Genomic DNA, 72,089 nt, shown 5'->3' with positions numbered 1-72,089 from the left:
GCACATGGTCAGAAAACTTACAGTGTGTGGCTGGGAGGTGGATGGAGGTGTCGCCTTGGTAAAAGCTTCGTCGGTGTATTGGCTTCCAAAGCTTTGAAGAAATCTGTGCGCCTAAGCTTCTTGAACGCTGAAAGTAGCAGTAACAGAGTAGAGGGTTTGTTCTTCTGGAGTAAAGAGAGAAGAAGAAGAGAAGTTTGAAAATTTTCGAATGAAAGGGTGGCCCATGCGTAGGGTGGCCACCCCTTTTTATATGCGTAAAGGATCACGTGTAGAGGGCCGTTGGATGGCCATGATGAGGGATTCGAGGCCCTCCACTCGAAATACGAAACGACGGCTGGGCATAGGCTAGGCCATTAAATGCGGTTCTCGTAAGACGTACCGTCACCACCCACGATGTTCCACGTATCAGGCACCTGCGTAAAAAGTGGAATACGAAGAGTTCATGGGGGAGTCTAAAAGCCCCTACTGTGGGCTTATATACGACGTAATATACCGCGAGCAGGAGCTTGGGGGGTAGATGTACGCCCTGATTTTCCCACGGGCTGATTGGCAAGCCGAGCTGCGGCCTAATCATGATTACCTCATGATCATCCCCGGGGGCCGGAGCTTCTGTCGTAATGTCGTGCCTTCTTAGCTCGAGGAAGCCCCAAGAGCTCGCCTTCACTGCCCAAGGCCGGGGCAGGGATTCCGAAGGCCGAAGACCGAGCTAAGTATGAAGCTTGTGGTACGAGCTTCATATGGAGGCTGTGACCCTTTGTGAAGTCAACACACGCAAGGTAAACGTGCATATATCAGGCATCACGTGTCTGATATCCCCCTGACTTCTCGGACACGCAACAGGAACGTGTGTGTGCAGACACCCACGACTAGGTTGAGCCGTGCGGCCCATTACCTCCTTACCTATTGATTTGACCACACTTATGTGTCAGGTTTAGGAATTAATCATGAATGTCACAGAATTGATACGACAAGTAAGAAGGTCACGGGATGACCTTCTTACCAACTTCCAGGTGCCTTCTCCTATAAATATGGAGACCCTGGGAGTTGATAGGGGTTGGAAAAATAATCTCTTGTAAGAAATACTTTGTAATCAAATACTCGGTATAGATCAATAATATTGACTAGTGGAGTAGAAGGATTTTAACCTTCGAACCACTTAAAAAACGTGTCTTGAGTCACCTCTTTCATCCTCTAAGATCATATATATGTTTCGGTTCTACATTTGGCACTAATCCCTTTCTCTTCTTCTTTTAATTACCTGTTGGCGAAGAACCGCGTCAACACATATATATATATATATGAATCTGTATTCTTGATTTACTTAACAAAACAATAACAATAATAATTAAAATTAATTAATCATAATAATTTCCATATTAATGGAAAATCAATTAAATATGTATTTTTATAATTTATTTAATATTTAATATTTTCTAGAAAATTGGACAGCACAATAGCTATAAAGTGGACAATTCCAAAATCAAAACCTGTATCAAAAATACATATAATCTCAGACATCCAGTATAATTACAGAAAAAGATTCCATATATCAAGAATATATAATTATATACTATAAATACACATAATAACAATTATTCTAATCAATCACAATTAAATCACAATATATAGGTCAAAGAAATTATACCAAAGTGATCGGGTTCCACAACAAGTCAAACGATGATTTTCTGAGACTTAAAACGTACTTCAAAACCTCGAACACTAAGTTTCGACCGTCGGTCTACGGTGGATCGCGGTGGCTTATGGTGGGCCCACCACCCAACTGTGGTAGATGTAGGAACCAGTTATTGGGTTTTGAAGCCCACAACACGAGGAACACGATGTGGTGACGGATCGATGTGGTGACGGATCGGCAAACGGATGCCCGAGGTGGCCGAATCGCAACTTTGAAGTCGCGGGGTGGCCGAACTTAAATCGACCAGTTGAGGTGTTTAATCGACGAGTGAGCTCTAGATTCCCGCGCGGTCGATAGTTCAGAGGCCTCTGAATCCAACGGTCTGGCGCGTGGCTATAAACGGTGATCGCCGGTGGACGTTCGGTGGTTGGGCAGACGCACGCACACGAGAGAGAGAGAGAGAGAGAGAGAGAGAGAGAGAGAGATTTTCTGAGGAGAGAGAGAGAGGGGCTCGAGTAAAAAAAGAAAGGCTGAAGCCTTTTCTTTTCTTTTTTTTTTAAATTTATTTTTAAAATTACACTTGGACCCAAAATACTAAAATTCTTTTCAAATAAGCCCTTTAGCAAAACTTTCTTAATTTTATAAAAATCCCCAATTAAAATTATATGACATTTGGGTCCAATACTTGACTACTCAAGTTTCTCTCTCTTTAATCTTATTAAAAACATAAAATCATATTTTAAACACTATTTTTTCATTACTATTTCTTAAATTTGTAAACTTGTACATTTTATGTATTAAAACTCTGATTTAAAATAAATAAATGTATTATGAAAATGTTGGATATTACAGGAGCACCCTCCTTAGCCTTCTTAGCATCCTCCCGAGCAGCTTCCTCTGCATCTAGCTGAGCTTGCCATTTGGCCAGAAGCTCATCCTCAAAAGAGCCTAAGAAGCTTGTATTGAGATCGGCGTTGCTGGCCCAGATCCTGTACATGGCCATGTCGACTGCCCGATCCTTCCTCTGCTTGAACTCTTCGAGAAGACGAGCCTTTTCATCCTCCATTACCTCGAAGGTGGCCTTTTTCTCCTCCTCAAGCTTGGCATTCAGCTTTTCAAGCTCCTCAGCCCTGGAGCTCTTCTCTTAGAGCTCGGCATTCAGCTTCTCAAGCTCCTCGACCCTGGAGTTTTTCTCTTTAAGCTCATCCTCCAGCTTTGACTTCGCAGTCTCGAACTCGTCAGAAAGCTTGAGCTGGAAATCCTTCGACTCCTGAGCATAGGACATGCTCGCGTGAACCTCGTTTTTCAGCTTGTAATTTAGCTGAGCAACTGCAGCAAGAGCCTAACACACAAACAAATCAAGTTAGTGTTGGATAAGCTTATACAAGATCTTTATTTATTTTCATGTATATCTAATATTAAACAAATTACAACATGGAATCCTATCATAGCCAATGTGACCTAGTCTCAAGTGCCATAAATACGTCATATTATTGTTATCGGTCTTTTGACGTTTATTGGTCCTAGGTTTAGCTACTTTGAATAAATCATTGTTAAGAGTGAGGGGTTCGTCAGGTCGCAGAATATAAAGCCCGTTTTCCAAATATGCAATACACAATTGTGATCCATTGAAAGAAATAGATATATTAAAACTTGTGAAAGTCATAACAAATCGTTCTAATTGCAACATGGAAATTGAAATTAAATTTCTACTAAAATCCGGAATAAAAAATACATCTTTTAAAATTAAGTATTTATTTCTGAACTTCAGACGAGCTATTCCTCTAACTTGGACCTTAACGAACTCTTCGTTCCCAACTCTAAGCTTTAAGCCGCCTTCGTCCACTTCCTCCCACAATTCAAGAAGTTGTAAAGAGTTACAAACATAGTTGGTAGATCCAGAATCAATAATCCAAACGGATTTATCATTCTCTAAAACACATGTTTCTAAGATAAATGAACTATAATCATTACCTTTGTTTTTCGCTGCTAGAAAATTGGAGCAATCTCGTTTCCAATGCCCCTTCTCTTTGCAGTGAAAGCACTTATCTTCACCTTTCTTGTTTTTCATGTTCTTCCCCTTAGGCGTCTGTGCACGTGTTTGTACACTCATCTTTGTAGCCTTTGCAGGCTTAGGGTTGTTGTTTTGTCCACCTTTCCTCTTGTTTCTAGCTTTCGAAGACGAAGTTGGGTTAGTTTTAACCTTAGCTAGATCAACAGCAACATCAGTAGTCTTATTTTCTCCTCCTTTACTAGGTCCACCCATGATAGGCTCAAAAGTCTGAAGCTCATTCATGAGCTGCGTCAGACCATAGTTGAGTTGATCATGAACGTGCAGACACGGTGCCATCCGAGAATTCACGGTGCCATCACGTACGTGTGGAAACGGTGTTATCCAAGAATTTACGGCGCTATCAAGAACGTGCGGAGACGATGCTCGTTCTGGGGATTCCTCAATCATGATGAACTCGGAGTTGTCACCAATCAACTTTATGTTGATATTCTGCTTCCAATTAAGGAAGTTTTTTCTAGTGAGTTTCTCCATCGAAAGTTGAGAAAGGATGGGAGTAGACAGAGACACTACTTAAAACTACAAATTACCAATAAAATAGAAATCAATCACATTTGCTCAATAAAACTTCTATTCACACAAATTTCAAGAAATAGCACAACATATACCAAAAATATGTAAGACATGAGAAAAAATACCAAAAATAATCATATCTCTATTTCTTTAGGTTTTTCTTTTTTAACTAATCTATGATATCCTTGTCCCGGTTGGCGAGAGTCAAAAATACCACTAGTTAAATAGAGTTGTAAACTCATTTAATAATGGACACCACTATTAACAACCTACTATTCGATCAAAATAAGAAAACAAAATCTCTTATTTTATGAGCTAGACCCACGGTTTTGATAATCATAGATTTAGTCCTAGTAGTCACCGTAGGGGTGAGTCTAGTAGAATTTGACCTATAATTATCTATCTTTCGAAATCTAACCTTGTCAAAATAACTAATGAACACCTTTCGTAGGGGGACGAATCAAAGCGCCTCGAGGCCCCATTAAGCTATTGACTATGTTAAACCAACGGTGAAGATCGAATAAAATTCTTAAAATAAGCTCATTATAAAATTAAAATTAGTATTTTTATTATTTATTTTTAGAAATTTAATGACTATGGTTTTCCAAAAAAAAATTAAACAAATTAAAATTTTTAAAACCAAAGTCCTATAATTTCTTATTAATTCTAAAGTGTCACATTGAAACAAATTCAATTAATTTAGAATTAATTTGTTGCTAATCAATATTTAGTTTTAACTAATATAATGAACCTATACAATTAAGTCCAACTCAGGTAAATGGGCCTTAACAATTGGGCTTGTATGGAGGAGGGCTGGGTCCAGTATGTCGTTCCCACTACAAAGGCCCCCTATCTTCTATATAAGGTCCAAAAGACAGGAATTTAAACCTTCGTTTTATTAATTGTTATTAATTGATTAGGCCTACTATAGTCATACAAAGCAAATGGGCCTTCACAAGTGGAATCACCCACAAGAGAGGAATTTAAACTTTACATTTTCTAATAGGCCCAAATAAAACCTATCATTTTATGAATATTTTATTTGGCAAAATACCATATATCTAACAAACATATGGGCCACTATAAGCATCTAAGCCCAATTGCAAAAATACCACATATAGTGCAAACAGACATGTTATAATTGGATGGGCCTAATCATGTTACTATATGAACAATTCTATGAATTTATGCAAAAATACCACAATTTATTTCATTTGCAAAAATACCACAATTAATTATCTAGAATTTATCAAAAAAAATTCAAATTAATTAAATTTTTACAAAAAATAAGTCAATTTAAATGAAATTTATCAACAATTAACAATAGTTAATTTAAATTTCATTTATCAACAATCAACTTGGTTTTAGGTTAATTTGAAGAAAAAAAATATTAATTTAATTTAAATAGGATTTATCAACAATTTTTAAAAGTTAATTTAAATCTCATTTATTAAAAAAAATATTTTATTAATTGACAGAAAAAAAATGATATTTTTCAAAATTTAACCAATTTTAAATTTTAAAATCAATATCTAAACTATTTTCCAAAAATATCTTGTGTTGTTATAACTATTAGCTAATATTTTAACCATTTAAAAAAATAAAATATAAATAGTTATAACAACCCTAAAATATCTCAAAATAGTTAAACGAATTCAAATATCCATAAAAATATCTAACTAACAATATTAAGTTTCAAATAATTTAAATATTAAAAACTATTGAATAAAAATATATTTATATTTTCAAATAAAGATTTAATAAAACAAAATCAAGAATTTAAATGAAAACATCTTAAATATCTAATATTATAATTCTAATATTTAATATATTAAAATATTTAAAATTAAGTTGTTAGTCTATTTTTAAATTTGAATTTTAATGTTTGTAGAAAATATCTAATTATTTAAATCCCAACTAACAGAAATATATTTATTTAAAAAAATTAAATGATGAAACAAAAAAGATATTTTTTGTTTTGATTATACATAATAAATTTCTACAATTTTAATTTTATTTATTTTTTTAAAAAAAATCTGGATGAAAAGTACCCGTGAACAGAGTGCTCTGACTGCTGGTGACGTGCGTGCGCGCTGGTGTGCGGTACGCGCGCGCATGGGAGCCAGTGCAATTTTTTTTAAAAAAAATTTTTTTGAACAATTTTTCAAACCAAAACTATTTTCTAATTAATTTTTAACATGTTTTACACAAAATAAAACATATATAAAAATTAATAGCATAGAAAACACAACAAAATAACCTAAAAATTGCTAAAATTCAATTGCAAAAATTCACATAAAATCAATATGTTCATAAAAACATGAAAACCATCCAATTATTCAAACATATCAAATAATCCAATTTTAAACATGTTTATGCATGAAAATAAAGATAACCTGGCTCTCATACCAGTTGTTGGATAAGCTTATACAGGATTTTATTTATTTTCATGTATATCTAATATTAAACAAATTAATACGAGATAGCCTAAAACATGTTTCTAAAATTGAATTCAGAGAGAAACAAATAATATAATACTTACAGTATACGCAGCGGAATTAAAGAGTCCTTCCTTCAGTTTCTCTAACTCTTGTATCCTCTCTGTCGCAGAGTATTATCAAGAAACTGAACCGATCTTCTATTTTCTTCACGATCTTCCAATGTATCCTTAGAACCACCTAGACTAGTGTGGGCAATTCTCAACACATGAGATAGATATAGAGAGAATAAGAGAAAATAACAAAGTGGCTTAGAAAAGGACTTGTGTTTAGAGAGAATATAAAACTATCAGAAAATCTGACTTGTGACTTAGCAAACTTCTTTTTTTGACTTCTCTCTAAGCACTCCTTTTATAGACTCAATTATGCCATTTAATTTAATTAAAAAATCAATAAAATAATAGCCATTTTGAAGCCCTAAGTCGAAATTATCATGGGCTATAGGCCCGTGAAATTTTCCATTTGATTATAAGCCCATTGGACTTAAAATCAAGGCCTGTATTATTTTCTATTGATTTAATTAATTAAATAATTATTTAAATCATTTATCAAATTAATTATTTATAATTTGAACCTTGATTTAAATTTATTTATTAATTTCGATACTAATTTATCTTAATTAATAAATTTGCCATGATTTCTCTTTTCTTCTCAAAATTACACAACTCAGTGAAACTATCCAAAATTGACCTGGTCAACTTTGATAATTCTAATTGATGATTAAATCAATTAATTGAGACTATCTAGATGATTTTATCCAAGGTACAATGGGGACCATGGGCCTAAGAAATCAAGCTCCAATAAGTTATCATAAATCTAACAAATAAATTTACTAACTTATTAATTTCTCGTGACTCCACTATAGACTCAGAATTGCACTCTTAAATTCATAGAATGCTCTATAACAAATATAGATACGCTATTAATTATCCATTGTTACAACCATAATTGTCACTCAATCCTCTATAGACGGTCTACAATGAGATAGGACTAAAATACCGTTTTACCCCTCATTGTATTTTATCCTTAAAACACTTAGTTCCTTGTAAATGATATTTCAGTAAACTAATTTAATTACTGAAATGAGATCTCTATCATTTAACACCTTGAACCAAACTAAAAGGAAACCATCATTTCACTTCTTCATCAGAAGCTATAGATGTTCATATCTATGATTAACACTCCCACTCAATTATACTACCGAGTTCCCAAGATGTAAGTATGGGTTAGTCCGTAGGGTAAACTGGTAATGAACAAGTCAAATAACTCAAATAATACAATCAGTTAGAATACTAACCACTCAGAATTGAGATTGAATTGACCTATGGTCAACTATATGATATGACTAGAATAGATAATAACGGTATGTTTACTTATCCTATCAACTGTCAATATCGGTCCTGTCCGATGTAACAAATACATCCGATCTTATCTACTTTGCTAATGTTCTAGAAAGAACATAACACTGTAATGTGTAAGTAGATCATATCGTAGATTGGCTAGTCAGTGTAAATCCTATGCACCGACTAATCTTAGGACTAACTTATTTTGAACATATAATCATATTTATATTCCACTGTGATTACGTCACTATAAATAAGATTAGCTATATGCTCGGGATTTAATAGAAGTTTATATTAAACAAATAATCATGAAAATAAAACATGTGAGCAAAGTGATTAACCAAGTCAAAAAATGATTTCTATTCTTTTATTGATAATAAAATGAGATTACAAAGAATTTTGGTTTTAATTAGGGCATAAAACCCCAACAGTTAGAACATGCTCCAAGTAAAATTGCATTAAATAATGACGTAAAAGAAATTACTGAGGAAATGAGCTCGGTACTCTTCTCATAGAGGACATTGGAGTCTCGAGCATTGACCAGGAACTGCCATTGAGGAGCCCCAACACTGTTGAAGCTTTGACCCACTCGAGACAGGACCTCTGAGCTGAGAGTGGCTCCACGAGTCCCGGCAGCATTTTCAATGACATACTCATCAGAATAAGTAGAAATCGACAACAGGCGCTCCCGAGTAGGAACTGGTTTCTTCAGGGCTGGGCCAAATGTTGGAAGGATCCGGACGGTAGGAGGCGGAGAAGCATCTCCCGCAGGAATGTCGGCCTGGGGAGTGGAGGTTGCTACCGGGCTCGCAACAAGAGGAGCTGGAGGAGAAGTGTTCTCGATCCATTTAGGGACTTTAGCAGGCCGGCCAGTTTTTTGTGAGGCCCTCGGGCGTTTGCTCTACTTGTCCCCGGCGCCACTGGTGAGTAGATTTTTGAGGTCGGAATCCATAGCGCCTGCATAATCAAATCACATTAGAAAACGAACCTAAAAATGCTCAAGAAGGCATAAAGCAGACAGTTAAAGAAAACAAAGACAAGTGACAAGAAAATTAACTGGAACTCTCCCCCGAGCTCATGCTCGGCAACCAAGAAATTCCCCTATCTTCAGAGGAGGCTGAGGGAGTCCCTTCCCTATATGTAGAAGTCTACCGCGAAAGATCCCTATAATCGTTTGTCCCATATTAGACAGCTATTCCATCCCAAACCTCATTCAAACTGTACATTGTGTCGTATTTCCCTAGCCAGCTATCAAACCTATGGACCATATCATCTACCCAAGACCACACGTAAAAGTTGTCCCTATCATCTAGGCATAAGATCAAGGTGTCGGGTTTATGCTTAAGTAGGGAAGGAGACCACAAGGCCGAGCTAAGAATGACCTTACCTCTGTCACTCGAGCTCAAGGCCTCGTCATTCGCATCATTCCTTGAACACGGACTCTTGCAACGGCGAGCTGGAGATCGTTCTTTTGAGCTTCGCCTCGAAGGAAGCTTATCAGTTGGGAGTGGCACATGCTCCCACTGGGTGTATTTTTGGTAGGTGGTATCATCCGGTTATTGGTCCCGCTCCAAGAGACCGCAGGCTCATGAAGAAGATAAGATATGGAGCGCCTACCGTATAAAAGCTGGAGCAAAACTTCTTTGTGCTCCTTCATCGAGTCCTTGGGGGTAGGATGGTGATAGTTGGCTGAAGAATTGAATACATTAAGAGTGGTTCGATCTTGAGCAAAAATTGAGCATGAAAGGAAAGGGAATCATATACTTATGAATTCGTCTGAACGAGTAGTATTTTGAGGGAGCCAGGCCGTCTGTCCAAAAGAACGCCAGCTTGAAGTTAGGAAGATGGTAGGGTATGTCCTCGAAAATCTTCTTCTCCCTAGGATAGCTCGATAAGTAGTAGAAGCCATCTCATTCCCGAGCTTGAGAGGGGTTGCTTTTCAGACAAAAAAGATATAAAATCTCCCTTGGCGAAGGTCCTTCCCACTTCAGTTCGTGGAAAAGCGACCTCAGGGCTGACAAGACCCTATATGAGTTGGTCTGGAGTTGGAAGGGTGTGAGCTCAACAAAATCCAGAAAGTCCTTAAAAAATGACTTCAAGGGCAATAAGGCCTCTGCCTTCATATGCTCGTGGCTCCAAGTCGCGAGTTTCAGCATATTATCGGGATTGCCATCTCCCGGGGCGTAGCAGCTTCGTTCATTAGAGGTCAGAGCTCGACACCTTAGCGAGCCTGACAATCCTAGGCCATGGCGAGCTAGGATGTTGGTTATTTTTCCCAATGAAGAAACCAAACTCCAATAGTGCTTGGCCTAAAAAAACTCTCCCCTCGAGGTGGGAATGGCAGTCGGCTGTGAGGTGGATAGATGATTTGTTAATTCTTCCATCAGTGAGAATTTGAGATCGCCCTGGTTTGAAAGCGACTATTACTTTAAGCGTAGGGTCGAGAGGAACTGGTCTGGGCTCGGGGTCCGGGTCCGGGTCTGGATAGATCGCGACCCGAAGTTTTTTCCTCTTTCTTTCTTCGACCTCGTCGATTTGGCGTCGAAAGTGAGCTCGAGTATCCTCTTGCTCACGCCTCACTTCATGCTCATGAATCAGCCGCTGATTCTAAGTAAATGGCGACTTTGGGCTCAGAGTTGTTGGAGAATAAGGAATCGCGAGTACTGACCCCCACCGTTTTTCCAAATTCTGCGACATCTAGCAAGGAAGAAAAGGGTGAGGGCCAAGCACACAAGAAATTAAGGATAAAAATCAAGATGGTCTGAGCTCGAATACTCGAAACCATAGAATAAGTTCGATCAAAAGAACGAGATCATGCTCGGAAGAAACTTGAGCTATTGTAAGGCTCGGGCTTCGAGGGTGTATTTCATGCGGAAAAGGGAAGTGGATTTATTTTAAAGAATCCCGAATTTTCAAGGAAAAAGTTGTCGGTTACTAAAAAAGGTTATAATTTGGGGAAACGTGCAATTTAAAAACCCTAATTCCATAACCCATTTCTTGGTCTACACGATATGATATCCGAAACTTGAATAACACAGTAAAAGTGCCATATTTGCATCTTTTACACAAAATCTGGGTTTGGAACCCATAATATTAGAAGAACCTAAAAGCGACACGGTATCGGCTAAAACATTCTAAGTGTTAAACTAGTATATGTGCCTACAAGTGCAACAACAATACAAACGTGCATGGAGAAAAAATATATATAAATGTATGGGCTTAAGAACAGAGACTTACACAATGAAGCTTGCGGATACAGAGAGATTGATGACCGGAGGAGTGGTTGCAAGAATGATCTCATGGAGTCGAACAAGCTAGCATTGTTTTGTTTTCTCGGTTTGGAAAACATGCAAGAGCAGAGCAGACTTCGGTTCTGGTTTCTCTTCTTTTTTCTCTGAAAACTCAAAGCGAGAAAGTAAAATAAGGAAGACGATGTGGATGTATTTATAGGCCCCAGGGAATGTCAAAGGTCGGGCTAATCTGAGCCGTTAGCCAAATTTCGTATCTGATCCGACGGTCAGGTATAAATAAAGTAACGACGACAGACGAATAGACGTGGGAGAGGTGAAAAGGCACCCAAGTACTCTGATTAGTCAATCCCTGGCTGACGCGTGTCCATACTTGAGTACAATTAATGGTACAGTTTCCAAGGAGGGCAGTTCAAAAGTTTCCTTCTCGTAGGATTCGAACCAATACTTTTGAGAGGGAAAAATGTTACACCCAGATTTCAAGCATGAGATTGTGATCCTGAAATCTAGGCTCGTTAGGTGTAAGCTTAAAATATACGCGGTTGCCGTGCATTAAACTGTCTCTGTAAACAGCAACCTCGAAGGTTCGAGTGATGTGCTGCCTCGAATATGCTCTCGCAAATAGCATTATTTGGCGCTTGAATATATCCCCGAACCATCCCTTGCCTTTTGAGATGGTTTGAGCTCGGAATGGGTGAGTTCGAATGTGGCAACATTGTTAATGTCTATTTGTTCCGAGCATAGGCAAAGTTAGGCGACGATCTTGTGATCGGCTGCTAGTCTCGAAGATTTGACGAATCTCGTATCTGAGTTAATCAGTCAAATGTGAACATATTTATTATTGTACAATCCCAATGTTTAAAGGATATTATTTAATCTGTTATCCGATCCCACAATTTATGGGACGTTTCCGTGTATTTAGGAAATAATGCATTAAATAGCATTATATTCATTGATTCACAATATATCTTCCCGAGATATGTGGGAATGAATTTTGCAACAACCTTCTCTATAAATAGAGAAGGAAGTTCCATTTGTAAATGATCAATTCTCTGATTTTTGGAGAGACTGTGGGCTACTATTCTTTCAAAAGTTTCCAGAAAACTCCCAAGTTCTAATAACATAGACTCGTGGACTAGGCAGATTTAACTGCTGAACCACATAAAAATCTCTTGTGGTTATCTTCTTTCATTTCCTCTAATATTCTTCTTGTTTAATTGCTCTCCTTTTTAAGTTGACGAAAAACGGCGTCAACAAAATCCTATCCAAACACATCCAAATTCCAAAATCAAAGTTCTCAAACATCCTAATTTCCTAAAACCAACAATTCCCAAGTCTCAAATCATCCAAGAACCCATCAAAACATAAAATCCAATCAAAGCTTAAAAACTTTAAAAACTTAGAACTTAAAACTTGGATTACCTCCGATCAAGTCGTTTCCCAACCAAATCCTTCAGTTAATAAGCTTCTAATCTTCACTAGAATCACTATGCCTCAATCCTTGCTTGAATCCAAGTCTAAAACTCGAGTTTCCTTCGAAAATATGATCGGGTGTTGAAAAGGGAATGGGAGGAAGAGAGAACATTCTTAACGTTCTTTTATAATTCTGACAGGTTATTTCAAGATTAAGTAACCTCAAGCAAATCATAATGCTTGGGGTCCCAAAAATGCCCACCGGGGTAAAATAGTCAAAATTCCCATAATTTTCCCCTGATCACTACCTCTCAATTTATTATCAAATATTTATTCACATTACTCAATATCCTGGTAATGTGCTAAATACCCCTTGACTCACTCCGAGTTAAGTATGGATCCCGTTGTGACTTTCCCACTGGCTTGCCTCCAAGGTTCGTCTCGTGCTTAGTAACCCATGCATAACCAAATAATAATGAAGTATCACACACATACCACATATATGTCAAATATACTCAAAACAAGCCAAATTATGAAAATTACCAAATTAAACAGAAATGGTCCACATGCATATTTAATACACCTAAACATGCATATCAATTCATGTTATAATATAACGCACACAATCACATAATGATACACATAAATATTATATAATCACATAAAATTCCAAAATTTTCCATCATGTCCCCCTAATCAAGGCCCTAAGCCTAATTAGGAAATTTGGATCGTTATAGAGCGGGTCGCAGCTCAGGTGTTTAGGGCCATGGCTCAAAAGGGGAAAATGGCCAAAATGGGTTTTTAGTGATGGGAACTTAAATCTAAGGGCTCGGGATCGATCATAGTACTCAGTTTAGCAGGAATGAACGTCCTAGAGGCTAGGACTCGGTCTAATCCTTTATTTACTCATTTTTTACGGGATTATATATTATGGTTGTGACTAGGTTATCGCTAGGGGCTCGGAACCGGGATTGTGCTAGAGGGTCGTTCATTGGTAACATGTACTTGGACTAAAGGTAAGAAAATTGTTCCTGTTATGTGTAACGCCCTGGTTAATCCAAGACCAATACTATGAACTTTGAACTGTGCTTAACTCGCTAATTGAGTTCCTTGGTTATAAATGTGCATCTAGGTGTTATTAATAGGTTAAGGTGAAAAACCAATCAAAAGAAAATGATCTATTTTATTTAAAACATAAAACTGTTCATGGGCCCATAAAAACATTTACAATACAAAATTGTCATTACAGAGTTAAATTTACAACCCGCCGACCTAAGCGGAAAACATAGGGCAAACCCCCTAGTTCCTCTGAGAAACTCCTTGGCCGTGGTGGTCAAGCGGCCGCATATGTACACATCACCACCTAAGCTCTCCACTCAAGGCCGTGTGAGCTTTTCTTTCCCTTTACCTGCACCACATAACACCCATGAGCCAAAACCCAGCAAGAAAACTTAATACTGCATATAAATATTATCAAATGATGATCATTATAATCATACAGAGCTTATAGCTCTGAACAGACTTAGTGGTTACGTTAACCATGAAAGAGCGTATAGCTCTAATCAGATGAGTTATTTAACACTTGAGGTTCTGGTAAACCATAATGAGTGGCTGACGAACAAGTCAATACGAGGCTCATCACCCACAGCCATGTGACAATCCAGTCACCTGGACCTTCTGGCCGGCTCCAATAAAATGAGTGACTCTTGGGTAAGTCACTTCGGGCTCAACACCCATAGCCGTGTGACTAAACAATCACTGGGGCTCTCTGCCCCTGGCTTTCAGTGACTAGCCGTAGGCTAGACAAGCGCTTTTAGTTTTCATCGAACTTGAGGTCGGTCCGGCATTAATGCTCATTTGAGTCATTCAATGCAGATGTCAATTAGATCTAATCTTTATCGGCTTGCGTTAAACATGCTAAGACCGTTCTTGACTTATTAGTCAATACCAGGTGACCAGTGCTCAGTACTACTGTCGAACTTGACTAATGAGTCACAGCTTTACAGTTAATACTGACACCATTGCCAATTCTGACTATTTAGTCAGTGCCATGCATAAGTGAGCAAGATTTTCTAAGCATTCGATATGCTTTTAATGTCCATGTTTAAACATTCAACATGCCTAAAGAATAACCATGCATATCACATACGGGGTGCAGTTTTCTTACCTCCGATTCGAGTGAGAATTAGTAAACGAACGACCCTTGAGAACGATCTGTCCTTTAGTTCCTTAGAAGTCACCTAGTCATAACCAATTAGAATACATCAATAAAGTAACTCAATAAAAGGTTCACAATCTAACACCTCACTCCCGACATCAATCCCGTACTCTCGGGACTCCCAATCCACCCAAACGGGGTAGTGGAACCATCCCCCGAGCCCCCAAAGTCATCCCGAGCCCTAAAAATAGGTCTTGCTGAGAATGACCTAGCATTGGGGCGCTGCTAGGTAGCGCTGGGGGGCTGCCCCAAGTCAGAGAGAGTCCCACTCTCTGCCTTGCCTAGCGCTGGGGCGCCACCTACATACCAGATTTTTCTGGTCTTCTCCCCTGCGATTTCCCTTGAAAATTAAGCTTCTAAACCAATCTTAAACATCATCCAAACATACCATTCAACCCCAAAATTCATCCATACCACAACCTCATAAAAACCCAAGCAAACTTTCGCAAAAACCTCAATGAATTCACAACTAATCACATCAAATTTCTCAACTGAAAACTATTACAAAAACTAAGTATAATCAAAGTTTCATGGCTGAATTCTTACCTCAAGCTTGAATTGAGTCCTCTTCAATGGATGAACTAAGGTTCTAAGCTCCAAACCTTGATTTCTTAGCTTTGTTCATCAAGTAGGGTTCAAAAATTCCAAAGGAGGAGGATGATGGTCATGAGAAGGAAAGAGAAGGCTCTGTTTTTGTTTCAGTTTCTACAGCTTGTGTAATGCCCTGGATAGCCAAGACCGTTACACTGTGTACTTGTAAAGGTGCAGGACTCGCTAATCAAGTCATTAATTTGAAAACGTGTCTCTAAACATGCAAGATCTATGGTTAAAAAGGTTTTGGTCTCCAAAAGACTCATTTCATATATTTAAACTGTAGTAAACAAGGGATCCCATAATCACAAAGTTAAAATAAGTTTACAGACTCCCAAAAGTATGTGAATATCCACTAGCCATACTAAGGCAAAACAGACAGTCTTTAGGTTCCATGTCCTTACCTAGACCTCAACCGTGGCGGCCGAGCACCTGGCTATGTACATTCCGCTCGCTGAGCTCTCCGATCAGGGCTGATCTAACTTGCCCTTGCCTTTACCTGCACCACGTAGCACCCGTGAGCCAAGGCCCAGCAAGAAAACATCACAGATAACTCAAACAATAATAACAAACAAATAGCTCAATAAACACATATACTCATTAGATAATCCACAATAGATAATCAGCATATACAATCCAATACAAGATACATTCCATCACATATATTGCTCATATCACATAATAATCAGGGCCGACGACTTAGGCCGCACCCTCTGTTTAACCCACTGACTCTGGCCCGCTTAAACCAAGCTCAGTGCATAATAAGCTGTCCTCGGCTACCAGTGGCCGAGCCGCGCCCTGTGCGCTAGTGAGACCCTTGGCACCCTTAGGCTGTTGGTTCACTAAATAGCTTGCATGGCATAATACCATCCTTTCAAGCTTTTACAATAGGGAGCCCTTAGTCCCGTCACATATAATCAACCGGGTGCAGTTTTCTTACCTTTAGCTTTCAAATGAGTTAGTCACGGGCGATACTCCTTGAGCGCGATCCGATCCTCGAGCCCTAGCTTAACACCTAGTCACAACCATGAAGAAAGACACCATTAACAACCTTAAATGAGCTTCCAAGCCAAGTTCTAGTACTCGAAACATTGAACTTCACCAAATATGGTAAAAGACTCAACCCCGAGCACCCTAGGTTAAATTCCCAAGCCTAAAATCTCAAAATCCCAAAATCCCTTAAGCGTCGCGGCATAGGCCACCCATGCCGCGGCATGGCCCCCAAACAGAGCCATCCAAGGCACAAAAATAGGTAAGGGCCGCGGCATTGCTTGGACCATGCCGCGGCCCACCCTTCTTCCTCAGCATGCAACACCCTTGAAGGGCCGCGGCTCTCCAAGAACCATGCCGCGGCCCGACCCTTCGAACTCAGAAAAAAAACCACCATTTTCAACCTCCAAACCTCACCTAAAGCTATCCCAAAGCCCCCAAACCAAAACCAATTAACTCCCAACCTTTTTAACATGATCTAAGCAACATAATTCCCCAGAAAACACAGCCCAACACACTTCAATCTCTTCCTTCCAACTTATGAAATCCAAACCCAAAGAACTTAAAACCAGACATGATAACCCCCAAATTCAACCATCAAACTATAATTTAAACCTTACCTTAGTTGTAGAATCGATTCTCCAAGAGTCCCCTGACCTATCTTCAAGGTCCCAAGCCTCAATTTCCACCTTGAATGTCAAAACCATAACCATTTAAAACTCAGCCATTTCTTTAAGTTCCTAACCCCCAAAACAAAAATTCAAAACTTACCTTAACTCTATCTCAGACCTTGATCAGTTCCTGAACTAATCCTCCAGATTACTTCCTTCAATTCCCAAAGACACAGCTCAATCCCAGCAGTTCCCTCTCAAACTCAGTAGTTTTTCCTTTGTTTTTCTGTGTTTTTCCTTCCTTTGGTTTCCTTTGAGCGAGTAAGTGAGATGAGAGAAATATACTTAGTCGGTTTGTGTTTTCTTCTAAAGACTTCCTTAAGTCTAACTTATCCATTAAGTTAATCCCAAGGCTCGGGGTGCCGGAAACGTCCCCGAGGCCAAAACGGTAAAATCCCCCAATATTCCCGCCTAGACATCCTAACCTCAAATATATCTCCAATTATTTATTTCCATCATCTGATAGTCTAAATCACTACCTGATACCTAAAATACCTCTGACTTGCCCAAAATCAATTATAATACCCCGTTGTGACTTTTCCCGCTATCTAGCCCTAGGATCGCCTCGAGTCGCCGGCTGCAGATTTATCCACATCATAATGTGGTTCTCGCATATATCTCAAACATTTATATCACATCATCATATAATATAATCAATTATCATGTAAGCATCATTAAACATATAATTACTCATTAAATCACAATTATTCCAGTAATGCCCTCCTGGCACACTAATCAAGGCCCTTAAGCCTTATTAGTGAATTTGGGTCGTTACAGCTTGAATGGCTGATATATATCTTAGGGGTGAAAAGACTATTTTACCCCTAGGTCATTTAAAGATTTCTAAAGGCCCCCAAGGGTAAAAACGTCATTTCTCGCCTATTTCGTTAATCATAATTAACACCCTCCAATTCCCGTTATTTCCAAAATTCTAAAATACCAATAATTCATATCCCGTTACCGTTTAATTCTCGGCAACACTCTAATCACCAAATTACCCCGAGACACACCCTGAGTCCCGAACTTAATCCTGTTATGACCAAACCGCTAACTTACACTCAAAGATGGTCTCATGCCGAATAGCTCGAACAAATCCACATTATAATGTGGCCTCAACAATAAATCACCGACATGCATACAAATATACTATTACGCCCTCAATGGGCCAAATTACCAAAATGCCGTTATGATAAAATGTGGACCAACATGCATGTATTTAACATCATATTATAATATAATTCACATAAACACGCATATAATAATTTAATGGCATAATAAATTAATTATGGCCCTCCAGGCCTACTTATCTAGACAATAAACCGCATTAGGGATTTGGGGGCATTACAACTATCCCCTCCTTACAGAAATTTCGTCCTCGAAATTTACTTGAAAAACTCAGGATACTGATTCTGCATATCTGACTCCAGCTCCCAGGTCGCTTCCTCGACCTTGATGTTCCTCCACAATACCTTAACCAAAGGTATCGTCTTATTCATGAGGACCTTGTCCTTTCTGTCAAGTATATGGACTCACTGTTCCTCATAGGAGAGATCTGCCTTAAGCTCCAGATCTTCATAGCTCAAATCATGAGTCACATCAGATACATACCTCCGAAGAGTTGAAACGTGAAACACGTTATGCACTGCTGACAATGCCGGAGGCAAGGCCAACCTATAAGCCACCTGACCAATCCACTCCAGGATCTAAAATGGATCTACAAATCTAGGGCTTAGCTTGCCCTTCTTCCCAAATCTCCTTACCCATTTCCATGGCGAGACTCTCAGAAAAACATAGTCTTCCACCTGGAACTCCACGTTCCTGCGCTTGGGATCTGCATAACTTTTCTGCCTACTCTGAGAAGCGAGCATCCGAGCTCTAATCTTCTCAATGGCCTCACTGGACCTCTGAACTGCCTCAAGACCCAAGTATCTCCTTTCAACTGTCTCATCCCAATGAATGGGAGATCTGCATTTCCTACCATACAACATCTCATAAGGTGCAACTCCAATGGTAGACTGATAACTGTTGTTGCAGGAAAACTCTATCAAAGGTGGATACTTACTCCAGGATCCACCAAAGTCCAGCACACATGCCCGCAGCATGTCTTCTAATATCTGGATCATCCTCTCAGATTGCCTATCTGTCTGAGGATGATAAGTAGTACTGAACTTCAACCGTGTTCCCACAACCTTCTGTAAACTGCCCTAGAACTTGGAAGTAAAAGTGGGGTCACGATCTAACACGATCAACCTCGGCGCTCCATGGAGGCACACAATCCCTCTCACATAGAGATCTGCATACTGATCAACTGTATATGTAGTCCTCACTGGCAAGAAGTGAGCGGACTTGGTATAGCGATCCACTATCACCCAAATAGAATCTCACAATCATAATCTTTTAGTAATTCCAGCCAATGCCTTTGTCTCATATTCAAATCATTCTACGTGAAGAAGTATTTCAGGCTCTTGTGGTCTGTATAGATTTCACACTTCTCCCCATAAAGATAGTGCCTCCATACCTTTAAAGCAAATACCACAGTTGCCAACTCCAAATCATGAGTGGGATATCTCTGTTCATACTCCTTCAGCTGACACGAGGCATAAGCAATTACCTTCCCTAATTGCATCAAAACACAACCCAAACCTTGATGTGAAGCATTGCAGTAAATCATAAACTTCTCCTGATCTATTGGAAGACTCAGAACTGGAGCTGTAATCAATCTCTGCTTCAATTCCTGGAAGTTGTTCTCATACTTGTTTGACCATACAAATTTCTAATTCTTGCGTGTCAGCTCAGTGAATGAAGTAGCAATATTTGAGAACCCTTCCACGAAACGCCTATAATAACCTGCCAATCCAAGGAAACTCCTAAGCTTTGAAGCATTCTTTGGCCTTGGCCAGTCTTTGACTGCCCGATCTTTACTAGATCTACCTTAATCCCCTCCTTACTGACAATGTACCCAAGAAAAGATGCATGAGATAACCAGAAATCACATTTCTTGAACTTTGCAAACAGTCTGTGCACCCTCAGTCTTTGTAGAACCAATCTTAGATGTTGTTCATGCTCTGACTGAGAATAAACCAAGATATCATCGATGAAGACGATCACAAACTGGTCCAGATAATCCTTGAACACTCTGTTCATCAGATCCTTAAAAGCAGCTGGGGCATTAGTCAATCCAAAAGACATGACTAAGAACTCATAATGCCCATACCTAGTGTGAAAAGCAGTCTTCGGTATGTCTCCTTCCTTGACCCTCAACTGATAATGCCCATAACTATAATGAAGGTCGATCTTTGAGAATACATTTTTTACCTTGCAACTGATCAAACAGATCATCTATCCTTGGCAAAGGATACTTGTTCTTGATTGTTAACTTATTCAGTTCTCTGTAATCAATGCACATCCTCAGAGAACCATCTTTCTTCTTTACAAACAGAAATAGCGCACCCCAAGATGAGAAACTAGGTCTGATAAAACCCAAATCCAACAGCTCTTGCAACTGTACTTTCAATTCTTTTAACTCAACTGGGTTCATTCGGTAAGCTGCTCTAGACACTGGCTCCTTCACTGGTGCCAATTATATCATAAACTCAATCTCTCTGTGTGGTGGCAACCCTGGCAAATCTTCTAGAAACACATCGAGAAATTCACAGACTAATCTGGTCTCTTCTGGTCTCAATGGCATGACCTGAGTGGTGTCAATCACACTGGCTAAGAATCCAATGCAACCTCCTTGCAAAAGATCTCTAACCCTCAAAACAGAAATCATAGGTATGTGGGGTCCATGCACAGTACCAACAAACACAAAAGGATCCTCACCTTCAGGCTCAAATGTGACCATCTTCCTTCTGCAATCAATGGTTGCCCCATACTTCACTAACCAGTCCATACCTAGAATCATGTCGAAGTCAGTCATGACTAACTCTATCAAATCTACTGACAATTCTTTGCCCTCCACTGTCACTGGCAAAGATTTGACCCATCTCCTGGATACCACTAACTCCCCAATGGGTAATAATGTTCCAAACCCCACAGCATAAAAACCACAAGGTCTACACAATCTATCAATAATTCTACTAACAACAAAAGAATGTGTAGCACCAGAATAAATCAAAACATTATAAGGGGTTCCAGTACTAAGAAGCTGACCTGTAACTGCTGAGGGAGAAACCTCAGCTTGTGCTTGTGTCAACGCAAACACTCGAGCTGGGGCCGAGTTGTCCGCCTTCCTGGGTTCTTTCTTTCTTGCCTTAGGGCAATCTTTCTTAAAATGACCCACTGCTCCACAGAAAAAGCAGGTCTTTGCCCTACACTCTCCCAAATGATACCTCTTGCATCTAGGGAATTCAAGACGAGTCTTCCAGGCTTCACTACCACATTGATAACCCATTGAAATACTGCGAGGTCGCCTATCAGGACCTGGAACTGGGGAGGTGTCAGGATCCTTCTCTTCTGATCACTGGGGCCTCCACCCTTACTTGAACCCACAAAAGAAGAACCTGTTCTCCTAAACTTTTTTCTGATTGCACTGTCTCGCCAGATCTTGTTCTCTGCACTCTTAGCTGTGAGTGCCTTCTCAACCACCTGTGCATAGGTAGTAACCTCTGCCACAGTGGTAATACGAACATGCTGGATTAATCTAGGCTGTAGTCCCTGGAGAAATCTATCCCTCCTGGTCCCACCAGTGGGCACCAGCTCCATGGCAAACTTTGTCAATCGATCAAACTTCAAGGCATACTCAATCACTGACAAACTCCCCTGAAGTAACCTGATGAACTCCTCAGCTTTTGTCGCCCTGATGGCATCATTGTAATACTTCTCATTGAACAGAGTCTGAAACTCTTCCCAACTCAGGGCATTAATGTTTTCGGTCTGGGATATAACTTCCCACAAAATTTGGGCATCTTCCCGAAACATATATGTAGCACAGGCCACCCTCTCATTACCAGTCACCCTCATGAAATCCAGGATGGTGGTAATCATGTTCATCCATTATTTTGCCTTTTGCAGGATCTGCACTGCCTTCAAATACTGGAGGTTGCTACTTTCTGAACCCTTCATAGAGAGGCTCCCATTTATTACCAACCTCAGGCAGCTGCTCAACTGCTGGCATATATATAGGAGGTGCCTCAATTACACTGGCTACTGCAAAAACCTGCTGTTGTCTCAAGAGGTGGAGTTCTTCTCCCTGCCTCAATACTGTAGCCTGCAACTCATTAAATAACTACTGCCAGTTCTCAGGAGCTGGCTGTGGAATGTGGCTCTCGTCATTCTCTTAACCCTGATTATTATTCTGGCCTTGATCACCCTAGCCAGCTGATGAATCTGTCTGTCTTGGAATCATTCTTATCAACTTAAACCTTGCTGATACAATCAATGCGGCTAGTTAAGCAGTAATAACCAAAACCTATTGCCGCTTCACGGTCCAAGATCAACAGATAATAACCCATTCCACAATTATACAGATATACAAATGGATACATGATTATAGCATTTAGCATTTAACATGTATCAAATAATAATTCACAATGAACAATACTAATGAGTATGTTCCAGCAATATCAGTACTATTTAGCACACTTTTGCTGAAGAAGCAGTATTCAAGGCACAGCCTTATCAAGGTATCTCATGTAAACAGGTAAAGCATTTATACTATATTTAAGCAGTTAAATATATAACCACATAAATAGTTACCAAACCATGAGTCGAGCTTGTCTTCAGTGGTGAGTGTACATGCCCAGCCAGTCTACAGGAACCCTAAACCTTGGCACTCTCTGATACCAAGTTGTAACGCCCTGGCTACTCCAAGACTGTTACTGTGAACTTTGAACCGTGCTTAACTCGCTAATCGAGTTCTTTGGTTATAAATGTGCATCTAGGTGTTATTAATAGGTTAAGGTGAAAACCAATCAAAAGGAAATGATATATTTTATTTAAAACATAAACTGTTCATGGGCCCATAAAAACATTTACAAGTTATTTACAATACAAAATGGTCATTACAGAGTAAAATTTACAACCTGCTGACATAAGCGGCAAACATAGGACAAACTGATGGACCCAAAACGGGTATGTTTTAAATATTTATAACTCGCAAGCGCACGAATCATATATGAAATATAGTGTTCGTGTAAGCACGAGATCGAACCCAAAAGAGTTGTCTAAAATAAAAAAAGAAAATTATTTTAAACCAAAATTAATAAATTATAACCTAGCTCTAAAGATTGATGAGATTTCATGTATAATGAAACTAAAATAAAAGATAATAATAAAGAAACCAATAATGATTTGAAAATAAGCGTTAAAATAAAAGGTTATTAAGATATTAGAATCCACAAAATGTAAGTTTAATAATACTTATTAGTATATTGATTCTCAAGTTTTAGTGATAGTTAAAATAAGTCAAACTATCATTTTCCAAATAGATTTATAATTTTAAGCACAAATTACTTCTAAAAATATAGGTTTTTTCTTCACTTTTCACAAAGTATAATTTCAAAGTATTTAATGTGAATCAACCTAATGAAACAACAAAAAATCAAATAACATTATTTATAAGGCAAAACATAATATTTTTGTTCTATTTAATGACACATCTTACACAAAGAATATTATGTTTTGCAAAATGAAGAACAAAGTGCATATTATCTAACAATCCAAAATATGAGACATTAAAGATTAAAGACATATATGAAGAAGAAAAATCCACAAACTTGATTGCACAAAATGGGAAATCAACATACAACATAAATACTATCTAGTTACATATTGTTTCATCATCACCTTAATAATCTTAAAAATATTAGAAACTCATAATTAGAATAGAAATTACAAACCAAAAAATTACAAACATAAATAGGAAAATTTGGAGGAGGAACCCCCAAATTTTTCCTCTAAAAACTCATAGAAAAAATGACGAAAAAGATGAAGAGAATGGAGGGTCTAGAAAGTGTAGAAATTGTAGTGTAACCTCTCCTAAAATAAGCACACCAAATGGTCTTGAAAATTCTCTATTTATAGCCAAAATGAGAGTATTAAAATAATCAATTTAAATTAATTAAATTGATTAAATAAATAATATTATGGCTAGTAGGGGTAAATTGTAGGGGTGATTATGATTTTGTGGTGAAAATGTGTAGAAAAGTTAGGTAAAAATGTTGCATTTTTTAAGAAAAGGGGATAAGGAGATAAGGAGGCATTGTTGGGCTCAAGAGGGAAGGAGGCAGCTGGGCTTGGTGGCTGTTGGCAGGTGGGGAAGAGGCAGGCTCCTGGGTGCAGCTGGACGGACTGGGTTATGGGTGCAGCTGGGCCCAAAGCTGATGGAGCATGGCTGTTGAAAGGAGGCACGGTTGGATGGCTTGGCAGGGGAGACTTGGGCCGAGTGGGAGGCTAGAGCAGACGGGCCTGGGACTTCGGTGGGCCTGGGATTTCAATGGGCCGAGGGGCTTCAGGAGACAAGCAACTAGGCCCGTGGATAGGGGCATGGTGGCTAGAATGTGGTGGGTTGGAGCTTGGGCCTCTTTTTGCTCTTTCTTTCCTCTCAAAAATGCCATTTTCCTTCATTTTTTCTTGCTTTTTCAAGAGCAAAAAATGCAACAAATTATCTACAAAAATAAACATAAATTAAATTAAAACTAAATATTTTCAATAATAAAATATACAACATAAGTTCCATGAAAATATCAATTAAAACTTAATTTACTTAAACATTTAAGCTCAAAATGCATCATTTTACTTCTAACTTAACAATATTAATTGTAAATAATTAAACTACAACATATTATAATAAAATAAAAATAAAAACACACAAAAATCTATAAAATCAAAGTAAATCCCATAAATTCACAATTACTTAAAAACTTAATAAACCAATTAAAAACTCAAGAATTAAGCAACAATTAGCACATAAAAAGTGATAAAATAACTCTATTTTGTAGAGTTATGACAAACCCTCTAGTTCCTCTGAGAAACTCCTTGGCCGTGGTGGTCAAGCGGGCGCATATGTACCATCACCACCTAAGCTCTCCACTCAAGGTTGGGTGAGCTTTTATATCCCTTTACTTGCACCACATAGCACCCATGAGCCAAAACCCAGTAAGAAAACTCAATACTGCATATAAATATTATCAAATGATGATCATTATAATCATACATAGCTTATAGCTCTGAATAGATGAGTGAATATCACTTAGTAGCTACGTTAACCATGAAAGAGCGTATAACTTTAATCAGATGAGTGATTTAACACTTGAGGTTCTGGTAAACCATAATGAGTGACTGACGAGCAAGTCACTACAGGACTCAGCACCCACAGCCATGTGACAATCCAGTCACCTGGACCTTCTAGCCCTGGCTTCAATCAAATGAGTGACTGTTGGGTAAGTCACTTCGGGCTCAACACCCATAGCCATGTGACTAAATGTAACGACCCAAATTCCCTAATAAGGCTTAAGGGCCTTGATGGACCCAAAACGGGTATGTTTAAATATTTATACTCGCAAGCGCACGAATCGTATTTATAGAATAGTTTTCGTGTAAGCACGAGGTCGAACCCAAAGGAGTTGTCTAAAATCGAAAAGAAAACTATTTTAAACCAAAATTAATAAATTCTAACCTAGTTCCAAAGATTGATGAGAATTTTTGTATAATAAAAATAAAATAAAAGATAAGATAATAATAAAGAAATTAAAGACAATATATATAACATAAATTAATAATAGAAATGAAGATGGTAAAATAAGATTATTAAGGATTAGAATCCACAAAATATAAGTTCAATAATATTTATAAGTACATTAATTCCCAAGTTTTAGTGATAGTTAAAATAAATCAAACTATCATTTTCTAAATAGATTTATAACTTTAAGCACAAATTATTTCTAAAAAGATAGGATTTTTCTTCACTTTTCAAAATTATAATTTCAAAGCATTTAGTGTAAATCAATCTAATGAAATAACAAATAAATCAATGAGCATTATTTATAAGGCAAAACATAATATTTTTGTTCTAAGCATGGATGTGTACAATTTAATGACACATCTTACACGAAGAATATCATGTTTTAGCACTAATGAAGAACAAAGTGTAAATATGTGCTAACAATCCAAAATACATGATATTTAAGATGAAAAAAGATATTTGAAGAAGAAAATTCCATAAACTTTGTTGCACAAAATGGGAAATCAACATACAAAATAAATACTATCTAGTTACAAAATGTTTCATCATCACCTTAATAATCTTAAAAAGATTAGAAACACATAACTAGAATAACAAATACACACTAAAAATTACAAACATAAATAGGAAAATTTGGAGGAGAAACCCTCAAAATTTCCTCTAAAAATACATAGAAAATAATAAAAAGAAGAAGAAGAAGAAGAGAATGGAGAGGTTTTGAAATGTGTAGAGTTTTTGGTATATCAACCTCCCTTTCAAAATGGACACCACAAATCCCTTATTTATAGCCAAAAATGATGATTAAAATAATCAATTCAAATTAATTAAATTGATTAAATTAATTGAATTAATTATAATATGGCAAATAGGGATAAATTATAGGGTGTAATAATTATGTTTTGGGGTAAAAAGTGTAGAAAGTGAGGTAAAAATGTGGTATTTTTGTTAATAGAGACAAGGAGACAAATGGTACTTTGTGATATTTTATGGGCTCAAAATGTTGGGAAAAAGAGGCTGCATGCTTTGGTGGAGATAGGCGCAGGAAAGTGGAGAGAATGGCAGGCTTTTGGTGTTGAGGCATCATGTGATGCTGCTTGGGGCTGCTCGGTTGGAGAAAGGAGATGCCTGCTGAAGTCTTGTGATGTTTGGAGCAGCTTGGAGTCACGGCTGGGAGCAAGAGGTGCTGAACGTGGGCCTGGGAAGGGAACAACTTGGGCCTGGGGCGTTGGGCCTGACTTGGGCTGCTGAAAGTATTTCAAAAATGCCATATTCTACCTCTTTTTCAGCTCAAAAATGCCACCTTTCTCTCATTTTGCTTGCTTTTTCAAGAGCAAAAATATGCAACAAATTATCTTCAAAAATAAACATAAATTAAATTAAAATTAAATATTTTCAATATTAAAATATACAACAAAAGTTTCATGAAAATATTAATTAAAACTTAAAACATTTAAGCTCAAAATTGCATCTTTTTACTTATAACTTAACAATATTAATTTTAAATAATTAAACTATAACATTTTACAATAATATAACTATAAAAACACACAAAAATATATAAAATCAAAATAAACCTAATAAATTCAAAATTACTTAAAAACTTAATAAATCAATTAAAAACTCAAGAATTAAACAACAATTAGCACATAAAAAGTGGTAAAATAACTCTATTTTGTAGAGTTATCAGGCCTTGATTAGTGTGCCTGGAGGGCATAATGGGAATTATGTGTGTCTTTAATGATTATGATTTAAAGAAAGTTATGTGACTATTTGAATGTTTGAGATGCATGCCTATGTGTCTTAGTATGCATGTAGGCCCTGATTAGGTTAGAAGGGCATAATTGAAATTTTGGCCATTATGGGCATAACTGTATTGATATATGTGATAATTGTTGAGACCACATTATTATGTGGATATATCTGTGATCTATGATTCGAGATGATCCTAGTGAGCAAAGTAGCGAAAAAGTCATGGAGGGGATTTATACCCGGCTCGGGGTGAGCCTAGGGGTATAAATGGGAACTTAGTGAGTATATTGGAGTATATTTTGACATCTAGGAATATTATTGGTGATTAGTTATGTATCGGGAATTAAGCGGGGAAAATTAGAGATACTCGAGGAGTTAGCGGGAATTGGGTAAAATGACTAAAATGCCCCTAAGTGGATTAAAGGGTTTAGACTTAATAGGGAGGGCATAATAGTCATTTGTCTTACACGAGTTAAGTGTTACTAAGGCTTTATGTAGTGGAGATTGTAGAAAGTGATAGAAGTCTGGAAAGAAAAGAAGGAAAAGAAAGAGAAAGGAAAGGGAGAAAACAGAGCTGGTTTTCTCTAAGGTCGGTTTATGCTTTCTTCATCAATTTCTTGAGAAACTTTGGAGCAAAGCTCAAGGAGGAGAGCTGAGTTAGGCTGAGCATCAAGAATCCTAGGCTAGGCTTGGAGAATTGGCAAAGGTTTAGCAGGAACACCCTAACACTTGAGGTAAGGTTCTATAGTTTCTTTAGTTTCTGGTTTTGGTTTTTGAACTATGGTGCATAAGCTGAGTTTGATGGGAATTCAGACCAAAGGGGTGTAGAGGTTGTCTTGAAATCGAAACCCCATTAAAGGTATGAATTCTAAGCTTCTAACTCTGATGTTTTGACTGGTTTTGCTGAGTTTCTAAGCTTAGGGTCAGCTATGGTGAATTTTGGGATTAGAGATGCATCTGGTTGGGTTTTGAGTATTTGGGGTGCTTGGGATGAGTGGAGTGTGTTTATAAGGTTGTTTTTGAGTTTGGTAAAGGTTTGGAGAAGTTTTGGTTGAGTTTAGTTCGAGGAAATCGCAGGAAGGGAAATTTGGGGTTTGCCTGTCTGTGACTAGCGCTACAGCATTAGCCTTTGGGCGTTGTAGCGCAAGGCCATGCATGCTGAGGGGATTTTGCTTCTGTTTGTAGCGCTGTAGCGCCCTCCCATGAGCGATGTAGCGCTACCCTGTCTTCTGAAAGGGATTTTAGGGTTGTTTGCAAGGGTTTTTGGCCAAGGGTTTGGGGTTTGGTTCCACCACCTTGTTTGGTGTAAATAGGACTTCCCGGAGGCTCGGGATTAGCCCCGAGGCTAGGTTTTGGACTTGAGTTTTGATGATGACTTTGGCCTATGGTTGTGTATAGGTGAGCGCTAGGGCTCGAAAGGGATCGTGCTCAAGGAGTCGAGTGATCAAAGCTAGCAAATTGAAAGGTAAGAAAATTGTACCTGCTTATATGATTGTGATGGGACTAAGTGTTCCCGATACTTGTATTATGTCAATGACGGTATTACACCATGGGACATGTGATAGCGGCCTAAGGGTGCCTTACACAATACTTACGCACAGGGCGCGGCTTGGCCACTGGTAGCCGAGGACAGCTTAATATTCACTGAGCTCGGTTTAAGCGGGCCGGAGTCAGTAGGATAACGGAGGGAGCGGCCTGAGGGTGCTAGCCCTAGTTATCATTTGTGAAATGTTATGTGTTATGAGTTAATATGTTAGTATGTTGAATACTTGATTATACTGGATGCTTATATGGATGAGAATATGTGATGCAATATGAGATATTGATTTGTCTGTTGACTGCTTATGCTCTGTTGTTGTGTTTTCTTGCTGGGCCTTGGCTCACGGGTGCTACGTGGTGCAGGTAAAGGCAAAGGCAAAGGCAAGATGGACCAGTCCTGAGATGGAGAGCTGCGGGGTTGAATGTACATAGTCAACTGTTCGATCGCCATGGTCGAGGAGTGGATCGGGACAGGGATTGCCTAACTAACTGTCTGTTTTGCCTTAGTATGGCTTGATATTGTATTTTAACCTTATGTCTTTTGTAAACGGTCTTTAATCTTACTGTTTTTGGGATCCCGTGTAAACAGGAAACATTTCTTAACGAAAAATGTGACTTTTGAGACCAAAACATTTTAACCCTAGTTCCTTTATAGTTTCAATAGCACGTTTTTAATTAAATGACTTGATTAGCAAGTCCAGCACTTTATAAACACACAGTGTAACGGTCTTGGCTATCCAGGGCGTTACACTAAACAATCACTGGGGCTCTCTGGCCCTGGCTCTAAGTGACTAGCCATAGGCTAGACAAGCGCTTTTAGTTTTCATCGAACTTGAGGTCGGTCCGGTATTAATGCTCATTTGATCATTCAATGAAGATGTCGATTAGATCTAATCTTTATCGACTTGCGTTAAACACGCTAAAATCGTTCTTGAATTATTAGTCAATACCAGGTGACCAGTGCTCAATACTGCTGCCGAACTTGACTAATGAGTCACAGCTTCACAGTTAATACTGACACCATTGCCAATTCTGACTATTTAGTCAGTGCCATGCACAAGTGAGCAAGATTTTCTAAGCATTCGATGTGCAATAATGTCCACGTTTAAACATTCAACTTGCCTCAAGAATAACCATGCATGTCACGTATGGGGTGTCGTTTTCTTACCTCTGATTCAAGCGAGAATTAGTAAACGAACGACCCTTGAGAACGATCTATCCTTTAGTTCCTTAGCTGTCACCTAGTCATAACCAATTAGAATCCATCAATAAAGTAACTCAATAAAAGGTTCACAATTTAACACCTCACTCCCGGTGTAACGCCCTGGATTGCCAAGATTGCTACACTATGTACTTATAAAGGTGCAGGACTTGCTAGTCAAGTCATTTAGTTAGAAACGTGTTACTAACCATAGATGTACTAGGGTTTAAAAGGTTTTGGTCTCAAAAGTTACACTTTATATCACTAAACAGTTTTACACATGGGATCTCAAAAAGAAATAGTGTTTAAAAGTTGGTTTACAGAATCTCCAAAATACAGACAACCATCAGCCATACTAAGGCAAAACAGACTTTTATGGTTCTCTTGTTCCTGCCATTCCTCCAACCGTGGCGACGGAGTAGCTGGTCATGTACATTCAGCTCACAGAGCTCTCCTAGTCAGGGCTGGTCAAGTTTGCCCTCGCCGTTACCTGCACCACGTAGCACCCGTGAGCCAAGGCCCAGCAAGAAAACATAATAAGCAACACAAACAACAATAACAGATAATCAATCCTTTAAGCATGATCAAACACTTAATATTCCACATTAACCACTCAGCACATAATCAAAACCAATGATGCAACTAATCATTAATAACAATCAGGTCACATATTAATTAGGGCCGACAACTTAGGCCGCACCCTCTGTTTACCCCACTGACTCCAGCCTGCTTAAACCGAGCTCAGTGCATAATAAGCTGTCCTCAGCTACCAGTGGCCAAGTCGCGCCCTGTGCGCTAGTGTAACCCTTGGCACTCTTAGGCTGTTGGTTACTGTTTACATGGCATAATACCATTCTTTCAAGCATATATATTAGCGAGCCCGTAGTCCCATTACAAATACACAACCAGGTGCAGTTTTCTTACCTTTAATTTCTACGTTCACTGATTACGAGCGATGTTCCTCGAGTTCGATCCGATTTCCGAGTCCTAGCTTTAAGACCTAGTCACAACCAAGGTAATGGATTCCATTAATATTCAAATAAAGGCTTCCGGGTACAATACTAGCTTCCGGGACATCGAATTCCACCAAGCACGGTGGCGAAATCGATCCCGAGCACCCTAGACTAGATTCCCGTGCTTAAAATCCCCAAATGATCAAGAATGACCTAAGGGCTGCGGCCCTTGAAACCTAGTCACGGCCCGCCCCTAAAACAGAGCCCAAGGCCCCCAGCAAGCAGACACGCGCCGCAGCCCTGCCCAATGGCGCCGTAGCGCCCTCCCTTGGCCGAGCCTCGCTGGCTCTCTTGCTTCGTAGGGCCACAGCGCTCTAGAACAGAGCCGCGGCCCTACCCTTCGTGCCCAAAAAATCCACCATTTTTCACTCTCAAACCTCACTCAAACTCATCCAAAACCACCCCAATCCCACAACTCAACTATCCATAGACTTCCCACAAGATTCCAGCAACACAACCCAGTTGAAACCAAGACTAAAAACCCATCAAAACCTATTTCAATCACTGAAATTTTCTAACTCAAGAACACAAACCCAGTCATGGAAACACTATAACTCAGCCATTAAACCTTAAATTTGAGCTTACCTCAACTGCATAATCAATCCTCCAAGAGATTTCCGCACTATCTTCCAAGGTTCTAGCTTCAATTTAATCTTCAAATCCAAAAACCCAAAACCTCTTAGAACACACTCAAAATCACAGAATTTCAACCACAGAAAATGGGATTCAATGCTTACCTCAGTCTTGGTTGATTTCCTTTGATAATCCTTGAGCTAATCCTCTAAATCCCAACTTCAATCCTCTGAATTCCAGCCAAGACCTCTAAATTTTTTGTGTTTTTCCTTTGAGAGAGAAAAAGAGGAAAGAGAGGGTCGGTTTATTTTTATGTTCTACTGTTTTCCACCAACTTAGTCTAACCTTAGCCAATTAAGTCAATCCCCGAGGCTCGGGGTACCAGAAACGTCCCCGAGGGCAAAACGGTAAATTTCCCCAATTTTCCCACCTAAGCTTTCTATCCTCAAATATATCTCCATATATTTATTTCCATAACCCGATAGTCCAAATAACTACCCGATACCTAAAATACCCTTGACTTATCCAAAGTTAACTATTAAGCCCCGTTGTGACTTTTCCCCCTATCCGGCTCCCTAAGATCGCCTCGAGTCGCACACTGCAAATCTACCCACATAATAATGTGGTTCTCCCAGATATAACATTTAACCTCATTTATATTCATATAATCGTACAAGCATGCATTTAAATCATTAATTTCACACATAAACCAATTATACCTTCCTAGCGCACTAATCAAGGCTCTTAAGCCATATTAGTGATTTTGGTTCGTTACACCTGGGATCAATCCCGTACTCTCGGGACTCCCAATCTCCCCAAACGGGGTAGTGGAACCATCCCCCGAGCCCCCAAAGTCATCCTGAGCCCTAAAAATAGGTCTTGCTGAGAAAGACCTAGCACTGGGGCACTGTGAGGTAGCGCTGGGGCGCTGCCCCAAGTCAGAGAGAGTCCCACTCTCTACCCTACCTAGCACTGGGGCGCCACCTACATACCAGATTTTTCTGGTCTTCTCCCCTGCGATTTCCCTTAATAACTAAGCTTCTAAACCAATTTTAAACATCATCCAAACATACCATTCAACCCCAAAACTTCATCCATACCACAACCTCATCAAATCCCAAGCAAACTTTCTCAAAAACCTCCATGAATTCACGACTAATTACATCAAATTTCTCAACTGAAAACTATTACAAAAACAAAGTATAATAAAAGTTTCATGGCTGAATTCTTACCTCAAGCTTGAATTGAGTCCTCTTCAATGGATGAACTAAGGTTCTAAGCTCCAAACCTTGATTTCCTAGCTTGGTTCTTCAAGTAGGGTTCAAAAATTCCATAGGAGGAAGGAGGAGGATGATGGTAGTGAGAAGGAAAGAGAAGGCTCTATTTTTTGTTTCAGTTTCTACAGCTTGAATGGCTGATATATATCTTAGGGGTGAAAAGACTATTTTGCCCCTAGGTCATTTAAAGTTTTCTAAAGGCTCCCAAGGGTAAAACCGTCATTTCCCGCCTATTTCGTTAATCATAATTAACATCCTTCAATTCCCGTTATTTCCAAAATTCTAAAATACCAATAATTCATATCTCGTTACCTTTTAATTCTCGGCAACGCTCTAATCACCAAATTACCCCGAGCCCGGAACTTAATCATGTTATGACCAAACCGCTAACTTACACTCAAAGATCGTCTCATGCCGAATAGCTTGAACAAATATACATTATTTTGTGGCCTCAACAATAGATCACCGACATGCATACAAATATACAATTACGCCCTTAACGGGAAAAATTACCAAAATGCCCCTATGCTAAAATGTGGACCCACATGCATGTATTTAACATCATATTATAATATAATTCACATAAACATGCATATAATAATTTAATGGCATAATAAATCAATTATGGCCCTCCGGCCTACTTATCCAACCAATAAACCGCATTAGGGATTTTGGGGCATTACATTATGTGACATACATGATTAGGGCTTGGGCCGAGTGCTGGATATAGTTTTGATTGGGCATTGGACCTTGTATTTGCACATGATTATGATTATGCTCGTGATTCCTGAATTATTGGGCAGGAATATGAATATGGCATGAACACATGAGTTGTGCATGATTATGATTATGCTTATGATTGTTGATTAAGCATGTTGAATGCTTTATGACTAGATATTTGATGTGTGATGAATGCATGTTAGCATTATATAATTAAGTAAAGCATTGACTTATCAGTCAAGGGCGGCAATAGCACTGGTCGTTATGGTTATGCTTAACCAGGAGTGCATCATACGCTTGATCGACCTATTGGTTGGGGAAAACTCAGTGTCAGGTACGTTGGATCAGCTCCAAAGCTAGTTATATAGAGGATAAGAGAATGGGCCCCAGGGTGACTTATTAGTCCCATACCTAGGGCTAGGCCCCAGCATTGACTTATTAGTCAAGGACGGCATTAGCACGGTGAGTGCTGGTCATAAAGCATTGACTTATTAGTCAAGGATGGCCTTAGCATGGTGAGTGCTGGTCGTAAAGCATTGACTTATTAGTCAAGAACAACCTTAGCACAGTGAGTGTTGGTCGTAAATCATTGACTTACTAGTTAGGACGACATTAGCACGCTGAGTGCTGGTCGTAAGGCATTGACTTATTAGTCAAGCATGGCAATAGCGCATAATGTTGGTCCATATGGTTTAGTCTAACCAGGAGTGTTGTAACTACCCAAATTTCCTAATAAGGCTTAGGGCCTTAATTAGGGGACCAGGATGGCGAATTATGAAATTATATGATTATATGATATTTATGTGCATCATTATGTGATTATATGAGTTATATTATAATATGACTTGATATGCATGTTTAGGTGTATTAAATATGCATGTGGACTCATTTATGTTTAATTGGTCCATTTTCATAATTTGGCCCATTTTGGGTATATTTGGCATATATGTGGTATGTGTGTGGTGCTTCATTATTACTTGGTTATGCTTGGGTTACTCGGCAAGAGACGATCCTTAGGAGCAAGCTAGTGGGAAAGTCACAACGGGATTCATATTTGACTCGGAGTGAGTTAAGAGGTATTTAGCACATTACCGGGATATTGGGTAATGTGAATAAATAGTTAATGATAAATTGGGACTTAGTGAGATCAGGAGTGAATTTTGGGAATTTTGACTATTTTACCCCGGGGGCATTTTTGGGACCCCAAGCATTAGGATTTGCTTGAGGTTACTTAAGCTCAAAGTAACCTGTTAGAATTATAAAAGAACGTTCAGAACATTCTCTCTCTCTCTCTCCTATTCCATTTTTTCCACCGATCATATTTTTGAAGGAAACTCGAGTTTTAGGACTCGGATTCAAGCAAGAATTCTAGGAAAGATTAGAAGCTTATTAGCTGGAGGATTTAGTTGGGAAACGACTCAATCGGAGGTAATCCAAGTTTTAAGTTTTCAAGTTTTTAAGCTTTGATTGGATTCTTTGTTTGGATGAGTTTTTGGATGGATTGAGACTTGGGTTTTCTTGGTTTTGGATCATGGGGATGTTTGGAAACTTTGTTTTTGGGTTTTGGAGATGTTTGGATAGGTTTATGGAGGATTTAAAATGAGAAAATGGCCCTGTTTTTGGGCGCTGCGGCTCAAGCTTGATGACGCAGGTGATTGGTACTGCTGGGATATTTGAGCTGCGGAGGGGAAAAGTGGCCAAAGTGGGTTTTTAGTCATGGGAACTTAACTCTAAGGGCTCGAAATCGATCTTACTACCTAGTTGAGTAGGATTCGACGCCCCGGAGGCTAGGACTTGGTTCGGAAGTATTTATTTACTCATTTTTTATGGGGTTTTATATTATGGTTGTGGCTAGGTTATCGCTAGGGGGCCTAGAAATAGGGTCGTGTTTGAGGGTTAGTAACCTGTGCTTGGACCATAGGTAAGAAAACTGCACCGAGTATGTGATGAATGTGATGCATAAGATACATGTGATTAGGGCATGGCATGAATGTTGGATATGAAATTGATCAGAGCTTAAGTCTCTGTAAATGTGCATGATCATAATTATGGTAGCGAATGTTGAGTAAGCATGTTGAATGCCTTATATTTGAATATTTGACATATGATATATGCATGGGTGCATTGCTTACTTGTGAGTGGTACTTACTCATTAGTCAGAAACGGCACAGGTCGCATGGAATTGACCTACGAGCCAAGAGCAGCATAAGTGTATTGAACGCAGAGCCGAAATGATTAGATCTAATAAACATGAGCATTAAATGCTTGACCAACCCCAAGTTCGGTGAAAACTAAAAGTGTTTGTTTAATCTAAAGGCTAGTTACTTACAGTCAGGGCCAAAAGACTCAGGTGACTGTAACATCACGTGGCTTAGGGAGCAGAGCCCAAGTGCGTGACTCATTATTCACTTATTTGATTAGGGTGTGGAGCCCAAGTGCGTGACTCATTAGTCACTTATCTGATTAGGGTGCGGAGCTCAAGTGCGTGACTTATTAGTCACTTATCTGATTAGGGTGCAGAGCCCAAATGTGTGACTTATTAGTCACCTATTCAAAGATGGACTCAATAGTCATCTATACAGGGCGCAGAGCTCCATAATCATTTATTTGGACTTGCTTGCATGCATGAATAGGGTTATTATTGCTAGGCATGCCTATTATGATTCAGTGACATGTTATTACCTGTTCATGAGCATATTGAGTTTTCTTGCTGAGCCTCGGCTCACGGGTGCTAAGTGGTGCAGGTAAAGGCAAAAGAAAGCTAGACCATCCTTGAGTTGGAGAGCTTAGGTGACGATGTGTACATATGCAGCTGCTCGACCACCACGGTCGAGGGTTTAAAGAGGAACTAAGGTTGAACCCTATTTTGCCGCTTAGGTCGGCTGGTTGTAAATATTTCATTGTAATTAACCCTTAAAATATATTTTGGGATCCCAATGTATACAGTAAATGTTTTAGTGAAACATTGTATCTTTAACCAAAAAATTTAACCCTAAATCGTTAATCACATTTAGTTACACGATTATTGCCAAATGACTTGGTTAGTGAGTTTAGCACTGTTTAAAATGCACAACGTAACAGTCCCTGGGTAGTAGGGCGTTACAAGCGCATTATACGCTTGACCAACCTATGGGTCGGAGATAACTTAAGCGTCAGATACGCTGGGGCATCTCTAAGGCTAGTTATCCAGAGGATAGGGCAAGAGGCCCTCGGGTAACTCATTAGTCCCATATCCTAGGGCATTGAGATAGTATGATTTATTAATAATGTGTTTGGGCGCTGAGCCCCAATATGGTTCCATAATCATGTATTTTGGGCATTGGACCCCGATATGATTAATTGATGGTTATCTTGGGTTATTTGTCCATATGACGTTGTAGTCATTTATATGAATGGTATGCATGCATGAGTAAGGTTATCATTGCTAGGCTTGCTTATTATGGTTTAGATATATGTTATTAACTGCTTATGAGAATGTTTAAGTTTTCTTGTCGAGCCTTGGCTTATGGGTGCTATATGGTGCATGTAAAGGGAAAAGAAAGCAGGACCATTCTTGAGTTTGAGAGCTTAGGTGACAATGTGTACATATGCGGCTGGACAACCACCATGGTTGAGGGTTTAAAGAGGAACTAGGGTCAAACCCTATTTTGTCGCTTAGGTTGGCAAGTTGTAACTCTTGTATTGTAATTAACATTTTAAATGTATTTTGGGATCCCATGTATACATTAAACATTTTAGTGAAACGTTTGTATCTTTGACCAAAATTTTTAATCCTAAACCGTTAATCATGTTTAGTTACACGATTATGGTCAAATGACTCATTTAGCATTATTTAAAATACACATTGTAACAGTCCCTGAGTAGTAGGGCGTTACAGTCAGGGGGTGCTGTAAGTACCTCCATATCAGACGGCGTAGTGGGGAGTGCAAATTGTCGAGTCGTACACTCGACAACACTGTTGACGGATCACCAAAAAAGGTTGTCATACGATCCTCTGGCGCTGTAAACCCGCACTGGCTGACACCTGGCACCTTATCTTAGGTCCGAGAACCGAAACCTCGGACTTGGGAGACAACTGGGGGAGGAGAGCCCTCACCATAATTGCTTGAGTTGGAGAACCTCCAGCTTCGAGGGCAAGACTCGGAGAGTAATCTACCTTTAAGATATCTACGACCTACCCGCTGGCGAAGACAGACGACCTTACCTAAAAAGATCTTCGCCTCGAATAGAGCCCTTGGGAGGTAACATACTCCGAAGACATCTATGACTGTCCGAGCCAGTCATTGTGAGTTGCCACGTGTCGAAGGCAAAAATACAAACAACAATAACCATTTCATTAAAATTGTTTAAGTCTATAAACGAGATCCCAAAAAGAGTTTATAATTGTCACAAATCCAAAATAAATACAAAAGGTCAGCCTAAGTGGCAAAATCAGAGTTCAACCCCAGTTCCAGTAAGTAATCTCGGCCGTAGCACCCGTGAGCCAAGACTCAACAAAAAACAATAACATGCTCATAAAGAGTTATTCAACAGACAACATATCATAAATAGCATGCTTAGCAGTTATAACTAATGTTTAGACTTGCATTCAATCTATTTAAACGGCTATAGTGCCACACAGGTGCCCATCGCACTATTCCAATTGGGAACGACTGTAGAGCCAGTCAAGTGTGAACCACGCGCTATGTTTCAAGCGGCTGTAAAGCTGTACAAGCATATTTCATGCTTCCGGGTTGGCCCCGCCTTAATGATCTGCGTTCCGCACGCTATTGCTGACCATGATTGTAACGTCCCAAAGTTCCTAATATGGCTTAGTGCCTTGATTAGGGTGCTAGGAGGGCAATATTGGAATATTATATTATTTAATTGAATATCTATGTGATTATGTGAATTTCATGAGTTATATTATAATATGATTAGTTATGCATGTTTAAGTGTGTTGTCCGTGTTTTCGCCACACGACACGTGACAATTAAGAGTAATTAGCGACAAGTCATGAAGTTCTCGGAGTGTGGGCTCTTCTAGGAAATCCAGCCCAACCAAGTCGTGGATGTCTCTGAGTGAGGCCACGCCCCGAGGCCTGTCCTCGAGGTGAGGATGTTTCCAGGTGAGGCCACATCTTGAGCCATTCTCCAAGTCATGAATGTATCCGAGTGAGGCCACGCCCCGAGGCCTGTCCTCAAGGCAAGGATTTCTCAAGGTGAGGTCACTTCCCATGAGGCTCTTTTCACTCGCCCATCTTTTAGGTCCAGGATTCTTGTCCTCAGACCTGTGTCGATTCCAAGTGTTAGTCACTACGGGTATGGGCCACCAGAGGATCATTTGACAACTTTCATTTCCCACAATGCCGCTTGACACAAGCAAACATGCGCCGCATCCTGATACTGTCAAAGGCATGTTCCTCATAAAGCTAGTGACCAACTTTCTAAGATGGGCCCCGTGCAATCCACCTGGGTTGTAGTCTTTATTTAGTGCAACCTTTTTTGTATTAACTCAAGATTAATACCCCAAGATGGGGGAATTTTGTATTAGTGATCAATGATTAACATTAATGACACCAACTCCTATAAATAGGGCTTGGGTATCTCCTTGTAATGGGTTCAGATTTTTAGAGAGAGAAACTCTATAACTTAGTGCAATATATATGCTGCCTGAGAACCCTCGTTGAAGCTTGCTAAAATGAGCTTCAAGCTCACGAACTACCATAGACTTGTGGACTATGGCTCTTTTATAGTCTGAACCAAGTAAAACTCTTGTGTTTTTTTGTATTATTTTCTTTTTACTCTCAAATTTAGTTGATAGCGAAAAATGCAGTCAACAAAGTGTATTAAATGTGCGCAAAATGTTATCTTTTATTTAAAAGGACATATTTATAATTTTGACCCGCTAAGGGTATAATTGTGATTATATTGTATTATGTGATTGAGACCGCATTATTATGTGGATATATTTGAGATATTCGACATGACTCGGTCATTTTGAGCAAGTTAGCGTTATAGTCAGAACGAGGATTAATACTCGGGTCGAGGTGAGCCAAGGAGTATTTTGGTAATTCGGTGAGTTACTAGGACTCATTGGTGTATGAGTCGTATTTTGGGAAAAATAGTGATATTCTGGGAGTGGTAGAATTAACTGAGAATTATAAGTGTTATGTGGGAATAGAGTGGCTAATGACAATTTTGCCCTTGAGGGGCTTTGAGAGAAAAGTTAAAAGGTAGGGTTAGTTTGGTCATTTGAGACCCTTGAGCTGAGCCTTTAGTGAAGAACGATATGCATCCCTCTCTCTCTCACTTTCTCTCTCCCGTTTCTCCCTTTCTCTTCCTTGTGTGGGTGTTTATTGAGATTTTGAGACAAACTTGTGAATTCAAGCTTGGAGGCAAAGCTCAGAGGGGATTGAAGTAATTGGGAGAGTCTACAAGCTGTCAAGCTAGGGGAACAACAGGGAATTCGAGATTTTTCAGAGGTAAACTCAAGTTTTGAAGTTACTTTGAGTTTGAAGAGAGTTTGAATTTTGAGTTTGGGTGAGTTGTTTATAAGTTTTAAAGGTTGTTTATTATGTTCCTGAGTTGCTCAGACCATTTTCATGGTCGAACTGGGTCAAAACTGTGTTTTGGGACGGATTTTAGGGATTTGCGAGTTCTGGAATCGCAAGGAAATTATGATTTCGCAGGGTCGCGTCATGGTGCTATTCTTGGGGCGCCGCGACCCGCATGAACTCGGTTGAGGCAAGGGTGCCTCGAACCACCTTAGCGCCGCAACGCTTGGCGGGTTGCACCGCGATGCAAGTGTAAGGGATTTTTGGGTCTAGCTCTTTGTCAAAGTCAAAAATAAGGTTTTGGATTACAAGAACCCAAACCTAAGGGCTCAAAAATGGGTCTACTACCTTATTTAGTAGAATTCAAGGTCCTAAAGGCTAGGACTTGGTTCGAAAGCTTTTATTAGTTCGATTCTTGATGAATATTCCTCGTTATGGTTGTGACTAGGTCGTACTACTAGGCTCGAGAGGAAAGGATCACACTCATGGTCATTATATTTGCATGCTGAGGACTTGAGGTAAGAAAACTACACCTGGACTGAGCTTAGGGCTTGAGCCACAGTTATTGAACGCGGTCATCGTTTTGGCCAAAAATAAGTTTTCGTGATTTCATCGCAAGAGCATCGAAACAACATCTATTTTGCATCGAAAAAGCATCGTTTTGGCCTAAAATAAAGTTTTCATGATTTTATCGAAACAACATCGATTTTGCATCGAAACAACATCGTTTTGGAAAAAAAATCAAGATTTCATGATGGCATTGCAAAAGCATCGAAACAACATCGATTTTGCATCGTTTGATTGTTGGCCAAAACGATGTTTTTTTTTTATACAAAATCGATATTGTTTTGATGCTCTTGCAATTCAATCATGAAAACTTGATTTTTTTTTGCCATAACGTTGTTTTTTCAATGCAAAATCGATGTTGTCTCGATGCAATCATGAAAACTTGATTTTTGGCTAAAACGAATAAAAATCGATGCTTTACGCTAAAATTTGACAAAAACTTTGGAGATTCATATCTTTTCACTCAAATATCATTTTTAGATGATTTTTTTTTAATTTTTGGTATTTTTTAAAGATCTACAAGATAATGTAAAATCTTAAAATTTATATGTAAAACATACAATTATTTAGAGGGGGAAATGGGAGAGGCAATTGGTCCAATAATTACAAAATGATATATTTTGAGGATAGATAATTATGGGAGCATGTATAATAAATAGTAGGTATTATTATGCATAATATGTGATATTACCCATAAAAAGATGAATAATAATTATATAAACTTTGGTTGCTCAAAAAAAAAAATATAAACTTTGGTATTTGTCGAAAAATATATGCATAAACTTTGTTAATATTAATTTCAATGCCCTTTTAATTTGAATTTATGTCACGCCTTGGGACTCCATAAACCCTACTCCAATTAGGGTTTCTCTGCAACTCGTAAGGCTACTCACCATGGAAGGCATTGAGCTAGAGGAGGGGCTTGCGCGCCCTTTCGACGAACCCGTCGACGACGGAGACTTCTGCAATTCGATCCTCACGCGATTCAGTGACTCCACGCAAGAGGAGCACCAACGCCTCTGCGCGGTCATAGGCGCCATGTCCCAGGAGCTCAAGGACCAGAACATGCCATCCTCCCCGGTGGCTTACTTCGGCGCTACGTGGTCGTCCCTGGACCGTCTACTATCCGAGCCCAATCCGCCGAGTCACGTGGTCGAGTCTCTCCTCACAATTTTCTCGCTCCTCCTTCCCCGAGTCCCCGTTGCTGTCGTCAGGAAGAAAGGGGAATTGATTTCGGGCCCTATGGTTCGTGTTCTTCAGTTGTCGTCGTCAACACTAGGTGCCATAATCGCTGGGTTGAAATGCATTACACATTATTTGATCATCAAAGAGGCCTCCAACTGGTCAGACGTGTCTCAGTTGTATGGAATTTTGCTGAACTTCGTTACGGATTCGCGCCCTAAGGTCAATTACCCATTTTTCAAATATTGTTTTCTTTTATATATTTTATTTCAAAATAAATAATGTAGTTTTGGGTTCTGAAATGCATATGCCAATTTGCGAATTGGGTTTTAAACAGGTTAGAAGGCAAGTTCAGTTGTGTCTTCGTCATGTATTGGAAAATTTTCGAGGGAAATCTTTGGGGGCACAAGCAAGTGAAGGGCTTAGTGTTTTATTCAAAAGGTTTCTTCTTTTTGCTATGGATTCAAATCCGAATAGCAGTGACGGTCCTAAAGGAGCCCTGGAGGTCCTACACGTTTTGGACGCTTTGAAAGATTGTCTTCCTCTTATGTCAACCAAATACACAACCGAGATACTTGAACACCTTAAACCTCTTCTCGCAGTGCATCAACCCATTTTAACAAAGCGCATAACGGATTGTTTGCTTTTGCTCTGCCTCAATCCAGATTCTGAGGTTTCTTCTAAGACACTGCTTGATGTGTTGTGCTCACTAGCTCTTTCTGTCACCTCTAATCAGAACTCAGTGGATGCTATGACATTCACTGCTCGTTTGCTTGATGCTGGAATGGTCAAAGTTTATTCTTGTAATAGACAGCTTTGCATTGTTAAACTTCCTGTAGTGTTCAATGCTCTCAGAGGTCTGTCAGAGTTTTATTTTTTAAACTTTTTCAAGCTTAACGGTTTTATTTAATTTATTGTTGGGCTTTATGCATTACTTTTCTGAGAGTGGAATTTTGTGGCAGATATATTGGCTTCTGAACACGAAGAAGCTACACATGCGGCTGTAACTACATTAAAGAATTTGATACATAAATGTATCGATGAAAGCTTGATAAACGAGGGCGTGGATGAAATTAAAGTGATGAGTTTAAGTATGGTTTCCAGGAAGTCTGGGCCAACCATCATTGAAAAAGTTTGTTCAACTATAGAAAGCTTACTTGGATATCATTACTTTGCTGTTTGGGACCTTTCATTTCAAGTTATTTCATCACTGTTTGATAAGTTAGGTAATATTATTGCTTTGTCTGTTACTTTTGTGTTTTGTTTATGATCTTCTACATCTCATCTTTTCTGATTTTAGATTAATCTTGTTTATGGAGAAAACCTTTATATATAATTCTTCTTGCAGGTTTTGATTCTTCTTATCTTATGAGGGGAATCCTCAAGAGTTTGGCAGATATGCAGAAGTTGCCAGATGAAGATTTCCCTTTCAGGAAACAGGTATAATTGTTATTTTAATTCCTCAAGTAGACTATTTAACGTTGTTATCCTTTTTGCGTTGCTGTATCTATGGTTTAGTTAGATTTTTACAACTTATGTATCAGCGAGGGACTGTTTTCCTTATTTGAAATTTTGTCACAGACGTGCAACATGATTTGATGGCATTCAATTCCAAATTTGGTGATCAATTTTTTTTTTCCTTTCAAATTAAAGATAACTATTGATGAGAAAACAAAAAGGAAGAGTATTTCATTGACTGTATTCTTTAGTTTTTGTCCGGTGCTTTGAAATGTTTTAATGTAATATTATTGTTGTTTTGACATGTTTGTGAGTTGACTAACTTTTACGAAGACCTTATAAAATTGATAGCCATGATTTTCTTGTCTTTCATTTGTCTCTTTGTACTGTACGTCTTTAAGTTTTCATCTAGGTCTATAACAGCTGTGTGAAATATGGTGTTTCTTGTTGCAAGTTGGATTCGCTATGTTGTTCTTGATCTTAGGGAAAAAAAAGAGACTGATAGAAAGATTATAATGTAAGCTGTTTGTTAGTGTGTTTACATCTCTGTAGCCTCTATTAATGATTTCATTACAATTCAGCTCCATGAATGCCTTGGAACAGCCCTTGGTGCAATGGGTCCTCAAACTTTCTTGGGCCTTCTACCTCTTAATTTAGAGGCAGAAGACCTCACAGAGGTGAATGTTTGGCTCTTTCCAATTCTGAAGCAGTATACTATTGGTGCTCACTTAAGCTTCTTTATGGAAATCTTGGATATGATTAGACAGATGAAAATAAAATCTGAAAAGGTTTGTAAACTTTTCATATCCAAAATGCTCATTTGTTTTCTTATTGATCAGTTTACAAATTTGTTATTTATTTATTATTTTTTTATGGCAGCTTGAGCTACAAGGACGTGTTTATTCTTCTAGGGGTGTGGACGCACTTGTATACTCTTTGTGGTCATTGTTGCCCTCTTTTTGCAACTATCCTTTTGATACTGCCCAAAGTTTCAAGGACTTGGTGAAAGATTTGTGCAGTGCTCTTAATGAAGAGACTGATATTCGTGGAATAATATGCTCCAGTTTGCAGAGTCTTATTCTACAAAATAAAAAAATTCTGGACAATAAGAATGATGAATCTGATTTGAATGACTCTGAACTTGGTGCAAGACAACATGTGATGTCTTACTATACCCCACATGTTGTAGCAGATAATTTAAGTGCGTTGAAGGAATCTGCTCGTGAGTTATTGCCTGTTCTATCAACTGTTTTTCTCAAATCTAGCAAAGATGATGGAGGCTCTTTGCAGGTACTCGTTCTATCTATCTCTATGAAACATTTGGCACACTATCAGTTTGAACTAAATTTTATTTGTTCTCGATGACTTTTATCATGTGGTGGAACACTGGAACATCCGTTTTGTTCTTTAATATAAAGCAACCTTTAACCCATGAGAGGTAGGGCATAACAATATTATTATTATTTTTTATTTGAAGCAATTGTTAAGTGCAAGGGGTAGGTTACTAGGTTGGACCATGGTTTGCTCATGATGTTTGGGTTTCAATTTCTCATGAAATATCTAGAGTTTCATGCCTTGCAAAGAGCATAGGTTCAACAGGTCTCATCATGAAAAAAAATATGTAATAATTATAAAAGAAATAAAAGCAACTGTCTGTTGCTTTTCATTAACTGGTGCACTATTTAGAATGTACACGGAATTGATGTGATTTATTTGTTTTCTCTTCCCACATTGACATGTAAGTATTAAAAACTGTTTACACCACTGGGTCATCTTTGTACATGTCATTCCTCTGCTTCTTCCTGTTTTCCCCCTTTTATCTATTTATCACCTGAGAGTTAACATTAATTTAATAAATTAATACTGCTAGTTTGCTTCTCTAACTAGTATTTTCACTCCGTAGATGTGGTTCTGCAAAACAATTAGGTGCGAAGTGAATGTTGATTCCCTTTACCCCGTTTGGTTGGGGAAGGAATGGAATAGAATGGAAAAGAATCCATTTTCATTAATTTCTATATGGAATGGCTATTCCGTACAAAAATAAATGGAAAGACCATTCCAGTGCATAATTAAAAAAATATATTACTTTCTTCTAATTAAATTTTGTTCCATTCCTATTCCCGTCTTTGTGTACATTACTCCCAACCAAACATTATAATAATAAAATTAAGTGTTTTTTTTTTAAATTTTTTTAAAAGAAGCAATTCTCAGTATAAAAGTCGCTTAACTTGTTGCATGTATGTATTATGACAACTTTGATTTTAAAATTTAGGACTAATTATAAATTTTCCTATTTCTGAACAGTCTGCCATAGGCGAGTTTGCTTCGATATCAGATAAAGGAGTTGTATCAAGGTTATTTAAGAACACAATGCATAAGCTTTTGAAGGTCACTCAAAATGCTGGAAAAACAGAATCTTCAAAGAAGTCTGATACAATGGCAATTGATGAGCCATCAGATGAAAGTTCGCCTTCAGCTATGAGGTTCTTATTTTCTTTACTCTTGCTTTATTTTTTGTCATTTCATCTTCAGTGTTAGGTCATATTTATAACTTGGGTCTTTGTGAACCTATTTTGTGACTTCAAAATCAAATAACCGCAGTTTCTGTTAGTCTAGTAACTTCTTTATCTTAACTACAGGGGAAAACTACTTGACTTGGCTGCTTCACTTTTACCTGGTTTGAATGCTGAAGAGGTTAAGCTTTTATTCATCGCAATAAAGCCTGCACTACAGGTTTGTCCATATGCCTGTATTATTTTGACTTGGTTGTCTATGGAGGGAGCTCCTTTTCTCTATTAAAGTGGCAAGGAAGCAGTAACTTTACTATCTCTGACCGCAGGATGGTGAAGGATTAATACAAAAGAAGGCTTACAAAGTCTTATCACTTATTCTCAAGGTATGCAAAAAGCTTTTTGAATTGCATGAATATCACTAACAATTGCTAATCATGTTCGTCCATAGAACATCTAAGGGGGTGTTTGGTATGAGGTTTGATTTGGTGGGAATGAGAATGTCAAATCTAACCCTGGTAAATTTATTTTTAATGGGTTGGTGGTTTGTGTTTTCAAGTAGTTCCATTTTTTAGCTTGATTTGAGGGTAATCTTAACCTTTTAATACTTGAGTTTCACATTCCCTTAATCTAAAACCCCTCTAACTCTACTCTCACAAACCCAAACCTCATACCAAACACTCCCTAAAGGGTACATGGATTTCTGATTTTAACATCTGTTTGTAAAAGTTGTCATCTCATGTGGACAATATTTTATTATTTTTAGTAGATATATTGTAGTTTACTAACTCTTGGTGTTGTTGCACTGTTTATTTGGCAGACTAATGATGTGTTCCTTGCTTCGAAGCTTGATGAGTTACTTCAACTTATGATTGAAGTGCTGCCTTCATGCAATTTTTCTGCAAAACGCCACAGGCTTGATTGTCTGTACTTTTTGATAGTTTATGTATCCAAGGTCTGTCAATGATATGTATCAATTTAAGATGCACTAATGCATCATGATATTGTTCAGTACAAAAATTGATCAAGGTTAGAAATTTGATAGTATATATGCCCAATTCCTTAAACTCGTGCCTTTGTATATAGGTTAATACCGAGCAGAGGCGGCGTGACATCATAGGGTCATTCCTAACTGAAATAATACTTGCACTTAAAGAGGTAATATTTCATTATCGTGTTTTGTTTAATTAATAAATTGAAACTGTGATGTCTGCATGTCAGTCATTCTGATAGCAGTCTTGAAAGTTTATCAACATGATAGCAGGTGCCATGTAGGCATTGTTATCCTCTTTTTTAAATGCATATTGCATTGTTTGTGTGCGTCATTTTAGATACTGAGAATGTTTGGGATTTTATTATCTCTTCCTATAACTGTCATGATGTAGATTGTTCCGTACCATTGCAAACTCTCTGAAATCTAATATTACTTTTGCAGGCTAATAAAAAAACGAGAAACAGAGCGTATGATATTGTAGTTGAAATTGGCCATGCTTGTGGAGATGAAGATAAAGGAGGGAAAAGAGAAAACTTGAATCAGTTTTTTAACATGGTATTGTTAATTGTCTCGTAATTATGTAATCTTTGTGATGAGCTGTTTTGTTGGTCTTTTGGTAACTTTGTCATGTTGCTGTTGTCCATATAATAAAAATTTATTTATTTCATTGTCACAGGTAGCTGGAGGCTTGGCTGGGGAAACCCCTCATATGATAAGTGCTGCAGTGAAAGGCTTGGCTCGATTAGTTTATGAGTTTTCTGATCTTGTTTCAACTGCCTGCAATTTGCTTCCATCCACATTTCTACTCCTTCGAAGAAAGAACAGAGAAATAGTCAAAGTTTGTTTCCTCTCACCTACAGAATTCAATAACACTATTTTTGAAAGCCATTTAAAATCATATGGTTTAATTATTTAGGATTGGTTATTTGCCTCATACTTTTTTCCATCTAGGAAGATGATGAGTATTCTTTTTAACATTTCCATTAATTGTTTTTGCTTGGACTCTTCTATCCATTATTGCTTATATATTAATTGCTCTCTCTCTCTCTCTATTTTTTGGGCCTGAATATTGCTTTATAATTTTACTATGCAGGCTAATTTAGGTTTACTGAAGGTTCTAGTGGCTAAATCAAAAGCCGAGGCACTTCAATTACATTTAAAGGGCATGGTTGAAGGCTTGCTGATGTGGCAAGATGATACTAAAACACACTTCAAAGCTAAGGTTGATTAAACTCAGCATGCTTGTGCTTTATTGAACTAGTGGTACAAATTCTTGACTAATTGGTCATTTTTCATTGTTTTCAGGTTAAGCTTCTGTTGGAAATGCTAGTAAAGAAATGTGGACTGGATGCTGTCAAGGCTGTGATGCCTGAAGAGCACATGAAACTACTTACCAATATACGGAAGGTATGCTTAATTACATAATTTTATAATGATATTTGCCGGGCAAGTTTTCCTAAAGGAATTTGTGAAGATATTTTAATCTTGTTTTATTATTACTTAAATTCAGATCAAGGAACGGAAGGAGAAAAAACTGGCTGCTCCATCTGAGGAAGCTAGATCTCATTTCTCAAAGGCTACTACATCCAGGTACTACATCATAGTTAATGTTTTCCACCAAAGCCAATAGTAAATTATGCCCCATTAGTAATGGAAAGTTTAAACTCTCTTTAATTTGGGTTACATGCACTACGAAGCTTATCTAAAGTTTCCCTCATGTGCAACACTAATATATTAATCTGTAGCCAAACTACCACCTCTGCTCTGCCATACAAGTTGAGCTTTTTAATTTAATGTTTGTGGAAGGACTATTTTAAGGTTGATAATCGTGGCACTTAGCTAGTGCTGTTAGAATGACGAAGAGGACAAAAGTCCAAGAACTGTGCTTGTCAATTGCTACAGTGTGGATGCCATCAAATAGATTTTTTTATAATATATGCATCATGGGCCTTGGCCACAAATCAATTCATCTGAAGGGTGGATTCTATTTTGAAACTAACATATATATGCATGTCTGGAAGAGTGTTTCTCAGGAAACAATTAACTGGAGAGAAATGCATTTCTTTAAATGTTTCCCAACTGTTAAAACTAAGCCGTCGAAGTATCTTTTGCCTTAGAAAATAATTTTAAAGTGGCACATTCAAGTAATGTGAATATTGTTATTGGTAGAAAAACAGTAAATGTTAACATTGATTATTGGTTGTAACTGTTCTGGAAAGGAAGGGTAGTATCTACATCTAATTGTAAAGTTTGTGATGTGGAAAATGCTGTGAAATGGCTATTTTGTGGTTTGAAGACTCTCCGGTTCACTTAGACATATTTAAGTTTTTTTTTAATTCTCATTTCAGGCTGAGCAGGTGGAACCATACCAAAATATTTTCTGATTTTGGTGACGAGGAAACGGAAAATAGTGATTTAGAGTACATGGATGACCTGACAATTTCTGGCAGGCAGGGAAAGGCTTCCTCACAACTCAAATCAAAAGCATCTTTATTGCGGTCAGTTGTGATTTAATGTTTATGATACCTTGGTGTATGTAAAGATTTCTGGAAAGTATGTCCAATAGTTGATTTGACATTCTTTTCAAATCATAGAGGGTTAAAACATATCAGAATGTTGAAAGTGAAATCTAACGCTTAGGATTTTTTTTTTGCTCGAAGCACTTGGGAATTTAGTCTGTAAATTCTGCGCTTTTAATTTATTTTGATGACAAAAGCCCAGAATTAGAATGAATAAGTAATAGATATTATTTACTTATTTTTCAGGTCTAGAACCAGAGGAAATAAGAACTTGCCTGGACATTTGGTTGGTCAAATAGAAGATGATGAGCCACTTGACTTGCTTGATCGACAAAGAACAAGATCAGCTCTTAGATCAACGGAAAACCTAAAACGCAAAAATGTATCAGAGTATGAGCCAGAATTTGACGCGGATGGGCGCATGATAATACAAGAAGAAGGAAAGCCAAAAATGGAAAAACCCTCTGATCCTGAATCCGATAGGAAGAGTGAAGCAGGTAGTCGTCGGTCTACAAACTCAAAGAAGACTCAGAAGCGGCAGAAAACATCAGACTCTGGGTGGGCTTATACAGGAAACGAGTATGCTAACAAGAAGGCTGGTGGAGATTTGCAGAAGAAAGACAAGCTTGAACCATATGCATATTGGCCACTTGATCGCAAGATGATGAGTCGTAGACCAGAGCACCGGGCATCTGCAAAGAAAGGGATGGCTAGTGTAGTAAAGATGACAAAGAAGCTTGAAGGCAAAAGTGCCTCTAGTTTGCTGGCCTCTGGGGGCTTGAAGTTTAAGAAGAGCCATAAGAAAAGCGGTAAGAAGAAGAGCAAGTGAGGTGGCTCCCTAGTTTAGATCATTTCCTTGAATCAGATTGCTTCAAAAAAAATTGTCAAATCAAATAATTAGAGCGGTTCAGATTGTAATCTTACTTCCCGATTTTTGACACTGTTCGTCGATGAGTGGTCATTAATTTATTAATTTTTTTACACATTTGGAGTACACATTGTAATTATAATGTTGTCTTGCCATGAGTTTTGAGATTTGTTTTGCATTATATAAATCCTTACAGTTTATGAAGACAGTATTCATGCATAATTCAAGAGGAATTGATTGGCTTTCAGTTGGAAATGTGAAAAAATTGTACTGCCGTTAGATTTATGACCTGTTTTGCTCAAAAAGAATAAATATACATATAAATGTACCATAAAATGAACGAAAATCCGATGGTCACATCTCCAAGGGGTAAAATCAAGGAAAGAAATGGATTTTGTTTAGTGCATTTTGGGTGGTCTATATATAAAACCCAACAAAAGAAAAAAGTTATTTTTATCCTACTTTTCTCAAAATGTTGTCAATCTCATCGGCCATCTACCTGTATGAGGCAAAAAAAACCAAAGAAATACCAGTATTGTATATTAGCCTTAGTCCAAACATATAAGCTAACATCGATTAGATCACAAGCCTTGTATGGGCTCTACTTTATGAAAATAGAAAAGAGAAATTTAGACAACAGTAGAAAGCAAAGAGTGTTCCAATGGGTAAAATATTGTGAGCTCTGTATCTCTCTCATTTCCATTCAGCATGGGTTGTCTTTGATACTTCTATTCCTTGTGGCTGTGGAACCAAATTTGGTTAGCATTGTAGTATGCACCCATTCCAACCAAAGAGAAGATCAGATACAAATGCGTTCTATCAGGAACTGCAAGACATAGCCACCCCATTATTAATATCCACTTTAGAACCCAAGACACGTTGTAGTTTCATTTACAAGCTTTCCCTAAGTGAAATAAGCTCATGCTTTCCTACATTATGAATCTATGATATTCATCATGAATCTTTTGCTTCTCAGTGTTCTTCCTTTAGACGAATTTGAAAGTCGGACACTAAATCATTAAACATGTAGCTCATCAATATATCAAGTCTCCTCAGAAAAGAATAGGAGATAGTTTGAGTTCATACCTTGAGCATGATTACATCAAGGTAGGGGTAGCCCAATTGGGTCTGTTCTATTCAAAAGGAGCAAACAAGATTGAGGAGTTATGACCCCCGAAACCAAACGAATTTGATAGTGCCACTTTAATGTCTAGCTTCTCTTTTGTAGACCCCACTAGCAAATTCTTATCCTGTAATAGCACAAATTAGATAATCAGAAAAGTAACATAAAACATATTTCATATGCACTACCTCCTTTCAACCCCTAGTATCTAGAGGTATTTTTACCTTCGAATTTGAGAGTTATTGTGATTCTTGTAGGACTAAAAAATTGAAGAAAATCGGTCAAAGAAGTGCATAATTTAAAAAGTAGGACAATCTTGTCTACCAATATGCATGTCGCCCCCAAGTCTCCTTTAAAGATATAATAGAGAATTTTCAAATCAAATGGATGGGTATATTTGTCCACTAGGGGAACAGTCTTTCAAACTAATTATCCGTTTTGACTAAAATTTTGTCAATTTCCCCTCTGAAGCCACAATTTGCAACAGTTTTGGAATAATGAAGGAATAGACCAAGATTAACAAAGCGGGACATTTGTCCAAATAAACCCCATATAATCACATGCTTGTATATTATAAACAATTGTTAAGTTCTTGTTGGCATGGTAACATCACAGCTGAAAGAAAGACTGGATAAGGTTACATACCACACCGTCATCTGGATTTTCCAAGTTGATATTGGGATGAACCCATCCTGTTTTTATTGCCTGTGAAAAAAGAAACAAAATATCATGTCAAACAAGCCACCATCATTTCATAACCAAAGGCCTAATAATTTTTTTGCATGTCCATTGAAGAAGTGAAATTCAAAATTTTATTCAAGACAGACTAACATTTCATTACAAAGAAAACCATAATATCATTACTATTACCAGTTGAAATTATCACACAAAAGAATACCTGAATTGTTGCAACAGCTTCCACAGCGCCCGAAGCTCCAAGAAGATGACCAATCATGGATTTTGTTGAGTTTAGCTTTAACTACAAGAGATAGAATTTTTAGTTTAGCGATAGGATTAAAAATATGGGCAGATTACTTGTACCATGCAATCAAGTTACCTCTGCATTCTTGCCAAAACAATGAACCAAAGCGTTGTACTCCTTAATGTCTCCTGCTGGTGTTGATGTAGCATGAGCATTAATGTAGTTTACATCTTCCTTAGACACTCCAGCCTGAGTTAAAGCCTTCTCTATGCAGAGTTTAACACCAGCACCTAATGTAGGTGGGAAGGAGCATGACAATAAGATCAATCGTTCTTAGTAGGCATACTTATATTAAACTCTCAAATCTCATAAAAATATACCAAACAAGTCAAAATTAATTTAGAACTCTGTCCCCCCCAAAAATAAAGAGAAAACTAAAAATGAGAAAGTCAACAACTTCAGCCAACTTTGTCCCAAAATACCATCTATGAATATTTTTACGACAACAAATATAGAACCAACGAAAGTCTCTTTCTGTACACGTACATATGCATCACACTCATGACAGAAGATTGTTATTTCAGACCAAACAAATTACCATCTGGATGTGGCTCAGTCATGTGGTAAGCATCACATGTGAAGCTTCCACCAAGAAATTCTGCATAGATTTTAGCACCTCTCTTCTGCAAAATTATAAAACGTTGACTAAAATTGGAATAGGTGCTCAAAAAGACGTAATTTTAGCAAGTGGGGAGAGAGAGACTAAGCTATAGAAGCCAAAAGGAAATAATGCTACAAGAGTTAGTTGAGCTCTATATTACTAACAATCTATAAAGTGTCTGACCCTGTGATAGTGCAGACCAGAGGGCAAGAAACAAAATGCAGAATCAATGCATCATTGCCATGTATTTATCGAGTTGAACAGAATACCTTGGCATGCTCTAATTCTTCAAGAAGTAAAACTCCAGATCCTTCCCCCATAACAAATCCATCCCGGTTCTGTTCAATAATGAAAACCACAACTCATGAGAGAACGTGAGAGAGATAGAGAGAGAAATAGTAAAAGGACCAGGACTAGAGTTTCTTTTCCCCTGTCAAATTGTCAGAAGCAAAAGCAGTCAAGAAACTCAAATCCATATTGATCATTATGGCCTTACAAGTTACAATTTCTTTTTCAAAATAAAATACATAACAACAATTTTAGGAACTTCTTATTTACTAACAAAAAAAAGTAAAATATACAAGCAACGTGATGCATGATTCTGGCTAGATTAATCTTCAAGGCATTATTTAAGTTACCTCATTTGCATCACAAACTAAAAATGATAGTACGTCAAACTTATAACTTCAATTCTGTTCTTATATGCAACCAATGATCATAGGTTCAGGAGGGCATGAAAGAGAGAATATTTTAAAAGAACATTACAGTGTCCCAAGGACGTGAAGCTTTGGTTGGATCACTGTTACGTTGTGAGAGTGCTCGGCAAGCCACAAAGCCTCCCAAGCCTGTACGAGTTTGGTAGTACAAAACTAAGATTAATCCATTTGTAAAAAAAAAAAACCATTTTTTTAGAAGAGATGACAAGTAAACAATACGAGATAGGGAAAGAAAACATACCAATAGGTATAATTGCTGCATCTGAGCCACCACAAAGCATCAGATCCTGTATAAAGGTTTAAGTATTATTCATTGTAATAATAATTACAACAGACAACCTTGCAGTAATTATTGCAAATAACTAGCAATAGAGGCCAAACACTTACAGCTTCACCTCTAATGATGTGGTTTGCTGCATTCAAGATACAAAAGTTGCTGGTAGCACAAGCAGTAGAGATTGAATAATTTGGACCCATCCATCCCTGCAATTCAATGAATAAAATTGGTTAGTACAAAACTCCAGCAGTCATCAGGGCATGCCATGATATCGCAGCAATATCAAATTCAAGCAGACCAGATCCATTGCAAGCATGGCAGAACCCATATTTGTAGTTGCAAAAGGTACACAGAAAGGATTCATCTTCCTGTACGAAATCCTTAGAGCTTCAATTGCATCATTAAAAACCTGTTCAAAATAAACAAAATTATCTAATTAGCTTGATAAGTTGATGTAAAAGAAACTGCATCCATGTCCCCATCTACATTGAGGTTTCGAATGAGCCCATAAGATAGGACTTTAACACTGCTAGAAGATTTTTCAGATGATCGCACTCTAATAAGAACAGAGAGATGAGATAAGGCTACTTTATGTTATGTCACATGAAAATCAATTATAATTTAAAGCTTATTGTGAAATAATCTCACACATTTCATGTTCTTGTGGCACATCATATGAAGATATATACGTAGTATATGCACTGGTCCATTCAATCTAAGGTCTCTATTCTCATTGTTTACTGTACAAACAAGAATGATCAGTTTACCTTCATGCCACCCATTGCTGAGCCAATCAAAACTCCACATTTAGTCTTGTCTAACTCATTCATTATGTCTTCAGTAATTCCACCATCAGCTAAGGCTTTCTTGCCAGCAGTAAGCATGTAGAGCATAAATTTATCCATCCTCTTGGATAGTTTTGGTGCAACCCATCCATCAGTTGAGAATGACTTTATCTCTCCTGCAATTCTCTGAAGAGAAAGAAAATAATCAGAATAATACATAAGTCAGAGCAAGCACCAGCTAAAGACATATTCACTATATGATTTACCGTTGGAAATTGAGCACAATCAAAAGTCTCTATCTCACTTATGCCACTGACACCCTCGAGCAAATTATTGTAAAAGGTATCCAGTTCATGACCTAGGGGAGTCACCACGCCCATCCCTGTTACAACTACTCGCCTCTGCTTTGTAAAAGGTTTCTTCTTCGTAGTAACCTCCTCGGTGGGTTGCACAGCTACAGAAACTGTCTCCCCTGAGATTGGAGGGTGGAAAGGTAAGACTTTCAGCCTCTATGTAATCAGTACGTAATTGTATGCTTATGCTAAGCGACAAGCTTATTCTACTACAGCATGTCACTAGTATCCAAACCCGGTTGCATGTCAGGCAATTTTTTTTGCTTAATATATTCGTCTCCAAATACACGAGGCAACACAATTTAAGAGAGGTACCAAATAAAAATAAAATTGTACTGGAAAACAAAATCCTTAATTTCCTTCAGTTCTCTATGCAGCCAAATGAAATGTAACTCAAGCTGCAGAATATATTTCAAAGTTTTGTTTATTCTTTTAGATATAAACTATATTAATTAGAGTAGCTCCAAAACAAAAGACTGCATAACGCAGGCAAACAATACACCAAGCCTTGGGCCTCGTGAATAACCAAACAGACCTGAAAAGTCTCGAAAATTTTCTCTCTAAATATACAATCAAAAGGACAAAGAAATACACAGCACAATCAGCAATAATAAGAAAGAAAGATTAAAATATATAGATACACATATACAGTTGCCGCCGGTAAAGTAAAACTGCACAACATTGGTGAAAAATAATTACCAGAATAGGCAGCTCGGTTTATCCGCCTCTGCCTGCGATTGGTTGTAGAAACAGCTTTGGATCTGAAGAGCGAGGAGAATCCATTGGAGCTTAAAGAAGAGAGTCCACTAGAGTTGTAGTAGTCATTACAGGGCTCAAAAGCGAGGCAAGAGCTCATTAAACCTTGAATGCTGGATCCACAAAAGGACGGAATCATAAATCCCCTCTTGTTGAATTTAGAGCTCCCACTACTGCATTGAGCCGAGACTAGCTTCCTCCTCCGAGCCCACTTGCTGAGTCTCCTCGACGAGTGAGACATAGATGGGGTCGAAGAGGAATGGTCCCTGTCGCACGTGACCGACGACATGCAAGCCGCCGCAACAAGCCACGTGCAGAGAGGAGATGCAACTGAGGAGGTCGCCATGGAGAGAAAGACCCAGATGGTAAAATCGAATACCCAGATGAAAAAACTCGATTTTTAAGCGAACCCCGCCACTGGAAAGGGAGCTCAGAATGGTAATCTAAGCGAATACGAAGTGGGATTTCCAAGAGCGATAGGCACAGTGACTGTTAATGTAATGGTGAGGAAGACGAAGAAGCGAATGGAATAGAGGGTCGCATTCGATCTTCTCTCTCTCTCCTTTCTCTCTCTTTCTCTCTCTCTCTCTCTCTCTCTCTCTTTGAGTTATTTATTTGAAACCGTTCAAAGACGCCAAGTTTTGGGCAATCTGAGTCGTCCTCTGAAGTTAAACGCCAAGTGCTCTCCCTCACAGTGTTCCGTTCTGAGACACACACACTATATTACAAATATACAAAAACATCTATCACCAGAATAATTATGTATATATATATTAATATTAAAATAAAATAAAACAAGACCTATATATAATAAATAAATAAATTATTACATGTACAATGTGCCAAGGGCTGTGACATTTTTTTATTCTTCAGGAGAGAAAATTAAAAAATATGCTTATTTATTTAGTAAATATATTATAATATATAGAAATTTATTTTTAAATTATTATTATATGTAAGAACTGATAATAATTTTGGACGGCTGAGATTGCTCCAATCAAAACCAATTATCTTAACAAACATGTTATTGAAAAGGATCTACTCCTTTTCTTAGGGCAGTAGGCAGTCTAATTCGAAATTAGAGTCGACATGACTTGAAAAGACTATAATACCCCTCATTTTGTACTTACTGGGTTTATAGAAAGAATTAACATCACATGCATTTATAATGGGATATTTACAAGAAAGTATCGCATTAAGAAGTAGAATATTCATTGTACCACCAATTTCACCCTCTTTTTCAATTCCTTAATATTTTTTTTAATAGTCTTTTGGTGATGGCATATTCCAATATGTTTATGACTATTTTGTACTAAAATATATAAAATAAAAACAATGACAAATAACCATGTAGCCCCTATCATTTAGAATGAGTTGTCATTTATCCCATATCATTAGGCTATTTGTTCATTTATCCCATAATATACAAAAGTGTTTCCAATTTGCCCCATTTATCAATGTTATAAACGGAAACTAAGTATATTATTTATTATGTAAATGAAGTAAAAAAAATATTTATTGAATGTGCTCTTTATAATTTCTTTTTAGTAATACACATGTAGAATGGAAATAGACACATAAAAAAGCATAATTTGTCACACAAAAATTTATTTTTTTATTAATTTTGTCTGCTTTTATTTTGTTTTTGTCAAATTATAGGAAAAATTATATTTTATTAATTAAAATTTTAAAACCACAATACTTATTTTAATATATTAAATTAAAAAATTAATTAAAATTTTAAAACTACAACACTTATTAAAAAAATTATATATATCTACAAATAATTAATAAAAAAACATATATAAAATTAAGGTTGTCAAGAACTACAAAATGACCCTTAAAAATAACTTGAACCATAACTAAATAATTTTGTCTAAATATAACTAATAATAATAGTTCATGAAGAATATGTCATGAATGAAGCTCCAAGAATACACACAAGGAAAAAAAAATAAAGGTAAATATTTATTTGGTACACTGTGTTTTATCGAAATACAAATTTTGTATCATATATTTTCAATAATGCTCTTCTAGTATTTTGTAATTTAAAATCATACATATTTGATACCCTAAACTTAAATTTAATTGATAAAATTTTGTCAATTCGGCTAAACTGTCATCAATTATATAGATTTTAAATTCAAAATTAATTACTTAATTATATATAACTAATAATAGTTTGATCATATTAACAAAAATTTATCGATCAAATTTGAGTTCAGGGTACTAAATATGTATGATTTCAAATTACAAGGCACCAAATTAGCATTATTGAAAATCTAGGGTACCAAGTTCGTATTTTGACAAAACACAAAGTACCAAATGAGTATCTACTCAAAGAATAACAACTTAAAAAAAAAACTTCCAACAAAAAACAGCCATAATTTAGACAAAGTTATTTAGTTATGCTATCATTTTTTTAAAGGGTCTTCTTGTAGTTCTTTACAACCTTAATTTTATATATGTTGACAAATTATATTTTTTATGTATTTTTTCCATTCTATTTGTGTATTACTAAAAAAGATATGAAGAGCACATTCAATAAATAATTACTTATTTTTACCTCAATTACATAATAAATAGTATATTTAGAGTTTTGTGTATAAAATAGTCAAATGGGACAAATTAGAATCACTTTTGTATATTATGGAGAAGTGAACAAAAGTAAAATGATATGGGTTAAATGGCAACTCGTTCTAAATGACTGGACTAAAGGGTTTATGAAAGTATGTCAATTGACCACAACAGTAATTGAAACAACAATGGTATATTCAGAATTGATTAATGGGTCTTCTTTCTCCTATTTGGGAATAAAAATCCATTTATTTTTAGGTAAATAAATTTAAATATTAACCATCAATTATACCTAAAAAAAACTCTATTAGTCAAATTAAAATTTATATACCCGACAATAATTGTAATGCCCCAAATTTCCTAATAAGGTTTAGGACCTTGATTAGGAGGGTCATAATTGATTTATTATGGTATTTAATGATTATATGCATGTCTATGCGAATTATATTATTATATGATGGTGAATGCATGCATATGGGCTCATATTTTAATTGCAATGGCATTTTGATAATTTGACCGTTGGGGGCGTGATTGTGTAATTTCATGCATATGGGTGAATTATAAATTTTACCACATTATATGTGGATTGGTTCGAGCCATTCGGCATGAGACGATCATGGGAATGCAAGTTTTTGGTCTAGTCATAACGGGATTAAGTTCGGGTCTCAGAGTGAGTCTCGGGGTAATTTGGTGATTAGAACGTTGCCGGGAATTAAAGGGTAACGGGATGTGAATTATTGGTATTTGAGAATATTGAGATTAGCGGGAATTTGAGAGCGTTAATTATGATTAACGGTATAGGTTGGAAAGGATAATTTTGCCTTTGGGGTAGCTTTAGGAACCTTAAGTGACCTAGGGGTATTTATGTCATTGGATTGGATTTATATGGACTTTAAGGCTGTAGAAAAATAGAACCAAAACAGAGCTTCATCCTCATCACCTCCTCTCTCTCCCGTACATGTTTTCCCCTTTGCTTTTCTTTGAATTTTGAGAGCCCAAATTGAGGAGTTAAGCTAGGAGATCAAAGGTGGGAGCTTAGGAACTTGGTTCAGCCATTAAAGAGGATTCAAAATCGAGTTTGAGGTAAGTTCCAACCATTAGTTTCATGGTATACTCTGTTTTGGCTTTGAACTTTTAGCTTGTGAATTCTTGATGGAAAGTTTGAATTAATGGAAGTTTAGTTGATGTTTAACTTGGGTTTTGATGTGGATGAGTTGTTGATGATGTTTAGGGGTTGAATTGGGTGTTAGGTTAGTGTTTTGGGTTGGTTTGAAGGGTTGATTTCAAGGGAAAATGCAGGGGAAGTCGAGTTGGTGCGTGCTGGTTTCTGGGCTGTTTTGCGTAATGAGCCGCGGCATGGCATAGGTGAGCCGCGGCCCATGGTGCTTGATAGGGTAAGGCCGCCTCTGTTTGAGGGGCGCGCCGCAGCGCAGCTGGGGAGGGCCGCAGCCCATCAGGGTAGACTTGGTCAGAAGTAGGTTTTTTACTTGGGGATGCTAGCTTAAGGCCTCGGGGTCGGTCCTACTACCTGGTTAAGTGTGGATTGATGTCCCGGAGGCTAGATATTGGTTTGGAAACCTTTGCTTTCATTTTCATTGATGGTATCCTATAATTTTGGTTATGACTAGGTGACCGTTAAAGGACCAAAGGACTGATCGTTCTCAAAGGTCGTTTCTTTTATTAATTCTTGCTCGAACCCAAGGTAAGAAAACTGCACCCCATATGTGACATGCATGGTTATGATTGATGCATGTTGGATGTTTAAACGTAAACATTGATAGCATGATGAATGCTTGGCAATTTTGCCTATTTGCATATGATTATTATTGAGGCATGCTGGTTGGTTTAATGTGATGCATGTGATGCATGAGAAACATGTGATTAGGGCATGCCATGAACGATGAATATGAGATTGGTCAGTGCTTGAGTCTTTGTGTTTGTGCATGATTATAATTATGCTAGCATCTGTTTAGTAAGCATGCTGAATGCCCTATTCTTGGATAATTGGCATGTGATACACATTGATAACATTGCTTACCTGTGCATGGTACTGACTAATTAGTCAGATTTGGCAAAGGTGCTAGTATCAACTGTGAAGCTGTGACTCATTAGTCAGGTTCGGCAGTGGTACTGGGCACTGGTCACGTTGCACTGGCTCATCAGTCAGAATTGGCAAAGGTGTTAGTATCAACTGTGAAGCTGTGACTCATTAGTCAGGTTCGGCAGTGGTTACATCGCACTGACTCATTAGTCAGAACGGCCTTAGCGTGTATCACGCAAGCCATCAAAGATTAGATCTAATCGACTATCAACATTGAATGACTCAAAGAGCATTAATGCCAGACCGAGCTCAAGGTCGATGAACATTATAAGCGCTTGAAGGCTAGAGGCTTACCCAACAGCCACCCTTCCATTTGAATTAGTGACTTGCTTGTCAGTCACTCAGTATAGTTTACCAGGACCTATTGAAGGCTAGAGGCTTACCCAACAGCCACCCTTCCATTTGAATTAGTGACTCGCTTGTCGGTCACTCAGCATGGTTTATCGGAACCTCAAGTGCTGCGACACTCATCTGATTAGGATTGACTTGATAGTCCTCCAATCAGAAGGCCAGGACTTCTTATCCTAGATACCCCAGCATCTGTTTGAATTCATTTGCATGCTGAATAGAGCTATGAATGCTAGGCATGCCAAATATGATTTGATATCATGATATGACGGTTTATGAGCATATGAGTTTTCTTGCTGGGCCTCGGCTCATGGGTGCTTTGTGGTGCAGATAAAGGCAAAATGAAGCTGGACCATCCTTGAGTTGGAGAGCTTAGGTGATGATGTGTACATATGCAGCTGCTCGACCAATACTTGGGCGAGGTTTGAAAGTGGAATTAGGGCTGAACCCTGTTTTGCGGCTTAGAACGGCCTATTGTAAACACTTTCTTGTAATAAACTCTGAAATTATATTTTTGGGATCCCAATATATATATTAAACGTTCTAGTAAAACGTTACATCTTAACCGAAATTTTTAATCCCTAAACCGCTAATCACACTTAGTTACACGTTTACAGCCAGACGACTCGATTAGCGAGTTTAGCACTGTTTGCAATGTGCACTGTAGCGGTCCCTGGAGTTGGGGCGTTATAATAATAGTTTGCTTTCACATGACCAAAATAAAATAAAGATTGTCACTTCAAATATTACTATGAATATGAATATATGTATTTGTATGTATATATTGGAAATATTTATAATAATGTACGTTTTTTTATCCTATCGGTAGAACATGATCTTATTCTACGCAATTAAATTAATTATAATTCTAATTTTGTTGTTATATCAGTCCTAAATAAACCAATCACTGAAAGACTATGATGACATGGCATGGATCAAGCCAGCTCGAATTGGTCACTCTAGAAGATTAGTTATTCTTTCTGTTATTAGTTAAGTTTATTAAATTCTGTTTGTAACTTGGATTCTTGGTCTATAAAAGGATGTCTTGTCTTATGTTTTTAAACTAAGTGCAGAAATTAAATAGAGAGAGAACCGAGAGAATAGAATGTATGGTGAGGTTCTATTGTATCTTGAAGCAAGAAGGTTGAAGATGAAGAGAGAAGAGACAAGAACAGAACTGAGAAACCAAAGGGGAAGCAGAGATCTTCAAGGGAGTTTCCTAAGTGTTCTAAGCTTCATTGTGAATATTGCTCAAGGGAGAAGATCACCATTGTAACAGTTCAAGTTACCTTGAACAAAGTCTTGTAATCTGCCATTAATCATAGTGAAAGAGGATTCCTTGGAAGGAGTTCAAGGGGAATAGGCTCTCTACACATTGTAGAGGAAAGTTAGAACCCCTCTAAATTTACTTGTGTCCTTTATTGTTTTTTGGTTTATTTCTTTCTCTATATTGCATATTATCTTCTCTGCATGTTTAATTTCTGGTTTATGTGATTTGTTGGTTTTAGTAATATACAAACCGAGGTTGTTAGATTATAACAAATTTGTTTTTCTACGATGTTGTTCATTGTAGTCATAGCAAGCCTCATATATTATTTTTAGAAATTTCTCATAATCTATGATAGTAAAATTAAAATTTAAATAGTATATTACATACATGTTTTTTTTTATATGCGTGAAAGATGATAATTTTGAATTATGATTTCAGCATAGTAAATTATACAAAATTTTTTGAAAATTTGTAGAATAATTACTATGAGTATAATTATAATGAATATCGTCATAAAAAAAAATAATAATAAAAACTGAGAATATAATTAATTTATGTATCTAAAACAAAATTGTGTCCTACTAATAAAAAGTAACTCTCCATATATTGCTTATAAGTTTGGTTTTTTGTATTTGACACTTTGCCCCGTGACATTATTTTTAACCCCGAGAAAAAAAAAACACCAACATGACAAATCACTAATTTAATGAATTTTCAAGGGCTCCATAATTTATTGACTCACGAGACATTTAACTACCAATCTTTAAATTTTATATCAGTTAATAGTGTTTTATTTGAGATTATTAAATTTATTAGTCTATAAAATTATAAGTATTTTGGTCATGTTAAAAAAATATTTGACCAAAATTTAATTCATTATACTTTTTTATTTCATTTGTAAAACGTAAAATTTAAATTATCATTTAACAAAATATAAGATTCAATCGGTAATTTTTACAAAATACAAAATATTATTTACTAAAAAAAAACATTTGTCTTATTCTTCACTTTATATTGTGTTTCAATTATTATCAATATCAACATTATATTTCCGAATTAAATTTGTACCAAATTTATTAATTTTGGTGATGACCCGACCTTTGAAAGTTCAGACAATTACATTTAAAAGTAATCTAACGTTGTGTTTAGGGAGCTATGAAGGGAGAGAGGAAGATGGAGAACAAAATCCTTTTGTTTGGTTGGATATTTGAGAGGGGAGTTGAAGTGATGATAAATTCACCCTGGCCCACTAGAGAGAAAGAACCAAAATATCATTCTCCATTAATATATATATATATATAATATTGAGAGTTACTTTTATTAATAGTTACCGGTATTGATAATTTATTTTTATCAATGGTTATTTATATATATATATATATGTATATATATTAATATATATATTCTTTCTCAATTGGCTAATCACGTTTTTAGTATTTTTTTTTATTATGCCAAATTCTGTTCTTCATTTATCGAACTCGTCCATAACCTAACTCATTAATAGGTACTATAGTTGGAAAATGAAAAAAAAATTATTGATTTTGATAAATGATAAATATAGTTGATTAGTAGCATGTTAATCATAAGGTTGAATTAATAAAATAGTAATTTTGTTTAATATTTTATTTAAATTTTGTTTACTTGTGATAATTAAAAAATTTAAATTAATGCTCATGATAATTAAAGTAAATATATTTAATTATTAATTTTGCTAATAAAATATAAACTATTTTGTATTATTCTAAAAATATATTGTCTTTTAGAAGCTTAAAAAATAAATATATTTATTTAAATATTGTACATATTTTTTTATATGGTTTTCATTATATATAATTTTTAATTAAATAACTCCTCATAATTAAATAATAAAAATAAAATAATAATTTATAATCAAAACACTCTCCATCTTTTCAATTTTCCTTCTAATACCAAACAAAAGGAACGAATATTATACTCTCTCCTTCTTAAATTACCAAACAACACAATAGGCATCTAATTATTTAAGAAAAATAGTAGGCCCTCATTTTTTATACAATTAAAATTAATTATTTTTATTTAAATTGAATTTTTCTATAAAAATTATGTAACAACACAATAATAAAATTTTCTTACTATAAAAATCATATAATATAAAAGTGAGTTTATTCTATTTTTTAAATTAGTGTTTCATAAATTTATCTTTGAGATTGCATTAAACCTTCACTTTTTATTTAATCAACTATTTTTATTGATAGTTATTCAATTTGTTATTGAAAAACAACAATTTTACTTTTAAGAAATGATGTGCATAATAATATTGAATTTAGTTAAGAACTGCAAAATTGTAAAATTATTTTAGTAAATTTTGTAGCTAAATCTAATAATGTTTAACAACATAATTATATAATAATTTAAAGAGAATATTTTATTTTATTACATTATTGTTTGTTTTAAACTCAACTCAGTGGCGCATTGTTTAATTATTATCATTTTAATACATTGCATAACCAGTTCAAAATTATACTTTTCTATTATCAGTTTTGGAAATTTTTTTTTTTTTAAATTATATATTTTTACATAAAAATTGTACATTTTCACCAATCTAAAACATATTTATAATTATTTTAAAAAATGATCCAAATTGGTAAAATATTACAATTTTGTATTAATTTATCATCTACAAAATATTAAAATGATATTAATTAAATAATAAATTAGTGTATAGTCAAACAATAGAGTAGGAAATAATTAATTTGCTATAATTTAGTGCTTTGTGAAGAAAGGGTGGGAGAGTGGGAATTAGGTAAGTGATTAGTATTGGTTAAAATCTAGTACATATTTAGGCTAATTGAATGAAAGATTACGAGTGCAATATAGGCTATAGCAAGAGTAGTATTACTATTACTACACGTATATGAATGTTTTTCACGCCATTTATGTTTCATTTTAGCATGACTCGTACGGAACCAAACTAAGATTAAGATATGATGAGTGAGATTACCTTTCGGTTACTACTCAATTTCAACTCTTTTTTTTTATCTCTCCAAAACAAAATTGCAATCAAATTAAAATATCAAGTCACTAGGAGTGCAAGTTTTTCCTGATGGGACACACCAGGAAGGACATTACTTAATCTATCTAATTTTGACTATGATTAATTACATTTTTATTTTTTATTTTTTATATATACATTACTTGAAATATATATAATTGTTGTTGTAAAGTTTAATCTAATTTGAAAGGGAAAGCATTTCATTCAACCAATTTAAAATTATTTCACTAAGATTAAATAATAGATTAAAGGTAGCAAAAATTTCCAAACTAACTTGTGTTTTATACTTAGATCCCTAAGTTTAAAACTTTTGCATTTAAATCCCTTAAACATTTAGCATTTTTAGTCCTTTTTACTTTTCTATCCAAATTTTATGTTTTTTTTTTTGACAAAAAAGACCAATTTCATATTTAGAAAATATTGTTGTAATACATTGGTCTCAACACGTGATAGAATTTATTCTAACCAAATGAACTCATCATCTATCTAAAGTAAATGTTTAATGGCTAATCCAAAAAATAACACTTAGACATATAGATAACAAGTGTAATACCTCTAATGATAATAAGTCATTGAGATAAAATAGAAAATTAAGAAAGACAGAAAAAATACAGACTCAACTTTTATAAAACACCCAAAGAAAAAAAACTTAAAAAACTACAGTGAAAAGTTTCATTTACTTTAGATGTAAAAAAAAGGCCAACAACTGTTGAGAGAATAAGCTATTGGAAGACCAACACCAATTTAAAAAACTCCATCTCGAACATCCTCTCGCATTTAACTGCAACATCTTCTAGTACATAGCTTTTCTCCAAACAACTTTTGACTTCAATCCATAGTTTTCCAGACGATACTACAAAATAAATAGATAAAGTAAATGAGTACAAACTTAGAACAATAATCAAAACTGAGTGAAAAGACTGAGAATATGTATTTTAAATTTGGAAAATATAAAAATATTTATATAATACAGTCCATAAAATTTTTATCCGCAATCAAGAACACCACCATTCCATATAAAAGATTGGAGAGAAAAGAGAAAACGAACCTAACAATAAAATAAATAGATACAATAACTAAGAGAAATTAACAATATTAAAACTAGGATTTTGGAAGAAAAGTCTTTCGATAAATATAATTAAAAAATAAAATCATAGATAAATTGAAAATAATTTTATATTGATGAAAACACTTATTTGTGTAGTTATGTCTCAATGTGAATGCCCAATTAGCAAACAAAAGTAACGTCAACAAAATTTGCCCAATTAGTACGAAATTTTTCCATGCATCGACCATTATAAGAAGACGAAGGAACTATATTTCTACTCTGAAATCGCCCGAAGGCACTTGGACTTATGGTAGAGAATCTATAGGGCAAACTATTCTTGGAAGGGTTCAAAAAACAGTTTATGGCAGCCAGAACAACCTTCCCGAATGGCCTCGATGGACTCTTAGATAGATGCATCTCAGAACAACAAAATGAAGCTTTATGTCTCATTCCGGAGGCTACCGAGATTGAAGAGGCCCTAAACCAGATCGATCCGGATAAGGCTCCAGGATCAGATGGATTCCCAAGTTCATTTTATAAGCTTCATTGGGAAATCATCAAGACAGATGTTGTAGCTATGGTCAAATGTTTCTTTGAGCAAGCGAGAATGCCACATTTTTTTAATAGAGCGAATATAGTCTTGATTCCCAAAAAGGAAAATGCAGGGGCCATCAATGATTATAATAGACCCATTTCCCTGTGCAACGTGGCTTACAAAACAATCTAAAAAATCATTGCTAACAAACTAAGGCCAATTCTCTCGTAAATTATATCCCCAATGCAATCAGCGTTTGTAAAAGGCCGAACCTGTTGGTTCAAGAAATTCATCATTCAATGAATTGGAAGAGAGGCAAAAGGGGATATATGAGTATCAAGATAGATATAGAAAAGGCCTATGACAGACTCGATTGGGTTTTTTTGAAAGAAGTGCTCAAGTGTTTTGGGTTTGCACCAAGATTCATCGAATGGATAAGTCTATGCATATCTACCTCTCATTTAAATTTATTGCTAAATGGAGCTCCGTGTGGTTCTTTATGGCCAACTCGTGGTATTAGATAGGGCGATCCTTTATCCCTTGCCCTGTTTATCATGGCGCCTGAGGTACTTTCCAGACTCATTAGTAAAAGCGAAACGCAAGGCCTCATCAAGGGTATTAAGATCTCGAGAATGTCCCCCACAATCTCACATTTAATGTTCGCTGACGATATTATGTTGTTTGGTCAAGCTACACCACTCGAAGTAACCAGTCTGCAATTATGTCTTAATACCTACTGTCAGTGGTCGGGACAGAAAGTCAATGTAACAAGATCAAAAGTTGATTTTTCATACAATGTTTCAGGAACAAATGCTATTGAGTTAACAAACCTTTTTGGGAATGCCCCAAGCTGAAAAAGAAACCAGACATTTGGGCATGCCTTTCGTTCATTCCAGAGCTAAAGCTAGAGATCTATCATTCATTCTCCAATGGGTTTCAACTAGAATCCAAGGGTGGAAATCAAAACTCACGTCTAAAGCAGGAAGAACAACTCTCGTACAAGTAGTAGGAGCCTCACTAGTCTCTTATTTAGCAACCTCGGCACCTATTCCTAGTTCTACTTCAGATCAAATTGACAGATTGCTCCGTAATTTCTGGTAGGGCCACACTGAGTCCAAGAGGAAGTTACACACAATAGCTTGGGATCGTATGTGCAAACCTAAATTCAAAGGGGGTCTAGGATTTCGACCAACTAGATACCTTAATGAGGCCTTTATGGCAAAAAGAGGATGGGAATTAATTACAGGAAAGCAGGGACTATGACACAATCTTATGCACAAAAAATACATCCAGAGCAACAATTTTATGGATCTAATCCCAAAGAACTCAGGCTCAACAATTTGGAAGGGAATGCTCAAAGGAAGGAACTTGTTAAGCAAGGGTCTCCTCAGGAAAATTGGAAATGGAAATGCTACATTAATCTGGTATGATAACTGGGTGCCTGGACCAAATCCCTGTCCAACCCCTCTAAAAGATACCTCTTTTGGAGTTTGATGGGTCAGTGCCTTTATATCCAATCAGAAATGGAGCATCCAAATGCTAGAGGAATGGTTCCAACCCCAAGATGTCCAAAGAATTATCAAGATCAAACTACCATCATACAATGTGGATGATAGTTGGATTTGGAACAGTGACTCTCAGTGGACCTTTACTATTAGATCTGCAATCAACAACAGATCAATGAACGAAGAGGAGCAGGATTCAGACATATGGAAAATTATCTGGAAGCCAAAATCCATTCCCGTCATAAGATCTTATGGTGGCAAATCTACAACGATGCCTTACCGACAAAAGACAAACTTTTTCAGATTACAATCAGTGAAGATCCAAACTACGTATTATGTAACACCGAGAGGGAATCAACTTATACTGAATCTTTATTTATTTTCATGTAGATATAATATTAAACAAATTAATATGAGATAACCTAGAATATGTTTCTAAAATTGAATTCAAAGAGAAACAAAGATAAGAATACTTACAGTATACTCAGCGGAATGAAAGAGTTATTCTTTCAGTTTCTCTAACTCTTGTATCATTTCTGTCGCAGAGTATTATCAAAAAACAGAACCGTTCTTCTATTTTCTTCACAGTCTTCCAATGTATCATCAGAATCACCTAGACTAGTGTAGGCAATTCTCAACATATGAGATAGATACAGAGAGAATAAGAGAAAATAATAAAGAGGCTTAGAAAATGACTTGTGTTTAGAGAGAATCTAAAACTATCAGAAAACCAGTGATTAAACTTATCTGTCGTCTCATAAATCTTAACTGATGACTTCTCTCTAAGTACTATTTTTATAGACTCAATTAAATAATTTAATTTAATTAAAAAATCAATAAAATAATAGTCATTTTAAAGTCCTAGGTCGAAATTATCATGGATAAATTGAAAATAATTTTGTACTGATGAAAACACTTAACAAAAGTAATGTCAACAAAATTTGACAACTAATTAACCATCCTCCCATATTCACATCAAACATTGAAATACATCATCCTTCATTTCCTAAATTTACAAACTCTCTTTTGAGAATCGTCTTCTCATCTCACTCCCTTTTGAGAGGAGGAGATAAACAAACACCAAAACAACCAACCAATAACCAAAAATTAATAACTAACCTAAAACCAAATAATCACTCATATTGGAAAATGATGCAAATAATAATTACATATATTGGGAACATGACTGATGAGAAAGAGAAAGAGTAGAGAAAATAATTATACTGAAAATCCAAAAGCAAAGAAAAAGTGGACATAAACTTCAAGCCAAAGTCTTTGTGGAGCCGTCATCGGCAACTTTGATCACCAAAGCTTCTCGAACTTTTAGTAGTTTCTCTTTATTGAGACTATCTTTAATCAAAGTAGGGATGTAAATGGGGTGGGTCGGCTCCGCCCCGACCTGCTAAGCTTCTGCCCCGACCTGACCCGACTCGACCCGACCCGTTAAGACTTTTGATCCGGGTCGGGTCTAACGACCCGAATGTGATGGAGTAGGTCAGACTCAACCCGGTAATGTTTTTTTTTTCTATTTCTTTAATAAAAGAAATACTATTTTTTTTAAATGTTACAATATAAAAATAAATGACAAGAAAATCCGTCATACTAGACATAAATGAGTTGTCTAAATTTTTTTATAAATTTTCTTGCATACTAAAATAAAATAAAATTTCATATACTTCAAAGCAAAACATCAATTTTCTTATCTATCTCTCTTAAATATACTTTGTTTTATTTATATATATATTTAGATTGTAGATCACCATAAATAGTTGTAGTAATTTTTTTTTTTTTTAAATTATTACAACAACAAAAAATCGGGTCGGGTCGTGATCCGACCTGCTTCAATTGCTAGCGGGTCGGGTCGGATCTCGACCCGCCCCGGTTTTGTCCCGCTTATTTTCGGATCATAGGTTGCCCCGTCGAGTCGGGGCTCCGACCCACCCCAATCCACCGGGTTTTTTTGCCATCTCTAAATCAAAGTGTATAAATAAAATAATAATGGTGCTAAAAAATAAAGAAGAAAAGTTTGTAGCAATTATTTCCAACTTCTACATTATTTATCCCCAACTTTAAACAATCAAAATAACATAAATTTGTGTTTTGTTTATTGTGATTTAAAAAAAAGTATTAATAATTTTATCTTTTAAATTTTTGAAGAATTTATAATATAATTATTGAAATTATCATAAACTATAATAACAATTATTTCTCTCAATTATATGCTAAAAATACATTTAAAAAAATAAAGTTGAACTATTGTTTAAATATTATAATAAATCTCATATATTTATGAATTAAAAAAATTAATATCAAGTTTTAAAATTAGGGACCTAAGTATAAAGTGATGTATATATTAAAGATTTTTGCCACAAACTCAAATTTTTTTAAATAAAATTTTGATGGAAAAGTGAAAAAGACTATATATGCTATTTTTTAAGAAGTTAGGAATTTAAATGTAAATTATTTTTAAAATGAACCTAAAATACAAGTTAGGTTGGATATTTTGCTGCAAATCAGCCTAGATTAGAACGTATAATAAATTATGGTATATTATGTGTAAAACTTGACAATACATTTATAATTTTGTGATAGACAAAATTGGAAATCACAATTATCTTTTAGGTTGTACCATAGGATTAATGCATCTTTTGCTATTATTGTGTTTATTGCTATTGTTTATGTTCTTGACATAGTGATATTGAGATTTATTGTGTACGAAATAAATCATAAATCAAATATATTCAAAAGGTGTGTCACTTATTCATATTTATATATGTTTTGGGTATATAAATTAATTATATTCTTGAACTTAATTCATTTATTTCTTCCCTCGATCTTTCTCAATAAAATTGTCTATATATATATTTTAAATAAATAAATAAAATTCAATATTTCTATATAGACAAATCTCAATCGCGGTGATCATTTAATAATTTCTAAAGAAAATTCTTCACCTTGCTCCTACTGAATAGAGAAGGGATTCGTTCGTTGACCCCACCAAAAAAATTTGTGTCACCAATAATATATAAAAATGATAATTGAGTATCATAAATTATTGTAAATTTCTCAATAAAACTAATAATCTCATACTAAGAAAATTAATTAAATTTTGTTTATTAATCTTTGAAAGATACTTTCTAATTACGTATTCAAAACACCTCTTTTAAAATTACGGAAATTCGTAGTTTAAATAATTTGTATTGTTAACTTTAACTAAATATACATTTAAAACTAATTAAGAATATATATTTATTAATCATATTAATATAAATATAAATTTAAATGTTATAAATTGTTATTATGATAATAATATATAATAATCTTATTTTTTTTTACTAATTATATTAATATGAATTCAAATATTATAAAATATCATTATTATAATAATGTTTAATACTTATATTAATATAAATTTAAATATTATAAAATATAATAATAATAATATATAATACATAATCTTTAATTTTTATTAAAAAATTATAATTTATGTTTAAAAAAGATATC

At 36.5% G+C, this 72,089-nt stretch overlaps 2 protein-coding genes across 3 annotated transcripts; one reads left to right on the top strand and one right to left on the bottom strand.

Annotated features, from left to right (window-relative positions):
- The first annotated feature begins 41,844 nt into the window (after positions 1-41,844).
- On the top strand, positions 41,845-50,755 carry LOC133797338 (uncharacterized). The gene is made up of 18 exons (XM_062235215.1): positions 41,845-42,450; positions 42,566-43,085; positions 43,191-43,454; positions 43,577-43,668; positions 44,268-44,474; positions 44,566-44,976; positions 45,991-46,169; positions 46,326-46,419; positions 46,526-46,582; positions 47,017-47,151; positions 47,283-47,354; positions 47,632-47,745; positions 47,867-48,028; positions 48,284-48,412; positions 48,496-48,597; positions 48,701-48,780; positions 49,539-49,688; positions 49,956-50,755. The coding sequence occupies exons 1-18, from the start codon at positions 41,941-41,943 to the stop codon at positions 50,536-50,538; spliced, it is 3,861 nt and encodes a 1,286-aa protein (XP_062091199.1). The 5' UTR covers positions 41,845-41,940; the 3' UTR covers positions 50,539-50,755.
- Positions 50,756-51,013: 258 nt separating this feature from the next.
- On the bottom strand, positions 51,014-56,866 carry LOC133797340 (3-oxoacyl-[acyl-carrier-protein] synthase II, chloroplastic-like). Of its 2 annotated transcripts, none has more exons than XM_062235216.1 (14): positions 56,114-56,865; positions 55,328-55,533; positions 55,044-55,247; positions 54,575-54,685; positions 54,387-54,482; positions 54,241-54,286; positions 54,049-54,128; positions 53,553-53,621; positions 53,221-53,305; positions 52,758-52,912; positions 52,599-52,679; positions 52,346-52,405; positions 51,664-51,827; positions 51,014-51,403 (listed from the first exon to the last, which is right to left on the bottom strand). In XM_062235216.1, exons 1-13 carry the CDS (start codon positions 56,514-56,516, stop codon positions 51,711-51,713), a joined length of 1,713 nt encoding a protein of 570 aa, XP_062091200.1. In that variant the 5' UTR covers positions 56,517-56,865; the 3' UTR covers positions 51,014-51,403; positions 51,664-51,710. The 2 variants fall into 2 exon arrangements, with proteins under 2 accessions (XP_062091200.1, XP_062091201.1); XM_062235217.1 differs by lacking the exon at positions 51,014-51,403 and adding an exon at positions 51,428-51,587 and having other exon boundaries at positions 56,114-56,866.
- Between the last annotated feature and the right edge of the window lie 15,223 nt (positions 56,867-72,089).

The sequence above is a fragment of the Humulus lupulus genome, chromosome 8 (genome assembly GCF_963169125.1).
Source record: "Humulus lupulus chromosome 8, drHumLupu1.1, whole genome shotgun sequence".
Lineage (NCBI taxonomy): Eukaryota > Viridiplantae > Streptophyta > Magnoliopsida > Rosales > Cannabaceae > Humulus > Humulus lupulus.
This window is presented reverse-complemented; position numbering and strand designations above follow the sequence as displayed.

Coding starts and splice junctions, on each gene's coding strand:
- LOC133797340 (XM_062235217.1), bottom strand. CDS start 56,516: ATGGCGACCTCCTCAGTTGCATCTCCTCTCTGCACGTGGCTTGTTGCG. Junction 55,248..55,327: donor ATTGTGCTCAATTTCCAACG/GTAAATCATATA, acceptor CTTTCTCTTCAG/AGAATTGCAGGAGAGATAAA. Junction 54,686..55,043: donor CAGCAATGGGTGGCATGAAG/GTAAACTGATCA, acceptor TATTTTGAACAG/GTTTTTAATGATGCAATTGA.
- LOC133797338 (XM_062235215.1), top strand. CDS start 41,941: ATGGAAGGCATTGAGCTAGAGGAGGGGCTTGCGCGCCCTTTCGACGAA. Junction 48,413..48,495: donor AAACACACTTCAAAGCTAAG/GTTGATTAAACT, acceptor CATTGTTTTCAG/GTTAAGCTTCTGTTGGAAAT. Junction 48,598..48,700: donor TACTTACCAATATACGGAAG/GTATGCTTAATT, acceptor ACTTAAATTCAG/ATCAAGGAACGGAAGGAGAA.